The following is a 61332-nucleotide window of genomic DNA, read 5'->3' on the forward strand; positions in this document are numbered from 1 at the left end:
AATGGCACATGAGTGATCAGAAGGGGACAATGAATGGCACATGAGGGATCAGAAGGGGACAATCAATGGCACATGAGTGATCAGAAGGGGACAATCAATGGCACATGAGTGATTTTCAACAATAAATGTGTACTATAGTCTTCTTCATTGAAAAAAAAGACATCACCCTGAAAATAAGACCTAGGGCATTTTTTGGCATTTCAAAAAATATAAGACAGTGCCTTATCATAGGGGAAACAGGGTATAAAGTTTTTTATGTGGTCATTCATTCCAGGCCAACAAACATATTCTCGTGCACGACGTAGACATCCTTCTACACCTTCTACACAAGTGAGTAGAGTGTAATCTTTCTATTATGTCTCTTCTAAGGGATACCGGTATAACAGCCCTTTCTCCTTTGAAGATGATACCATGCTGCACAGAGAGTTCATCTCTTATGTGAAAAAATGGAGAAACTTCCATAGGAGCATGACGCTTGTACTTTGGCCATCCCTTCAAGACGACACTCGTTAAGATCTATAGAATTCTATCATCCTCTGTGCTGGTCTGTATTTGTTTCAGTCTGTCTTTTGAGACTGACAGATATTCACACATATTTATGCTTTCAATGTCTTTTTTTCTTCACCCGTGATGGGTAAGTAAGCTCTGCTTAGGGCATCTGCAATCAGTAAATCCTTCTCTACACAGTAACAAGTGTTAAAATTGTATTTCTGAAGCCTTAAAAGCATATACTGCAGTATTTTTGGGGCATTCAGTACTGGCTTCTTTGTAATACTTTCTAAAAGCTTGTGATCTGACTGCACCACTACTTGTCGACCGTAGGTGTACTGGTGAAATTTCTCCAACCCAAATACTACAGCTAGTAGTTCCTTCTCGATTTGAGAATGTCCTTGCTCTGTTAGAGTTAAAGCTCTGCTTGCATGTGTGATTGGCTGTTTATCCTGCATTAGTGTGGCTCCAAGGCCTGTTTCTGAGACATCACATTGTACTACCACTGCTTGATCTGGATCAAAATATTTCAGTGTTGCTGTGTCTGCAATTGCATTTTTTTTACTGACTTAAAAGCAGTTTCATGGCTATCTGTCTATTCCCAGAGTATGTCTTTGTGAGTTAGCTGCCTCAGTGGCTCACACATGTCTGATAAATGCTTGCAAAATTTAGAAAGATAATTCACCATGACAAGAATCGTTGTACTCCCCATTTATCTGTAGGTGATGGCATGTCCTGTATTGCCCTCACCTTCTCTGGATCCACTTTAACACCCTTTAAGGTTAGTAGACGTCCAATATATGGTACATCTGTCATTTTTAATTGGAATTTTTCCAGGTTCAGTTTGATTTGTTGTTTTCTACATCTGTCCAGGAATTGTATCATCTTTTTATCGTGATCTTTTGTTGCCGATTCTAGACCACCTTCCCCAACTATTAGTATATCGTCCGCTATTATTTTTACTCCCAACAGTCCTTCCAAAGCTTGCATCAATTTTTGTTGGAACACTTCTGAAGCCGGGCTTACTCCCATGGGCATTCTCAGCCACTTATAGCATCCAAATGGGGTAGAAAATGTTGTCAATAAACTTGATTCTTTATCCAGTTCCACATGCCAGAACCCATTTTTCACATCACATACCGAAAAGATTTTAGCCTCTGAGAGATCAGGGAGAACATCTTCTATTGTAGGCATTGGATAGTGATTTCCTTTAGGAGCCTTGTTCAGTGGCTTAGGATCAATGCATATTCTTAACTTGCCTGATGGTTTTTTCACTACCACCAAACTGCTAATCCAGTCTGTGTTTTCTTGTACTGGTGCTATCATGCCACTGCTGTGCAACTCCCGTAGTTCCTCTTTAACTGGTTGCATTAAGGCTACAGGTACTCTTCTTGTAGGCAGTCTGGTAGGCTGTATTGTATGATCAATTTCTAGCTTGTGTTTACCTTCCAGGCACCCATCACCTTCAAATAAATCAGCATACTCTGTTTGTATGTGGTGAAAATCAAAAATACATTCTGCCTTTTGTTTAGGATTTTGAGTATTGTTAGAAACTTCCAGAGCCATGATGTTATGGAATTGCACCTTTATTAAGACCATAGCCTGAACTGCTTTCACTCCCAGCAAAGGAATGTGATCGTCCTCCTACAGCACAGTAAATTCCACTCCGTAGCTCTTTCTGTTACATGGATTTCCTAATTTTAGGTTGCATGTTCCCATGGGTTTCAAAACACTTTTGTTATATATCACCAGTACCTTATCAGTGGGCTCAATGGGAACCTGTTTGTTAAGCAGAGTAAAAGTAATGACATTGCAGCTTGCTCCACAATCCAGCCCAAATCCTATTGTCTGCTCATCCACCATAAATACGGCAAACAGCTGCTTTGCATCATTGGCTTCTGGATGTTTGATTCCATTGACCTTCACTGTTGCAGGCTGCAGCCATGTAATGTCCTCTGTGCTGTCTGTGTCCTGGGTCACTGTATGGACTTGTTTGTACTGTTTGCTGGTTTTCAATCTGCACACAGCTGAGAAGTGCTTCATCTTGCCACAAGCCCTGCAGGTCTCCCCATATGCTGTACATTTCTCTTTGTCTCTCTCATGTCTTTTTCCACAGTATTTACACGGGACTGAGCTCACATGAAGACTGGGCCTTGCTCTCCCTTTCACAGATATTGCATGTACTGAGGCATCACTGGGGCCCTCCATCATCCCCAGGCTGTCTATAGTCAGCTCAGCAGCCTTCCATATATATATATTGTATACATTTCCCCAGAGCCAGCTCTTCCGCCCTCAGTAATCTTTCTCTGAGGTGCAAGTCTCTGATACCATACACTATCCTATCTCTGATGAGGGAGTCCCTGATGTCCCCAAATCCACAGGTTGCAGCCAGTGTCCTCAGCTCTGTCACATATCTGTCCATACTTTCCCCAGCCTCCTGATTCCTTCAGAAGAATTTCTATCTCTCCACTGTCTCGTTCTTTATGAGGTCACAGTGTTTATCAAATGCCAGCAGTATGTCTGTCAGTGGCCGGCTGTCTGTGCTGTCTGTCAGCAAGGTCTGGGCTATTTCTCTGTTTCATTACTTATATTGATATGCACAACATAAATATTTATCTATATGTAGTAATCTATCTATAGGCACAAAATCATGTCAAGTTTTTATGAAAGGAGAAGATTTAGTATTCTTTTGCGATTTGTTTGTGAGATTGAGAAACAGCACTCACTGTTCAATGTCTGTGTGTGAATAAATATAGGAATGTCGTTCTGAATTTCAGCCACAAGATGCCGCTGTTTCTTAACACAGCTAAACAGGTTGCCAGTATTTGTATATTGATAGGAGGTGTGGTTGTTCTGAGAAAGAGGAAGACAGGAAACAGGAAGCCAGAAGCAGGAAGCAGGAGAGCAGACATCTTGCAAGGACTGTGTGTGAAACAGAATCCACTCGCATCCAAGTGTCAGCGTGTCCTAGAGTCTCAGGAGCTGTGGCTGAGTGAGGCTGACCACTGCCCAAGGCAGATCCTGTCCAGAGGAGCTGAGGAACAGAGCGCTGTCTGTCTTGCAGGACCTCCTGTTTGCTGAAGAGACTTGTTGTTTAGTTTAACCACCTGGGCGTTACACTGAGGTCTAGATTTCTGTTCCAAAAGCGTTACACTGTTTTTCATGAAATTTTTTTTTTTAAATTGTAGACCTGTAACTTACAGAAATATGTCCGAACAAGGCTTCTAGTAGATATCATGAATATAAAAGAGAAAAGTTCGGGTTTATCGATAATTGTAACTATTTTAAACCCGTACCAAGGTCGGGCTTATCGATCGGCTGGTTAAAGACATCATTGGATCCAGAACAAGACTCGGGTCAGTAAAATCGTGCACGCACCGCAATATAGGAGTGGCGCCTGAAATACCAGAGACTGAGAGTAGACCTGCAGTAGCTTGTAAATTAGGGTCTATGTGTGTGGCAGGTCATAAAAAAAACTAATTTTGAAAGAGGGCGCTGTGCTGTGTCGACACGAGAGTCTAAGCCTCTGGGCTGAGTGTATGTAATGTAGTTTTCTTTGTCCTTATATTTGGAATTTTGTTCATTGTTATATTACTCAGTAAAGTACGTTCTGGTTTACATAGGCTGGTGTCTGTGTTGCCTTCCCTGTTTGTGACTTTGCTGTATCCTAGAAAGCCCCCGATACACAGCTTACATGTTGACAAAGAGATTTTCTAATCACCTACCATATCCAATGTATTCTATACCAAAAATTTTATATATATAAATTGGTCATTATGAAAAAAGGAGAAAAATCAACTTACTTGTTTGTGAAGATGACACATATGTACAAAAAGGTGGCATTTTCTCTTGTTGATAACAAAAATCTTCATTTATCAGCTTTTTAATATATAAACTGGTCATTATGAAAAAAGGAGAAAAATCAACTTACTTTTTTGTGAAAATGACACATATGTACAAAAAGGTGGCATTTTCTCTTGTTGAGGGGGGGAGGGGGAGGGGGAGGGTGTGTTGGTTGATTCAGTATCTGGATCCCAAATAAAGTGGCCCAAATGAGTTGCATCAAGGTGGTTCCAGTGGTATTCACTAGCAAGTGTGATACCTATGGGTATTATTATGATTAGTGGTAAGTAAAAACAGTTCATGGTATAATATAATTCTTTTTCATCAGACGCAGTAAAGGTAATAAGAATGTATTAAATAATAATGATATTAATGAGGAAATAATAAAGGAGAGGGAGGATTACCAGCTTTCAGGATTAGTGCATTATGACTATGGTATGCAGTTATGTGGAATTGTTAATGCTCTATTTATTTATGAATTCAATCAGAATAAGGTGACATAAATATTGTTTCCAAAATAATTAATGAAACCTATGAGAAGGATAGGGCTTATCTTAAGCAATTGCAGAGTATGCAGACCGCATGTATAGCCAGTTACCAGATTCAGTTACAGCAGCAACACGTGCTGTTTTATGCCCAGGAATCAAATGGCGTCTTTGAATATTATTGGCGTGTGACGTCATCCCGTCCGGATGTAAAGATACAATGAAGCACTTCCACCCTCACTGTGATGACCTTAACCCGCAATTATACAGGCAGCTAAATTAGATGCCTGGTATTCCACACATAAGATGTGGACTGATGGAGCAGGGCAGATTATTATTCCAGCACTTAAATAGTTGCTGTGACAATATTGTATCCCCTGATTATAGCAGGGGTGTGGGGGGAGAGGAGTTTGGAAGGAGAGGGGACAGGCAGCATCAGGGATGGGGAGATGGTTCTCCATTGTTCATATTAAACCAATTAAAGCAATCTATATGGATATATAGGGTAATGGATGCAAATTGCTAATGTCATTACCACTGTTCAGATCATTTTGTATGTAGGTAAAGAAATTAATAATCCAGACATTAAAGTGATCTACGTCCATACACCGGGATCATAGATGAAATGACGGTTAATATCCTATTAGCTGAAAATCATATTACAGATGGTATCCAGCGTTATTTAAACATATTGTAAGGAACTTACCTGTCCTCTCTGCAGCGTGTCTCTCTCTGCAGGCGGAGGGATCCGTCCTAGCCGAACTACTGTTCGGCCAGGCGGCATCCCTTGCATCTCTATGGACGTGATTACTGAAAGTCCTGTTCTCAGCACTCCTGTGGAGGTGCAAAGTAGGGCACGTCCTACGGGTGCTGTGGGAAGAGGTCCGCGCGCTACAGCGTGTGCCTCTTGTACCCCCTGAGGGCGTGGCACTTGGCTGCCTCGCGGCAGGGCGGGACATAGTTTGAATTCTCTGCGGTCAATCGGCTACAGGGGATTCAGTTACCCTCCTATCAAATGGCGCCAGGTGACGCAAGGTCATTGGTCATTCTGGCCATTTAAGGAGAACCTGTCCTGAACACCATTGCCCGCTTTAAGACTATGTGAACACAGTGTGCTTGGGTGTGTACTTTGTGTTGGTTTATGTTAATCCAGTTTGTCATTCCCATAGAGACCTGGTCTGAAACCTGACTCTTGCCTGAACTCTGCCTGCCCTGACCTCGGATTGTTTGTGACCGCTCTTTGTCTGCTGCCTGCCCTGACCTTGGTTTGTTCCTGACCTGTCTTTGTCTTACCCTCCTGTACTACGCTTATTGGACTTAACATCTGTAAATGACCCTTGTCTTGTTTTATGACGATAATAACACTTGATAAAAGGATGTTTGGAGTTGGCTGTGGTTTGTGTGCCCAGGTGCATTACACATAAATCTTAAAATCACGTTATACAGATTACGAGTTTAAAAATGTAAGATTATTGTTTTACTATGTCATGTATTAACATATTGGCATGAATATTAACAGTTCAGAATAATCGGTGGCTTGGGGGTTTCTTGAAACCCCTTCATTTGGTATTGGTCTTTATAATATGGATATGTACATATCATATATATAATGATAATAAATTGGATACTACGAGATAAGAAGTGACTTATGCTTCTTAAGTGAAAGAGGAGGAGAAGTTAGAAGATATATATAAGAGATAGATTTACATATCCATAATGAGGGGGGGGGGATTGTTGATCATAATCATCTAAGGTGTGCTACATGTTGTATAAAGGTCAGTGTGCCAAGGTGGTATAAGGAGAAATGTTGTTACAGGAGTATGTAACAAGGGAAGGAGATCAGATTTACCTAGACAAAAAGGGTTTGAAACTTATGATGTTGTTCAAGCCCAGTTTTTTGGTTAATTGCAAGTTAAAAATCTATTAGATCTCACATCTCATTAGTTTAATGTCAATGTCACCACGGCGTGGGTTGGCGGGCACATTGCGTAAAACTTGATCACCTAGGGTTGTAGTTATGTTTTGTACCAATGTGGTAACTCAATGGTGTTGTCATCTTGTGTTAGGTTATTGAGTAGATGTGCTCATATATCCTTTTCCTGAGTTGTCTTTTTGTTTTGCCTATGTAGAATGATCCACATTCGCATGTGATCAGGTATATTACATATTCAGTTGTACAATCTATGTATGCATTAGGACGGTGGACCTTTCCATTAGGAAGTGTAAAACATAGTGCTTCATTTACCCATTCGCATTGAGAACATTTACCACATCGGAATATTCCATTGGTGCTATATACTTCTGATTGTTTCATCATGAAATGTTTATGTGCCAAGTGATCCTTCAAAGAAGGGGATTTTCTATAAATAATTTGTGGTTTGACAGTCACAAATCTGCCCAGCTGATGTTCTGATACTAATAGATGCCAATGCTTGCTGCACATATTCATGAATGCCTTGTAATTTAGAGGCAGGTTGTTGTATATTTTTGTCCGACAGGAGTTCTGTCCTAGACTTGTTATATGCTCTTTGAAAAGATTTCTTCAAGAGTTTCTTGGTGTAAGCTCTGGCTAGAAGTCTTAAGCTATGTACACACGTCAGATTTTTATCGCCCGATAATCGGCATCGGCCAAATATCGGGCGAAAATCTGCCGTGTGTACAGTCAGTGTCGTCCATCGTCTGAACGGCCTTCCTGCTGGATCCACGGACGATGGACGACAACCGAGCCTAATGAAAGGAAAGGGGAGAGCGCGTAGCAGGGTGCCACTCCATCGCTCTCCCCCTCCCCTCTCTATAGAGCATGAACGGTGCTGTATGTAGAGCATCGTTCATGCATCATGCAGTCCCTTGTCGTTGGAAAGGATTGTGAAAGATCATTTCCAATGACAAAAATTGCAGATGTGTACGCAGCTTTATTGTAATGCCTTGGCTTCCATCTTGAAGTCTTCATCGTTACAACAAATTCCTACGGAGTCTCACATATTGGCTGTATATATAAGGCATACTCCTTTTCTGGGGTTGTGGGTGACTACTGGTGGCATGCAATATTGTATTACCAGCGGTAGTTTTCCGATAGAGGGTTGTAGAGATAGAGTTGTCTTCATTGATACGTAGTGGAAGGTCCAGGAATGGTAGTTCCTTCATACTATACTGTATACTAAATTTAAGGTTGAATGTATTGGTTTGTAGTGATGTGAAGAATTCCAAAAGAGTTTCAGGAGAGCCAAACCAAAGTATTAGTACATCGTCGATATATCTTCTCCAAAGTAAGAGGTGTTCTTTAAATTTGTTAATAAGGGACTTCATGATATTTCTTTCCCACTCTGCGGAATAGATATTCGCATAGGTCGGGGCACATTTGGTGCCCATAGCCACTCCTTGGACTTGAGATATAAAGTATTATCAATATAATATCATTATCCAAAAAAAATTTCAAGAGTGAATTAGGTCGTCTTAAGATAAGTTAAGATATCCAAAGGTTCTTGTTTCTGGCGGTGTTTGACTACCCCGGATATTTCTGAGATATCTGTTGGGGACATTTCATTTTCAGTTAATGCTGGAATAATAACCTTCCCTGCTCCATCAATCCACACCATGTGTGGAATACCAGGCAGCTAATTTAGCTGCCTGTATAATCACGGGTTAAGGGCATCACAGTGAGGGCTGAAGTGCTTCATTGTATCTTTACGATCTATCTAAGGTAAGCCCTATCCTTTTCCTAGGTTTCATTAATTATATTGGAAACAATATTTATATCACCCTATTCTGATTCAAATAAATAAATAGAGCATTAGCAATTCCACATAATTGCATACCATAGTCATAATGCACTAATCCTTAAAGCTGGTAATCCTCCCTCTCGTTTATTATTTCCTCATTAATATCATTATTATTTAATACATTCTTATTACCTTTACTGCTTCTGATGAAAATGAATTATATTATACCATGAACTCGTGTTTACTTAGCACTAATCATAATACCCATAGGTATCACACTTGCTAGTAAATACCACTGGAACCACCTTGATGCAACTCATTTGAGTCACTTTATTTGGGATCCAGTTACTGAAGCAACCAACACAACCCCCCCCCCCCCCAACAAGAGAAAATGCCACCTGTTCATAAGTGTCATCTTCACAAAAAAGTAAGCTGATTTTCTCCTTTTTTTCATAATGACCACTTTATATATTATAAGGCTGATAAATAAGCTTTTTGTTATGGAATACATGGATATGGTAGGTGATTAGAAAATCTCTTTGTCAACCAACAACTAGCAAAAGAATACTAGACCTTCTCCTTTCATAACAAACTTGACATGATTTTGTGCCTATAGATAGATTACTATATATGTATAAATATATAGGTTGTGCATATCAATATAAAGTAAAGAGACAATTTGATTTATACATGATGCAAGGACATGAAGCAGGTATACCTGCTTAGTTATGTTATATAATCTTGATCTTACCTGTCACTCTTTTTATTATTATTATTATTATTAAACAGGATTTATATAGCGCCAACATATTACGCAGCGCTGTACATTAAATAGGGATTGCAAATGACAGACTAATACAGACAGTGATACAGGAGGAGAGGACCCTGCCCTGAAGAGCTTACAATCTAGTAGGTGGGGAAATTTCACACAAAAGGATGGGAGATATGTAGTGTGGGAAGTAGTGATGGTTTCAAATGACAGAAGAAGCCGGGTAGGCAAGTTTGAAAAAATGGGTTTTGAGTGCTCTTTTAAATGAGCAGAAAGTAGGAGCAAGCCGAATAGGACGAGGAAGACCATTCCAGAGAGTTGGAGCAGCTCTAGAGAAGTCTTGTATCCTTGCGTGTGATGAGGTTATGAGTGAGGAAGTCAGTAGTATGTCATTGGAGGAGCGGAGAGAGCGGCAGGGGGAGTATTTTTTAACCATGTCAGAGATGTAAGTGGGACAATAACTGTGTAGGGATTTGAAGGCAAAGCACAGGAGCTTAAATTTGATTCTAAGGTGAAAAGGAAGCCAATGGAGAGAACTACAAAGAGATGCAGCGGAAGAGGAGCGGAGGGAAGGATGGATGAGTCTGGCTGCAGCATTCATAATAGATTGTAGAGGAGAGAGTCGGGTTAGTGGAATACCAGAGAGGAGGAGGTTACAGTAGTCCAGACGGGAGATGATAAGAGCATGTACAAGGAGTTTGGTGGTCTCAGGGGACAGGTAGGGGCGGATTTTGGAGATGTTGCGTAGCTGAAAGTGACAGGACCTGGAAATGTTCTGAATATGGGGGGTGAATGAGAGGGCCGAGTCAAAGGTGACACCAAGACAACGTGCCTGGGGGGAGGGCCGAATAACAGTGTTGTTAACAGTTAGATGTATGTCAGGGGGAGATTTAGATTTTGAGGGGGGGATGATGATGAGTTCTGTTTTATCCAGGTTGAGTTTCACTCTTGTGTTATTATGTATGATTCATTACAATTGTCATAATTATTCTTGTTTATACCTTACTGTACAGATGCTCTGACTCTCCTTGGACATCCCCTGATGAAGCCATCTGGCGAAATGCGTCGGGATTGAGATTTGTGAGCTTTATGTACCTTTGTTGCAACACTTACTGACGCTTCTATACTTAGAAAGCAAGGCTTATCATTATCAAGGGATGCCTTTACAGTCCAACTGTGATTTTACCATGTTTGCTTTTCTCACACTGATGTAATGAAATATCTTTCACTCATGTACTTTTTTGAAAAATACACCTTATTTTACTGCCAAAAATCCCTGTGTCATTTCTACTTGATTCATACCGTTTCTTTTTCTTAGGGGAATATTAAATATTACATATTGAAAATGTTAAATGTACAACTACAGCCAGCAGGCTATTCATCATTAAATACTGACAAAGCTCAAGCTGCAAATCACACACAGAAAGTAAATGGGGTTAATACATGATTCCTTCCCCTCCTCATTTGCTGTGCTCAGACAGGATCATATGGAGTTTAGATTAAAGGATGTATCGGAAAATATTTAGGTCTAGTTATCTAAGTAAATATAATATTTTTATTGCTATGAATGTATGGGGAGAAATCTATAAATAATGACAGTACTATTCTATAAAGGAAAGACTGAATCTGCAGAGAGGAGAACTAGGATAAGAACACTTTATGTACAGGAAAAGTGTTGTAAGAAAAAAAAAACCTAAATCATCATCAAATAGACCCAATCTCCACAATATGATGTCTGGGACTGTGAAAATACAACCCCAATCATTACTAGTGGTGGTCAGAAAAATCTGGTTGGAGCTGATTCTCACCAGGATTTGTCTTTTTCTGTGAGATATGAGTTCCAATGAGGCCTGGTTGTCCATGGCTTGTCCTTTGTTTTCCTAGGTTGTACATAGCAAAAAATGCATCATCATGAGTTGGTATAACAAATGTCCATAAAGGGCATTCCTGATGAGTTAGAGCCTCATAACTTGAAGCCCTGCACAGTACTTACCTCCCTGCCGCCTCCCTCCTCATCACTCTCACTCGGTTCCTATTTCTTGTCCAGAATGCTATGATCATCATGATTTGAACCTGCCCAAGATAAACTACGGTAAAAATGTTGCCATCAAGTGCTGTTTGACTATCTGCTGTCCTATGAGCCCTGGTTTTCAGTAATACACTGCTACTATTAATACCAGCATCAGCATTCCCACTTTCACCAGCAGAAGCAGCCTCAGAACTAGGACAACAAATACCAATTGTGACAATATCAATGCTCCCCTCCTCAACACGTCTCTCTTGTAGCTCATCTAGATAAAATAACCATTGTGCCTCATCACCCAGCTTTCCTACCTCATCACCATGGTTTCCTACACTCACACAAGAAACAAGGCTACCCTGGCTCCATGGTAATGTATGATGTTTACTGACTGTATCTACCTATTGTGATAGAGATGAAGGATGAGCCAATTTACAATGCTGGCCAATTTACAAGGCTGCTCCCTTGTGTTTTCTGTTGTTCTCTCACCACTTTCAATGTTTGTATATAACAGGCTGGAAAAACATTGTCAATGAAAATGGTGGCACACATTTATTTTGGTTGGTCATTTTCAAGAGGCTTTCTCATTGGATGGTGATGACAACGACCTATCAATGAAAATGCTCACTGTTGTTTTATTTGACATTGTGATGTAATCCCATTGTTCACTTACAGTAGTAGTGTTAAAGAGCTTTGTATACAAAGAGCCTAATTTAATAAGGCACTTCAATTTGTAAGTTCGATCTTGCGGACAATTCAGGCCTTTCTCGCTCATCGAACAATTTAACGAGAACAGCCTTGTAATTCGCCATGGGGTTGAGTTCTCACCAAAAGAGGCAAAAAATAGAGGGCGGGAACTGCGACCATTTACGTCGGTAATGGGGCTGCTGGGAGCGAATCATTTGCTCCCAGGATGCACAGCAAGGCCCACCAGCCCAATCAGGAGAGATCTGAGCAGAGGCATATATACAGGGAATGAGGGAGGGGTTAGTCACTCCATCTTGTGTTCTGGGTGAAGGATAGAAGCTGGAAGAGAGATGTGAATTATGACCAGGACAAGTTTGGAGCCTTCTGTATATCTGTATATATACATATATTGCACTTTTTGATACTACCTGATTCCTATTTAGCAAAGAAGACCATTCGCTGCAGAAAATTTTTTATCCTACTCTAAAAAAAATACATATATCTAAGTCTGATACCTCTTGCCATTTGCCAAAAAAGCCAGTTTGTTAAAGAACAATTCTGTCCTACTCTAAAAAAAATACAGATATTTCAGTCTGATACCTCTTGCTATTTACCAAAAAAAACAGTTTGCTGCAGAACAGTTTCTGTCCTACTCAGTTCCCATTTCTTGTGCAGAATACTATCATCATCATGCTTTGAACCTGCCTCAGAACCAAGACAACAAATACCAATTGTGACAGTATCAATGCTCTCCTCCTCAACACTTCTCTCTTGTAGCTCATCTAGATAAAAAACATTGTGCCTCATCAACCAGCTTTTCTACCTGATCAGCATGGTTTCCTACACTCACACCAGCAACAAGGCTATCCTGACTCCAGGGTAATGTATCATGTTCGCTGACTGTATCTACCTATTGTGACTGAGATGAAGAATGAGCCAATTTACAAAGCTGGCAAGGAGAGATCTGCCTCTTGCTCTTTTGTTTTTCTGTTGTTCCCTCACCACTTCCAATGCTTGTATATAACAGGCTGGAAAAACATTGTCAATAAAAATGGTGGTGTTTGTAAGTTCGATCTTGCAGCAGTTCGGGCCTTTCTCACTTACCGGACATTTAGGTGAGAACGGCCTTGTAATTCGCCATGAGGTCGAGTTCTCACCTAACAAACAAGGCAAAAAGCAGAGGGCGGGAACGGTGACTATTTCTGGAACAGCGAGGCTGGGAGCGAATTAATTGCTGCCAGGATGCACAGCAAAGGCCCACAAGCCCATACAGGAGAGATTTGAGCAGAGGCAAATATACAGGGAATGAGGGATTAGTCACTCCATCTTGTGTTCTGGGTGAAGGATAGAAGAAGGAAGAAAGATGTGGATTGTGACGGACAGGTTAGGATCCTTTTTTATATCTGTATATATACAGATATTGCAGTTTTGTATGCTACCTGGTCCTATTTAGCAAAGAAGACCATTTGCTGCAGAAACATTTCTAGCCTACTCTAAATAAAGGATATTTCAGTCTGATACCTCTTGCTTTTTTTCCAAAAAAAATTTCTGACCTATTCTAAAAAAATTGTTATTTCAGTTAAAGAACAATTTCTGTCCCACTCTAAGACAAATACAGATGTTTCAGTCTCCTACCTCTTGCTATTTACCAAAAAAGCCAGTTTGCTGCAGAAAAATTTCTCTCCCACTCTAAAAAAAATACAGCTATTTTATTCTGATACCTCTTGCTATTTAACAAAAAAATCAGTTTGCTGCACAAAAAAAATTCTGTCTCACTACTACAAATACAGATATTTCAGTCTGATACCTCTTGCTAATTACCAAAAAAAATCCAGTTTGTTAAAGATCAATTCCTGTCCCACTCTAAGAAAAATACAGATATTTGAGTATGATACCTTTGGCTATTTACCACAAAAAGCCAGTTTGCTGCAGAAAGTTTCTGTCCTACTCTAAAAAATACAAATATTTGAGTCTGATACCTCTTGCAATATACCAAAAAAAGCCAGGTTGCTGAAGAAAAAATGTCTGTTCTACTCTAAAAAAAAACTACAGATATTTTAGTCTGATACCTTTTGCTTTTTACCCCAAGAAAAGCCAGTTTGCTGCAGAAAAATTTCTGTCCTACTCTCAAAAAAATACACGTATTTCAGTCTGATACCTCTTTCTATTTACCAAAAAAAAGCCAGTTTGCTACAAAATAAATGTCTGTCCTAGTCTACAAAATACAGATATATCAGTCTGATACATCTAGCTGTTTACCTAAAAAAAAAACACTTCAAAACTGCAGAAGATAGACTATTATAGGCTAAGCTATTGATGTGCTCAAAGGTTTTGAATTATTCAGTGGTGTTCAACTTTTTTTGATATAAGGGGCCTCAACTGTTGTCCCTAATAGGGATGAGCGAGTGAAATTTGTAAGCTGATCTTGCGGCGAATCGAGCCTTTCTCGCTTACAGAACATTGTGTTCTGGGTGAAGGATAAAAGCAGGAAGAGAGACGTGGATTGTGAAAGGGACAGGTTAGGAGCCATCTGTATATCTGTATATATAGAGATATTGCAGTTTTTCATGCTACCTGGTCCTATTTAGCAAAGAAGACCATTTGCTGAAGAAAAATTTCTATCCTACTCTAAAAAAATACAGATATTATAATAATATTATAAGTCCGATACCTCTTGCTATTTACCAAAAAAAAGCCAGTTTGCTGAAGAAAAAAATTCTGTCCTACTCTAAAAAAATACAGATATTTAAATCTGATGCCTTATGCTATTTACCAAAAAAGCCAGTTTGTAAAAGAAAATTTTCTGTCCTACTCTAAAAACAATACAGATATACAGGTATTGTTTCATACCTGCTCCTATTTACCAAAGGAGACCGTTTGGTACAGGGAAATTTCTGTGCTACTGTAAAATAAATTAGCAATTTTTTGGAAATGTACAGTATTGCACAAAATGTCCAATATTTGTCCAATAGTTTTATTAAACAAAATAAAGTAACTATCATTTTTACAATGATACATTTTAACAGACTATGCTGAAACCCAAAAATAGAGTAGCGGCACATTGAGTTTTTCTATGCTTAATTTTCCCCGCATATAAATGTACAAATAAAACAAACAACAAATAAATTATATCGAAGACTTTCTGAAGTATTTAGGCAGACATACAACTGTATCATTATTAGAGTAGTTCTCTTCCTCTCAAATATTAATTATTTGTTATGAATCTTACCAGGAAGCTGATTCATGAGAGAACCAAATATTATACTGTTCTGTGGTTCAAAACAAAGAGGAGAAAGTACCAATCTTATTTTAGGAATGACCCATTTAGAGATCATGGCCCTGATATATTGAAGCTCCCCAAGGCTGGAGAGAATACACTTTTAGCAGTGAAGCTGGGTGATTCAGCAAACCTGGAAAGGATCTGGTCCAGGATTCAAAGCACTTGCTAGCAAATAACATTGAAGAAATCCATTCCAGGTTTGCTGGGTCACCCAGCTTTACTGATGAAAGTGCGTTCTCTCCAGCCTTGGAGAGCTTTAATAAATCAGGCCTATGGCTTCTCTTTTGCTGTAGGACACAAAACTGCTGAAGTTGTTTGGGAAGCTCAGCGCATAAGTTCTCAGTCACAGCTACAGCATCTGCTTTTGCTAGGCGAGGAGCATTTAAATAGTTGTCAACTAACAATGTAAAGTCAGTGAGCATGCCATCCAATAAAGCTTGACACAAATCTAGGAGGTGCGATATTTCCAGAGCCAACACTTTCAGCAAAGTAGCTGACAATAGACGGTGGGAACACATATTAGGATTTTTCTTCATCGATGTTTGTTTGATATTCAAGAAATGTACTTGTGTAGACGGCATATTTAGATACCGAGTCAAACATTCCTTCACAGTAGATGTTCGATGAGGAAGAATACCACCAGTCTCTATGGAAAACAAGTACACATAATGCACCTGTGTACCAAAAACATTATTAAAAAAAATACACCATATTGGTGGGACAAAATATCTCCTAGCCAGCTAGCAATGTGGTCTCCTGCTGTTTTGACGGCAGAGACTGCTGCTAGTGGGTGGTGTTCATCTTTTCTCATTGTCCTAATAATTATGCCGCGTTCTGTATGCTGTCCATCACACAAAAATCCTATTTTCCTGCTGTCACTTTTCCTGCCATTTTCTGAAAAACCACAGGATCTTTTGGAACTTTTGTATTTTGTTTTCAGTGTTCTCCTACACATACATAGCAGATTTGGTGGTTCTAACATGTATAGGGGCTTTGCTATTAATGTTTAAATTCAGCCCATTGACTTTAAAGGAACCTGCGAAATCGATTTGCCAAAATTTCGCGGACCCATCGAAAGTTCGTGTTAATTTATGCAAGACTGTCAGAGGCCTTCCTGCTCATCCCTCGTGACAATATCATGTTGAAGGAACTTTTTAATCAACTTGGGGCCACAGACTTCAAAGTAAGTTTGTTTGTGCATTTGTTTTACATTAAACAATCAAGCTCAGATCGAATACCAAAGCCTTTTCACTAGTTTTAAATTAATCTAAAAAGCTGCCATTTGCGTTGCAGATGAAAAGGCTCACTCACTAAGTTATAGGGATGAGATCACTGATTTTGAAGCCTGTATTTTTTGCTCCATAAGACAGCAGCAGGGACACTGACACAGCTCTCATGCTGCAGGTGTACGGGGGGTAGGATTATTTCACAGTACTGCATAGTATAGTACCGGTGCAGAATATTTTTTTTCTTTTTTTCTCCTCTAAACCTAGGTACGTCCTATAGTGTGAAAAATACGGAATTTATTTATAATCCCGGATGTAATAAGGGTTACAAGGTTGCACTAAGTTGTGTCTTTATTTCTACCTGCAGTTCAGCTTTAACACCCGGGGAAATGAACCCCCAATGAAATAGACTTTGTGTGATATATCCTGATTGTTTGTTCTTTTTTAGCTGCAAAAGTGAATTTACAGGTGACTGCTGTCCAGAACGTGTAAATATATGCCATTATATGGACAAACCAATAGATATGGAATTTCAGCTCTCAGCTATACAACCTTATATACTATATATTGTAGTTGTTATAATTATAAAACTTTCACCTGAATCATGTGGGAGTGTATCTAGCCTGTAAAAAGCAAACACATACCAGTCTGCACCTTTCAGTTTACCTGCAGGGATGCACAAGCTTGTACCATTCTGTTTATTTATGGGGGTGCTAAATATAAAACCCCCATTTACCGGAAACACATCTTGGTGTGAAAATCAATTGATTTGTGTCAACTCTAATAATAGCTTACTCCTGAGAATGGCACATCACCTGCAAGGTGCAGTCATTAAAAGACATCCCCATCCTCCCTGAGGAATGGTACAGCCCTCAAATATATAAGTCCATGTACTTTTCGGGTGTGATCATTCTGCCGAACACTGTGCCAAAATAAGTAACTTGCTGAATAGAGTGATCCCAGGGAGCTGACTGAGGAAGAGCACGAAATCCTTGACAAGGTAGGAAATTATCAAAGTTTCTTGAGACCTCTGAACCCCCAAAATAAGAACAGAAACCATTATTTTAATGAAGGCATTGCTTTTGTATATTTCTTTTCAATACCTTAGCATGTTTGCTGTCTACATATGTGAGTATGTGCGATACTGTATTACAAATAGAATGTAGATGGTAGATCTGCATCATCCACAAGGCAAGATATGCAGGAGCCATTGGCCTGCTGGATGTTAGGAGAACCCAGCTATAACATTCATATTACTGCAGTAAACCAGGAGGATAGAGTACTTGGTCATTACCACGTGAAAGCAGCTGAGAAATTTTGCTGAGTCTTGTATTTAATTATTTTTGTACTTTTGTTATGTTTTGTAGATGATTGAATTATGTTGTAACGAGTTGTACTCTTCTTATCAGTAAACTATCGTCCGCTTCCCCCCTTTGTACCTTGAAATTCTTGCTTTCCTCCCTATGGCAATATATCTGTTACTTTGACAAAAATGTCTTGTTCTAGAGAACCACAGGGACATTTGTCATGTCTGTAGTCATGCGATCATGCACTGATCATGTCTTTGAACTGTTATATAAACTGTGCAAACAATAAAGTTTTGAGAGTGATCTAACCACACATTAAGTTGTGTTACACTCTTCCAGCGCTGTAAACAAAAGGCAGAGAAAGAGGGACAATTGATCTGGGTGTGGTGTGGTGTCAGAAGTGGGATATCTATCTACCTTAAAAAGTCCAGGATCGGGTAAGTAGAAATTTTCTTTTCTACCTCTGCCCTCCCCTGTGTCCCAGTAGATATCTTATGAACCTAATCACTGTGGTAGTGTACACTCCCTCATAGAAGTACTGAGTCCTTGGTTAGGAAGATTTGGGAAATCTTTTATTCAATTTGTACACACTGATGGCTTCTGCTAAATGTATAGAGTATAAGATTTTGATGTCAATAATTTAGAAGTGTAAGAGATATTGTATTATACACTATATAAGATAAGTTTGTGTACTAATCTGATTACCAAGGTGAGGTTGGGCCAATCCTCACTGCTGTGCTTGCCTCGGGCAAGCAGTAAGGTGACCTAAGCTGCGTTTTGGTACGCGGTCCTGGGAACAGGACGTTAGCGAGCACTGCAGCTACCTGCTGAACTAACAATAACTGTGTACAACCGTTTGATATTTATACTGTAATTTATACTATGGGGAATTCCCAAGGTGGGGAATTCCATAAAGGAGAAACAGCTCCAAGATCCACATAAAAAATATGTAAAGAAAAGTATTAAAATCAGACAGAAACTAAAACTCACAGCCATGTCACCCAGTGATGAAGATATTCCTTATAATATTCCAGGGGAAACTCCTGCTAATTTTGTTAATCGCAGAGCAGGAGACTATTACACTGAGCGTTTTACATTACATTTGAAAAATGGCACTGAAAACTTGAAATGCCCTGACCCCTTCCCATTGGAAGGATCATTCTCTAAACTCCATATTAGTTGTATCTTAGGAATGTGTCTCAGTAATCGAGACAGATGGGGATATATATTAAATCCACGAGTTCCCGAGTGGGACCGTCAATACATGAAGGCTTGCAGAGAAGTCTGGTATACTTTGAAAATGTATTGGAAAGATGACCCCCGTAAAAAGAAAACTATTGCCCAAATCACATCCTCTATTCCACCCCATATACACCCCTATATCCATAACTAACAGCAGAAACACACAGGAGGATGAGGATTACGAGCACGATATCTGTCTAATAAAGTCCGTGCAGCAAGAAGGAATGCTCAAAGGTTTAGGAAAGTGTGGAAGGAAGAGGCAGGTCTAGGATTAGAAGGAGATTTGAATGTTGTTTTTGCACAGTCACTGATTAATGGATTAATCCCTGAACATGCTAAAACTGCCAAAATGATTATTGATGGTTGGAGCATATTACCCTCGCAGGATATAATGGGACAATTGTTATCTAAAGACGCGGCAGGTTGCTTTGAGCTACCTAAACCGTCAGAACCCCATGTGCAGGGATTCCATTATTCAGGGAAATCTGGAGGGTACAGAGGAAAAGGTAGACGCAGAGGAGGTAGACAGGACAGGAACCACCCAGCCCCAAAGTACCCCATACAATGGGGAGGCAAACCACATCAAACATAGGGATGCCCAGTGGAAGACTCCACCGCCACTATGTTACAAATCTCTGTCCAAGCTGATGAAAACCCAATAATCACATTAGAAAACCCAATAATCACATTAGAAAAAGGACAGTTCCTGACAGACTCCTTAGTGGACACAGGAGCGACTTGTTCTGTCCTCTGATCCTGGTCAATTCCATCTACACCTGGTGGGCCCTCTGTGGGAATAAAGGGAGTCATCACCCCTGTAAGACGCACACCTCATATCACCATAAGTACAGTACATGGTGAATACATTACACATCACTCATTGAAGGTATTACCTAGTTGTCCAGTTAACCTGTTAGGAAGAGACCTGATGGGATCTCTGGGAATGTCACTGGTTGTTGACCCAAAGGGAGGGAATAATGTCAATACAACCTTGCAACTGCCCTTATTGGATTGTCCAGTTCCTGACAGCACATGGTCCACCGGGCCACATGACGTTGGATTCCTTGACTACAATATACCAATACCAAAATCCAATATACCAAAAGCAGTATCCTTTAACTAAAGACAAGGAAGATTCCTTAGCACCCATGATTCAATCTTTCTGCCAGCAAGGCATACTGAAGAAAACCTGCTCTCTCAGGCCCTCAGGCTCTCAGGCACTCAGCCCCTTATGGCTTTCATTTTCATGGGACAGCAGTACTCCTGGTGCCGCTTGCCCCAGGGTTTTGTTGACTCCCCTGCAATTTTCTCAAATGTCCTTGCCAACTGGCAGGCGCAGCATGGTTCAACTTTACAGTACAGTATGTGTTGATCTATTCTTGTGTAGCCCATCGCAGGAGGCATATCAGAAGGATACTGTTTCATTGTAGTGTTTTTTGGGAAAGGAAGGACAGAGGGTGTGGCAGAAAAAAATAGTTCTGTCTGCAACAGGTCACATTCCTAGAAATGCTTTCACCCCCCAGGATCCCAGCTGCTACCCCCAGCTGCGTACATGCCATTACCAGTCTGCCTTGCCCACTGCTCAGCTTTCTTGGCATGATCAATTTTTGCAGACTCTGGATTCCTGACTGTTCGTATTGGGACTCACAGCTCCGTCCCAGTACCACCCCTAGTGCCCCTAACAACATTCAATGGTCTGATGAAATCACTAAAGCATATGTGGTGTTAAAAGAATCCCTGACCTCTGCCCCTGCATTGGGAATGCTGAATTTCAATGTACCATTTGTATTGTATGCAAGAGAGAATTGTAAAACCATGGCTGCTGTGCTTCCTCAGATGCATGGGGGGGAGACTGAGGCCTGTGGCATATGTCTCTAAGACACTGCCTGTTACTGTGCAAGGCATGCCAGCCTGTCTGCGTGTCCTGGCAGCATGCGCAATGCCTGTAGAAAGTGTCCAACTTCTAACTTTGGGTCAGGAAACCATACTTTACACATCCCATGCTGTACTACATTTGCTTAAGAACTTAACCACTCAACACATAACAGCACAAAGGTTGTCAGGTTATGAAGTTATCCTAACATCCACTGCAGGATTAAGTGTAAAATATGCTCCTGCTACCAGCGGTCCTGTCGCTGTGATTAATGCCCTCTTGGGTCTTAAAGGGCCGGAGGATGGAGTGTCAGAGTCACACTCATGTATCACTGAAACACATAACACCTCAACACCACGTTCAGACTTATCCACAACACTCATTCCTCTAGCAGAAAATCTTTTTGTAGATGGGTCTTGTTGGCGACCCTCTGACAAAACTTATTTAGCTGGATATGCCGTGGTACAGCTCCCTGACACAGTCCTTGAAGCCGCCCCACTCTCTGTTAACTCTTCCCAAGCCGCAGAATTGATAGCACTCACCAGAGCCTGTGAAATTATGGAAGGAATATCTGTAAACATATTCACTGACGCCCGCTATGCGTTTGGAGTCGTACATGATTTTGGAGCTATTTGGCAGCGAAGAGGTTTTACCACAGCTGATGGAAAACCCATTCAGCACTTCGCAATAATTTCAAAACTTTGACAAGCCATTCACCTCCCCAATCAAATAGCCATTGGCAAATGTCAAGCACACACTTCTTCCAATTCTTTTGATGCCAGGGGCAACAGACTAGCAGATTTTCATGCCAAAGTTGCTGCTCAGTCTACCACACCCACCACTAGCCCCCAATACACTTCTGCTTACCATCCCAGCTTCCACTAAAGCCCACACACTTCTAACACAATTACTGTCCTTGGCCACTTCACAGGACATTAAATTCTGGGAAAAGGAAGGATTGACCCTAGATTCATTTGGAATCTGGTCAAAAGGAAGGATTGTAGGGCTGCCCCAAATAGCAGTACCCCTCATTGTTTTTCAAATCCATGGTATAGGACACAAATGCATTAAGACCACAACACAAGAAATACACAAGGAATTTTGTGCCCAGAATTTAAAGGAACACACACAAGCCATACCTTCCCGTTGTTTAAAATGTGCCAGAAATAACATGCAAGGAAAGAAAGCAGGACAACATGAACATTTGTTACCTCCACAGGGTCCATTACAAGAGTTACAAACTGACTTCACACACATACCAAAGGCTTCCAATGAATGTCAGATAATGTTAGTGATTACAGATAGATTCAGCAGATGGGTCGAAGCTTTTGTAGTCAGGGAAGAAAATTCAAGAACAGTAGCTAAGTATACAATGCAAGGAGATCATCCCCAAACTTGGATGCCCAGTAAGAATAAGCTCAGGCAACGGCACTCCATTCACTTCTAAAGTCACGCATTAGATTTCAAAGATGATGAACATAGAATGGAAGTTCCACATCCCATATCACCCCCAGAGTGCTGGAGTAGTAGAAAGGATGAATAGGACATTAAAAGAAAAACTTAGGAAAGCAAGTGGAGGGTCAATAAATAAATGGGACCAATGCCTACCAGCCATGCTAGCAGAAACAGGAATGACACTCAATACAGTTAATAAGCTATCACACTTTGAAATTTTAATGGTACGTCCATTGCCCACCCCTTGGGCCAAAGAACCCCTTATCTTACTACCGGGGGACGTACAACAAATTCAGGATCAATATGTAGCTAAGGTAATTGAAAATTCAACAGCAACTACGGAGATATCTCTCTCTCTTTTCCACTCCCTACAGATCAACCGACACACCCAAACTTAACGTTGGTGGAAGTATATCGAAAGGGGAACTGCTGTGTAAGGCTCTGGCCAGCCCCAGTCCTGACCAGAGACCAGTCCCCCAATCTAACATCGCAGTCTTCACCTATAGCAGCCCACACTCAGCCTTGGGAGACTGGTTGCATCTCCCAGCACTTGGTTGCCCCCAGGACTTACTGGGCAAGGGATGGTGTCTAGGAAAGGGCTGGCAGCAAGCCAGGAGCCCACAGATAAATCTGTCCACCAAAGGAAGTACACAAGGGCAAAACACAAGCAGAGTCAGGCCCTGGTGTCTGAGAGCAGAGAGGCTTTAATGTCCCAGCAGCCAATAGCAGAGTCAGGAGCTGATCAGCCTCTGGAATCCCTTTCACCTGTGTAGAGCCTAACAAGGGATGCTGGGGATGCCATAAAATACATCAGGCTCCACGACTAAAGGGAAGCAGGGGCTGCTGCAAATAACATTGCTGGACAGAATAAACATGTTTTATACTGCCATGGAACACAGCACGCAGTCACTGGACAGGTGAGCATTTCCTAACATGCTGCTTCTCCTTTATCCATCCAATCAGAGACCAGAGGAGAAACAAGACATTTTGTTACTGCAGAACAGCAAAATTGAATCATCTGGCTGTCTAACAGGCACTTTGGATTCCCCTGCATACTTGGTTTCTCTCTTGATGTTGCTGTGAGCTGTACTATAAGGGTCTCTGGTTGTCTGATCCTTTCCAGCCATGATTGTATTGCAGTGGGTGCTGTGCAGGTTTTGTATCTGGGCCGGGCCAAACCACTGATGCTTTGCGTTTCTTCTGTTCAGGTGAAACCACAGGCTAAGAAAAAGTTCCCCATGTTTAAAGGAATCCTGGTCAGAGCTCAGATTGTTGCCGACACCAATTACTTGTACAAGGTAAGGTTGTTGGTTTTATACAACATTGTTGTCACAACCTGGGGCACAGCAGTGTTTGTACCCCGGGGGGAATCACAATATGTGACAGCTACATGGTGAGGGTGTATTAAATTTTGGCATAGATTTAGGGCAGGTGATCAATTGAAGAACTGCAAGAAGGGACAGAATTAGAAATTGTTCATTTGTAGGACTGGTATACATTTATTATAGCTCTGACATATACCGGAGTGCTGTACAGACAACACTGAGCCAGTCACAGTCAATGTACCAGAGGAGCTGACACTCTAATGCCCTTGTGTCAGTCCTTACCCCACAGGAGCATGCAATAAAATGTATCCAGCAGAGCATATCAGATTTGTTATTCTTGTTTCTTTTCAGGTTCATGCCGGAGGTGACGATTATATCCATGCTAAAGTTTTCAGACCGCTGCCTTGTTCAAACCAGATGCTGATTTTGGTGCATTGCAAGGAGAATAAGAAAAATGATGATCCGCTTGAACCTTTCTCGTATAGAGAGGAGAAAATAATGAATGATATTCCTGCAATGTAACCAACTCTGTCCTATTATCATCATCTCCGCTCTCTGCAGTTCTTCTCTCTCCTTACATTGGTGTCCGGGGAACTCTGCGAGCTACAAAAAGCAAATCTATATATATATTTATATATATAAATATACACACACACATATATACATATATATCTATAGAAGCAAACAAGAACGCCTGTGTGCTTGTGACTTTTGTGGGAAAATCTAGTCCGATGGCTTCACGCGCGGAAAGTCGCAAGATTTACCCCCAGGCGGCTCCTCCGATCAGGCACGTAGGCGTTTAGATAGGCGCCTATGAAGAGGAGCTGAACTCTTGCCCAACAGGAAAGAAATAGGTCATTTTAAAATATGCTTTTTTCTTAGCGCATATAGATGTCTTAAACATTTAAACAGCACAAACATTTTTTTTTAGGGCTAAGGGTAATTTGTGTGCCATTGGAAAGAATGCTTTTTTAGGAGAACAGTGACTTTAAATGCAAACTCGCCAGTGTCAAACTGTCGGGGATGCGCGGCTCCAGCAGCAAGATCATTTCCATTACTATCTTCCGCACAAATACGCCAGTGCCTGAAATTTAGTTGATAAATTGATCGAAGGCTTCAGATTGTGAATCGCAAATATTAATGAGCGAGCGAGCTTTCGATTTTGCTTGGTGAATTACCCTCTGTGTCTCACTGACCTGTCTCCATATGAAAACAGAGCTCCGATCCTGTTCTTGAGCACAGGATCGCAAGTCCACGGCTTTCTCCACTGACAGCTAAAGGGGGTGGAGAGCAAGGCAGTGAGGCTTCTGTAGCACCGCCTTCCTCCCCGCCCTCTTCAGCTGCCAGGGAAAAGAAAGCCACGGACTTAGAATGCATGGAAGGCGGGGGGAAGGTGGTGTTACAGAAGCCTCACTGCCTTCCTCCCCGCCCCCACCAGCTGTCAGCAGAAAAGACGTGGACTATGTGTCTCATTGCAGTAATCCTTGTTGCCTTGCGGGGGACGGGCACGGGTATTGTTGTGCCTGCTCCCTGTACCCTGCAAGGTAATGAGCAGAGATGAGGAGAGGGCCAGATTTTGAAGCTTTGTGGGCCAGGTGTGGCCCGGGAGCTGTAGAATGGGCTCTCCTGGTCTAGCGCATAAAAAGAAAAGAAATAAATGATGTATCAAAATTATGCTCCAGGCCATGTCTGCTGACTGGAGTGGTTAATTATCCTTTGTCTATTAGATATACGTGTTCATATATTCTATTTGTTTCTGTATAAAGTGGTATTTAATCTTCCATTTTTTATAAAAAAGGGAGGCGCAGCGTGACATCAGTGTAGTGTTAAGTTGTATAAGGCAACCGTTGCCAAACCGCACACTTCAGTATTGTTTCCACCATTGCAACAGTCACTGTGCTCCGTGAATACCGATCCAAATCCGATTGTTTTATTTTATTTGTTTATTTCTCAGATGCTCTTTTTGGTAAGTCTGACCTTAGCTGTGTATTTTCTTTAACTGTTATATTTAACCTCCCTAGCGGTACCCCCGAGTGTGACTCGGGGTGGAAAAAAGTTGCTGAAAGAGGTAACCCCTATTCACACTCGGGGTAGATAAACCTATGGGAAGGTTAGTGAATCGCCGTGATCTCCGTCTTCTTCCTCCGGCCGGCTTCTGCACCCGATGAGTCACCAGGGAGTTCCCGGTGACATCGGTGCGTGTGTACATTGCCGACACCCTGTATAAATATATAAATGGTCCATATAGAGAACTCTCTTCCCAATTATTCACTGTAAGATCATTACAAAGCACAAGGGGGCGCTCTTTGCGTCTGGAGGAAAAGAAGTTTAAGCTCCGGATAAGGAAGGGATTCTTCGCTGTAAGGTCTGTGAAAATGTGGAGTCGGCTCCCTCAGGAAGTAGTTTAGAGTTGTATAGATTGCTGGATGATTTCTGGAAGCACAGAATGAAACAAACTAATTTTTGAAAATATACCTAAAGCAATCAGTTTGAAAGATTTATTTTTGGTGTTTGTAGTCCGAAGCATAGCAAAATCTACCTACAAACACAGCACATCCCCTATAATCGGGGTCATGAATTAGAGGCCTCCTATGTTCCTGGTATGATCAGCCTGGCATACAGATATGGAACATCTTATTGTAATGAGGAGCTTTTTGTAACTTATCATGTAGGTGACTATTGTTGCACAACTCTGAAAACAGAGAGATATTAGGTATATAGATATGCTTTGTGTAGCTCACCATTGTAAGGGGAGAGAAGAACTGCAGAGAGCGGAGATGATGATGATAGGACAGAGTTGGTTACATTGCAGGAATATCATTCCTTATTTTCTCCTCTATACTAGAAATATTCCAGCTTATCCTCCTTTTTTTTCTTATTCAGCTGGAAATCCTGCAAAGTCTGCTCCTTGTTTTCATGACGCAGTTGGTTGCTATGTTCTAATAATCTATGTTGCTGCATTTCATACTTTGCTCACCATTTAGTACAATAGCTGCTTTTGTTTTTAAAATTTGAATGTTTTAATGTCCATTTTGCAATTAATAAGTCAATGTTAATGCAATGTTATTGTGTTTGTGGCCATATTGTTTCATTTTAATATTCTGTCTTTATCACCACCTTAATTGTTTGTCCTGCATAAATATTTTCTATTCCAGTTTTCCACCCTTTATAGGTCAAAATAGCATATTGGTTTGGTAAGTATTTCTGGAATGCAATATTTGTTGGGCCATTTTTGAACTAATTTGGCTTTACATGGAAGTGAGGGTTTACATGTGTGTGTTTTTTTTTAAATTTTGTCATATAAATTTAGTAGTGTCTATGTTGTCTCTATATTTTAATGTGACATTTTAGCTGATGAGTTTATTTTGAGTTTGTTTTTTTTGGGGGGTTGTTTGTTATGTGATCTCCTTTATTATGCTTGTTTTTAAGCAGTTCCGTTGTCTGAATTGTTTGAAAGGCTAAAAACAACACAATTGGCATATTAATACTCAGTCGTTTGATGCACATAGTTGTGCGCCAAACCTCAGGAGTGTGCTGCGCATTGTTGTCCGCCAAGGCGTAACCGCTATGTGTGCGTGAACTGTTCTATCAGTTGAAAAATGCGCCGGCAAATTTTCCACAACGACTTTCCTCGTTCGTCGGCGTCGTTGGTTACTTTTTTTACGAACGATTTTTGCCCAATCGATCGTTCGTCGTTCGTTTTGAACGATAAAAATTGGAAGTGTGTACGCAGCTTTAGTGAGAGGGAGAGATAACCTCAGCAGTCTTCTGCTTGTCTCCTAATATCCTGTCCCAGGCTGGAAGTGGGACAAGACCTGTAAAATGCTACCTAATGATGAATTGAATCAGATGAAGACACAAGTGTGCTTTTACCTTTATCCCAGTTTGGAAATCTCTTTATATAATAACATTTACACAATTGTAATATCAGCTGTGCTGCAGTGGCCAACATTTGGAAGTGACAGAAAGGGACAAATGAAAATGCAAATGTGTGAATGTACCACGACGATCCGTTCAGAGTCATTGCTTTCTCCATACTGAACTCCTCCTCCTGAAATCCTGCTGGCTGTAGTTGTACATATAAAATATTCAATGTTTCAAAAGCCAAAATCAATACAATAATAAAATATTTTATATAATAATTTTTAAATAAACAAATTTTTTTATAGTATTTTATTTTTGGACCTGAGCATAAAAAGAAGGAAGAAATCATATTCAAACATAAGATAATCATTTCAAAAAAATATACATAATTTATATTGTGCTTTTAGTCTTTAATATAATCAAATCTATCCACAACACAGCATGTTGCCTTTATTAGGTTCATGCCTTGATGCCCCCCTGCTGTTGCTGGTGTGACCCCCTTGGAATACAGATATGGAACATTTTAGGGTTCTATTTAGAAATTATTTCCTGTTCATTTGGCTGAAATACTCAGTTCCAATCTCTCTGCACTTCTCATACAGTGCCTATTAAAACAATGACTCGTTCTGCCACCTAGTGGGCAATTGTCAAAATGCACAGCTGTCTCCATAGGTAATGCTATGTGTAAAGGAATGTTATAGATGAATTTACCTAGAATTGATAGGAGAATAATTTATAAATACACCCCTTAGTGTAATGTGGACCTTTAGCAACCTCTTGTTTAGGTGGGTTCTGTTCATTGGGAACAGAGAAATATTAGAGTAATAGTTTTACTTTGTGTAGAGTTCCCCGGACACCATTGTAAGGGGAGAGAAGAACTGCAGAGAGCGGAGATGATGATGATAGGACAGAGTTGGATACAGAAGAATCATTGCAGGGATATCATTGATTGCTGTTATTCTCCATCTGAGAAAGGCTCAAGCTCATCATCCTTTTCCTTATCTAGCTGGAAAGACATTATTTGTGCTTCCTGGTTCGTAACAGACGTTGGTTTCTTCACTCTCATATGAATATACTTGTTACCTCCAATATGAATCTGAAAAGAAACAACACCTGTAATATGAGTTCTGTTATATTATTGTATCATGTCAGGAATAACAGTTCTGAGATCCTCTGCTTGGAAACATTAGATTGCATTGCATTCTGCAACAGATCAGTTCCCCTTTAATGATGCCAAAAACTGAATACACCGCATACATGTTACATGAAATCAAAATTATTACCTTTGCCATGATATCCATGGCAGTGACAATAGCATGGTTCGAATATATCGGAATTCTGTAGAGGATTAAGGTAAACCTGGAGACATATTTTCCAGACTTCTTTACAAATTGTTCTTTCACCTGCAGAGAAGAAACACAAATTATCAGTGACTTGGTCCAGATATAAATGGGCACAGCACCCGCTGCAATACAATCATGGCTGTGATGGATCGGACCAGGTACAAGGGGGCTGCAAGGCTCCCATAGTACAGATCACAGCACAGAGAAGCCATTACTGATTTTGCTTTGCTGCAATAACAAAAGAGCTTCTTTCTCCTCTGGCCTCTGATTGGACAGTAAAAGGAGAAGCAGCAGACTGATGAGCTCATCTCTTTATCTCTCAGATCTCTCCTATCAGCATGTTCCATGTTAGCACGTTTCCACGGCTCCCAACTGTACTGTTTTCACTGGGCCAGTACCGATTCCTTGCAGTCAGCGTGATCCTGGCGGCATTGGCATATATTTGGATGCCATTCCAACTACAACCTTTAGATGGTGCCAGTACCTGATGGACTATCATGAGCAAACCTGAGTGATCCAGAAAACTTCAAAATGATTCGGTCCATGATTGAAAACATTTGCCAGCTATTAGCAAAATAATGTTTGCTGGATCACACAGGTTCTTCCATGATAATTTATCTTTGCCGGTTTTGGAGAGATTTAATCAGGCTCCATGTGTATAGGAGCCCAGGATGGATCATCAATTCATTGAGTTTAGTATGGAGATACTATTTGTTTGTTTTATGTTAATCCCAACAGAATCAGATCAAATTAAATACGGGCAAACTCAGCCATGCTAGATTTAGCTTTATAACATGAAAATCAAATTACTAATTTACAGTTATCTGTTATACACTGGGGAACACACAAATAGGATTTTTTGCATGATTGACAGCATCCAGAAGGCGGCATAAACATTAAGACATTGAAAGGGTGAACTCAACCCTCTAGCAATAGTCTCTTCCGTCAGAATAGCAGGACAACGCTTTGCTATTTAATGTGCAAACTCCTATTGAAGTTACATAGCTGCATAATATTTTAACGCTATATAAATCCTGTTTAAAAATATTATAATTGCTAGCTGGCATCATGACCTGGATGACATGTGTTAGGAATGACAAGTAGAGCTGTAACATTAGGCAAGCATGGAGGACCAGAGATGGAGTGTCGGTCAGTGAGAGCAGTAGCAGTGTGTGGCCCCTGGTCAGCTATAGATGGGGAGACCGCATTGGTAAGGGTCATGGAGAGCTGGGTGTAGAGCATCGTCAATGCCACCCAGAAGCGTGTATTACAATTTTAGTGAATGGAGTACTGACAAGTGGCAGCAGCAAAAGCAGGAGGAGGAGGGGTTGGGCCCTGGGACGGACAGGGGACCGCATTGGTAACTGGCATCAAGACCTGGGTGTAGTGCATTAAAGCCAACTAGAAGTGTATTAAAAAATTTAAGTGAATGGAGGACTGGACAGGCGGCAGCAACAGAAGGAGGAGGCGTTGGGCCCTTAGACTGAGTGTGAACAGCATTGGTAACTGGCATCTAGAGCTGGGTATATTGCATCATCAATGCCACCTGGAAGCATGAAATACAATTTCTGTGAACGGAGTACTGGCAGGTGGCAGCAACGGCAGGCGGAGGATGCGGTGGGCACTTAGAAGGAGTGTGGAAGGCATTGGTAGCTGGCATCTCGAGCAGAGTGTAGTGCATCATCAATGCCATCCAGAAGTGTACAATTTTAGTGAATTGAGTACTGAAAGGTGGAGGAGGAGGAGTGGGCCATTTTTGATAGATAGCAAGTGGAATCAGAATAAAATATATCTGTATTTTTTTGAACAAATACAGATTTTTTTGGCTTGTTTGATAGCAAGTTGGATCAGAATGAAATATCTGTTTTTTTTGGAGTAGGACAGAAATGTTTCCGCTTTATTTACTAGACAGCATCAAAAACTACACAATATGTATATTTCATGATATACACAAGGCTCCTAACCTGTCCCTGTCACAATGCCCCCAGACCTGGCAACAAAGTAGGGGGTGGTGTGGGTCTCCTTCTCTCACCTAACTGTACATACAGAGTCCTTCCTACCCCACCCTCTCTGATTTTCACTTCATTTGAAGTCCACTCTGTCCGACTCTTTAGCCCCTTACTCATTGTTGCTGTTGTCTACCGCCCTCCTGGCCCAGTATCACAATTTGTGGATAACTTTGCCTCCTGGCTCCACAAATTCTTTCCCATGACCTGCCCACCCTAATCCTTGGTGATTTTAATGTTGCAATGGATGAGCCTAACCTTCCCTCCTCAGCCAAACTGCTCTCCATTACCTCCTCATTTGGACTCACACAGCACATCAATTAGTCTGTCATTTGCAATCCCTATTTAATGTACAGCGCTGCGTAATATGTTGGCGCTATATAAATCCTGTTTATTAATAATAATAATAATGCACTTCTCTCCCTGCTTCTTTCTCCAACACAGAACACAAAATGGGGTGACTAACCCCTCCCTCCTTCCCTCTCGCCTGATTGGGCTATTGGGCCTTGCTGAGCAACTGATTCACTCCCAGACACGCCATTCCAGCCGGAAACAGTCGCCGTTCCTGTCCCTTGCATTTTCCCTCATTTGTTGGGCAAGAACACGACCTCATGGTGAATTACAAGGCCATTCTTGCTTAAATGTTTGGTAAGTGAGAACGGCCCTATTCGCTGCGAAATCGAACTTACAAATTTTACTCATTCATCCCAGTGCCAAATCACTCAACTCCTGCTGATCTAATCTCTTACAAGTCCTCTTCAATTTCAAACTGTTCATCATTGTTGTCACCTAGTTCATCACCATAATCATGTTCTTCAAGAGAGGGTAGTGTAACGAAAACCAGCACTGGGATTTCATCTGAATGAGCCACTGGGCGTATAGCCGATGGTAGACTAGTATACTCTATGTTACATTTATATTTCTTGTTATATCCTGAAGTTGATTGAAATGATCTTCTGGCTCTCACCAAACCATAAGTATACCAAATGGCATCTTATCACGTGTTCCCTTGTCCTTATCTGTGAACCCTCGACACACTTCACACCTTATGAGGGCCCCAAGACTTATCCTGATCACCAAGTATAACTTTGAAATATGCCAAATAGGCTTGCTCTACAAATGTGCTGATGTTCGCCCTTTGACTGGGAATGGTGAAACTGCCACAGATATAACAAAATGAATCAGGGTTGTTTAGGCGCGAGACGAGAAACAGCAGAGCCAGACATGATCTGAATGAAATGAAAGGAAATACGTGGAAGTAGAAAAAGTAAGTGGAAGTAAGTAGAAAAATACATTTTGCTTATTCCCTAGGTAGAGCAGCGCACAACCTATGACCACACTGTCTTACGTGTAAATGAATACCCTTTACAAATCCACGCTACAGTAATCGCAATAATATAAGCGGTGGAGAAAAAACCTGACGTGATAGAAGAAAACTAACTTCACTTTTAGAATCAGCACACCTATTTTAGTATAAATAAGCTCAAAAATTGAAGTAAACAAACAATTTGTTCAAAAATCTTATTTATATAGTAATTATGTCAATTGCTGTAAATTGTCTCAGGAGTCAAACCATTCTGAAAGGTTCAGTTCTACAAAGCAAAGGTCATTTTCTATTGAAGTGGAAAAGTTCTCTAAATGTTAATGAGCTCCTCTGACTGCCAAAATTTCCGCCTGGTGTGGCAGAAGGTCCCAATACAGCACAAAAATCAAAGCCCAGATCACTTCTCATAAACTGTGCAGTCACCAGTAGGAGAGATCCCTGGGGTAGCTAGATATCCTCCTACTCATTGCACTCAGTATCTCCTTTATGTATCCCCACAGTTTCTATGGGCCGGTCTGTCCCATAAAAAGCACAATGCAATGCCTCTATTGGTTTGTTAGCTCTGCAATTTGATTTTGATCAAAAAGACAAAATGGTTGTTGAAAAATTCAGATCTTTGTCATATATTAATGACAGAATAAAGCAGAACAGGACACCAAGGTAGGGTAGCAGCCTTGGCACCCCATCGTTTCTACTGGTAATTGACAAGAATTGCAGTGGGGGAATCACCCCATTTACATTGCCTGTATTGGCTTCTTCAGAAACAGCAAACACTAAGAGGAGACATTACATGCAAATGCAATATATAAAAACATGGTCAGTGGTCCCATCTGGGGAGGGCAGGGATCTCAAGAAATAAAATAGATTCTCCATGTTCCCCATACATTGGCAGTAAATAGTATTTGCATTGGGGTTTTTCTTTGGAATCTTTAGGTGAGCTCCAGGACTAATGTGTACCCAATAAATATACAAATTAATTCCCTTTAGGAATGATTCCCTGACATCCTACCTCATCAGCAATTTTCTGAACTTCTGCAGTAGGCTTCCTCGCTGGGCTCCATCTATAGGGTACTCCACCAACGTGACTCATTTTGGCACAGTGCTTGTCAGACTGAACACACCAAACATTCCATGGATTTATACACCCGAGGTCTGTACCATTCTACAGGACGGGGGTGTCTAAAAATGGCTACACCTTGCAGGTGTTGTGTCAAGAAACACCTGTTATTAGAGTATAAAAATGGCACAAACTAAGATGTGTTTGTCATTATATAGGCCATGGGGCTTTATATTTAGCACTGCCCTGATCAATAGTATGACTGGAACTTTTGTGTCCCCCAAGGTGTCAGAATGGTATGTGAACACTCTTTAATGATTCAGGAGAAATTTGTATATTTATTCAGTATAACACACAATATATAAAGTTATATAGCTGAGGGCTGAAATGATTAAACTTTTTACCATAATTTGCTGTGATTTTACATAAGTGTCAATAAAAGTTTTACCTTTAACCCTTTCAGTGAATTACACAGTGAGTTAAGGAAAGGGAAACCCTGAAGCTCCGGCAGACCTAATGGAACTGTGGTATGTGTTTTTTGATACAACTCTACTCAGGCTTTGGGAGCAATCAAGAAAGTGAAGCTATCAGCAGAGCTTGAGCTGTCATCAGGGTTTCCCTTTCCTCAGCCAGTCACAAAGCACTGGAGGTGAATGGCGAGACTGGTCCTCATTTGCCTTCTAGTACCTGGGGATCCCACACTGTCAGGAGTCCCACAGCTGTGCTCATTTCATAAATGCAGCTGTGGGAATCATCCTGTCATTGTGGGATAACCTGTAAAAAAAAATATAACAGTTACACAAAACACACACATTTAATAAATTACTTTAACATTAAAGTCTGGTCTTAATTTTTACACATATTTTAACGCTTTCATGGGAAAAATATAGGGTTTTATGTACTCCTGTACTGCCTGAAAGAGTTAAAAGTAAATCGTTTATAAACGCTATAAAATGTAGCATTGCGGCAAATCATGGTATAACGCGTCGTTGGAGTTTATAAAAAATTTTTAGCGCCTTAGAGGCAAGCTTTAAAAGGCTTCTAAAAGTGCATTAAAGTGCATATAAATGTGGTAGAAACATTTACATGCATTTTTAAAACCATCTGTGTAGACCCAGCCTAACTCTTTCTTGTCCACAGCAGAGCCCTGGTGTACAGGGGTAGGCTCAGACCTGTGGCTGGATCAACCAATCATGTGCATCACCTGGCAGCTGACACCTTACCTCGGTGCATAAAGAACCAACATTTGTATTTTTGACAGCAGGAGGCCATTCATAGCCACCCCATTGCCTATTGGGCTACTACAGGGAGACTGCTGAGATGGGCTTGTTGGTTTAGCTCATATTCTCTATTTCCCCTCTATCTGCACCTGTCTCCTTTACCGGCTAATCCGGACGCTTCACAATTCCTGGCTCCTTGAAAAGGGTTTCTCAGGCCTTGTGACTCAATTTCTACAATGATGAAACTAGAGCTGCTCAGAACCCCAAAATTCTGACGCTGATCTGATAGCAGCAGTCAAGAAATGTAACTTAATTTGGTGGTTTAATTGAGTAAGGTCTAATATATCTGTCAGTGGTTGGTATTGCAATGTTAGATCAGAACTCAGATTGTTCAAATTCTGAACTCAAGTTCGTATTGGCTTCCATCTTAATCAAAAGTCAAATCTAAATCAGAACTATAAAACAGCCATTAACTGGGACTTTTTGACATGGGGAGCCCAGAACATTTAAAATGTAGTGTCCGAAATTTCTGATGGCTGCCCTGTCTCATTCTCACCTAAGGGAAAGTAGAAAGCACAATAGGCTTTATTTTATTGACAATACTTCAAGTGGCTTTTCACCCAACATGGTGGCCATAGACTTCATTGCCGAATCATGTGTTACATACATCAGTGCTGAAACTCGGATCAAGTCAAATACGAACAAACTCAACCACCCTAGATGTGGCTTTAAAACATGATTTATGCATACCATACATTTACAGATATCTCCTATATTGTGACTCAGATACAATAATTATGTTTTTGTTGTAACTTGTTACAAGTGTGGAACTATCCAGGAAAGTCATTTTCATTAAATGTTAATGAGCACCGCTGACTGCCAAAAGTTTGCCCTGCTACAGCAGAAGTACCTAGAAAAGCACTGGGATCACATTCTGATCACTGATAACATTCTATGCCCTTTTGTCACCAGCCGGTGAGGTTCCTAGAACAGCTGGATATCTTTCTGCTCCTAGTCCTCATCTCACCATACAGAATATAGTATTGATGTCCTTAATCTCCTTAAAGTTCTCTGCCAGCAATCGTGTAACATAAGACTGAATACCACTGTGTGGGCTGGGTGTAGGGGGGCCCCAAATTTTGTAGTTTTGGCAACTCTCAAAGAGTTTGCAAACCATGTGACCGGCTCTATGGGCTGGTCTGTCCCAAAAAAAGAACGATGCAATACCTTTATGCAATTTTATCTCTGTAATTTGAAAGATCTCCTTTTGTTAGAGACAGACGACAGAACAAAGCCCCAGGCAGAGTAGCAGCCTTGGCACCCCATCTTTGCTACTGGTAATTGGATCACAATGGGTGAGCCGCACCATATACATTGCATCAGACACCAACTGCCTACAAACAAATCCTCCCTTGAGAAGGGACAAGCAGATCCACAGCTATGACCAGGGGGAAATGAAGAAGGAGCAGAAAAAAACATCAGGATGTCTCCATTCATATGCCTTGTTACACCTACCTCACTAAAAAGTGGGCACCTATCTCCAGTGCATGCAGGCAGTTCCGACCCTGGCTGTGCCTACTATCCCGAGTTATCTTAGTTTTACCCATCCTGCAGGCGAAGCAGGAAATAGGCTCCTAATCATTCCTGGCTATTTAGCTAGCTCAGACACAGAACTCAGCATTCGTGCAACGTGTCTCCACTAGTGCCAACCCCCCTAGCTCTGCTGAGCATTTCTTCTGTACCTGCTGTTTAATTCAGTGCTCTCCCTGTCCAGCTCCTGTGTGACAACCTTATTGGCCAGTCTGGTGTTTCCCTGCCTGTTCCCTCGTGCTGTGCCAGTGTTCCCCTGTATCTGTAGTGATCCCTGTTTCTCCCGTGTCACCTGTGGCTTCCTTTGTTCTCCTGTGTCTGTGGTGTCCTCGGAGTCTATTTCCTGTATTTTTGCTTCGTAACCCTTGGCTTTTTCCTGCCCTTTCTTGCTCGCTGCCTGCCTCGATCCCAGCCTTCCTTGACAATTCTCCTGCCTAGTGATTTGGTACCATGCATTATCCTGCCCAACCCGGTGTGCTCAACGACCCGCAACCTTGCAGTAACCAGGAGTGCAACTTCTTAACCACTAGAGATTTCAGAAGACCTACTTACTGCTTAAACTCTGCTCCTTGGCCCTTCCCAGGGCTTATACCACTCCCGTGCAAGCCGTAGCACCCCCTGTCTCTCCAAACGTGACATGCCCACAAAGGACCAGTAGAACCCCAGACCATGTTGCTTTACAAAAAATCTGTGCAATCTAGTAAGTCTCTATTGCCTACTAAAAATGTTAATGTGCCAGAAAACCTATACATTCTTGTGGGTCTTCCTTCATTTTTCCTCTGATGGACCCCAGGGACCCAACCTGAGCTATGATCACCTATTCTATTCCCCTAGTGTACTCCTGTAACATGAACTGTGTACTGTTATTAGTCCCTATGTTGTCTATATAGTACTCCAACAAAGTACTCTACTCAATCAAAAAAGGAAAATATTTACAAAAAGTACATTAGATATTCATATATTATACAAGGTATAATAACATTGGACAGTGTGTCGAGTCCCTGTATATCTTTGAAGGGGAATGTTTGGAGCATTTACTGGACACCAGCTCCTAACACAATAATTTAAAGTAGATTATTATCTCCTTGATGAGTGCGGAAGGATATAATGTGAAAGAATATATCTCAAAGGTTCCAACACGTTTCGCCTTCCTCAGGGGATGATAGGAGATAAGCAGTTATAGTGAATACATGAAAGCAGAAAATCTAAATAAATTTAAAAATCTAGGGAAATCAATTGCTAGAATTAATTATATTATGAATAGCTAACATAATATCATTATTATTCCCTTAAAAATTGCAGTATTTGTGGTTTTTCATTTGTTTAGGGTGTACCATTAAATAGTTTTATCCATTTGTTAAGCTTCTTTACTTCCCAGCACCTTGCTGCATAATTGAAAAGGAAAAAAGTGCCAGATCATGTGTACCTACACTTCCCAACAACATAGCACTCACATCCACTGCTCCCCTCTGTCTTCATAGCTAAAGTATAAGTTAGGTATACACCAGTTAGGACTATAAGCCAAAATTGGCACATTTTAAGCAATTTCTTCTCATTCAAAATGTCCGGCTGTTGGCCAATATTACACTGCTGTATCAACTGCAGAGCAGATAAAAGTTGTCCAGTGGGTAGAAAGTATTGCAATAAAGAGACCGAAGAAAGCCACAGCAAACTACTGGGAAATGGCTATCTGCCAACCAAGGCACACAGAGGTATTGCCAGGCTTTTTACCATTTGATGAGAAAACATTTGATACGTCTAAAGCTACCTGAAAAATAGCCTTGAAATTAATTGAATCGAGGGATCCAGCTGTATCTAAACCAAGCTATTATACTGTGACCCAGATTTTTTTTATTTAGGGTGATCCATTGAAAGGTAATGCCTGCAGGATTGAAATGGAAGAAACGGAAGAAATATGGGGGATTTGGTTGTGTGATTTGGTGGCAACCTACAAAGACATGGAATAGCAGTTTGCTGCCTGGATGTTGTATCCAATTTCCTCCGTTGCTGTTTGACACCATTTTCAGAAGGGGAAGCTCTATATCAGGGGTGCCCAACACGTCAATCACGATTTACCAGTAGATTGCCATGACTATGCAAGTCGACCACAGAGCCCTGGCTCAGTTCACTGGTTCCACCAGTCAGCAAGGCTTGCCATAGTAACAGTTCCTGACTTGTGGTAGCACAGGACGTGACAAATGAATATAGAGGTTGTGCTCTCGTTGGTGACTCATATTACAGTCAATATAAACATTACTTAAAAAGGATAACCTGGTTATTTTAAATTGGAAATGTATTAGGTAGGTTTCAGTAGGCAGCACCTTCCTAGTATGCTTGACTTAAGGATGCAGTAGTCCGTTAGTGAAGTCCTTAACCCCCTGGAAGAACCTTTTGTGATAGAAATATCCCAGCATGTGTTAACAAAATTAAAGGCATGTACTGAAAGCAGAAAACTGTATAGCAATAGGGGACAGCACATTGAGTTTCTATCTAGGGATGAGCAAGAATGTCTCGAAATTTCCTTGAAGTTCCGATAGGTCCACAAATATTCGGCGAAACTTCGCAAAACCATTGGAGATCCAGGAAATCACTATAGGAGGATTTCCGCAGCTGCAGCCATGGGAGTCCTCCTGTCAGTGAGCGATCCCCGGGCACAACGGGTCCGAATGAGGGCAAGCCTGGCCACAAGAGCAATAAGGAGAGGGGAGAACATCTTAGCTCCCTTGATTGCTCCAGCAGGTCCCAAAAATTGGGGCTCGCCAGACAAAGTTACAAAGGCCGTCCTCCCCTACATGTTTGGTAAGCCTGAACGGCCCAATTTGCCGCGGGATAGAATTTAATACATTTTTATCTCTTTAAATTATTTCTTAATTATTATAAATTATTTCTTGAGATCCCTGGCCCCCCAGATGGGACCAGTAACCAGGTTTTTATGCATTGCATGTAATGTCTCTATCTCTTGTGTGTAAAAATACAAACGTGTCCATGAGCCAATGGATGGTAAAGTCAGATCATACACAAGGCAAGTTAGCCAGGGGCCCGATGGATGTTAGGGGAACCCAGCTACAACATTTCTAATACTGCAATATACTGGGAGGATAGAGTCGGTCATAGCCAGGGTTGGGGGCCTGGGACTGATTTCTGATGGAGCCATACAGGCAATGTAAATGGGGGGATTCCCAGACAGCAAATCTTTCAATTACCAGTGAAAAATATAGGAGGGGGAGGGGGCAATGCCCTGCCTAGGGCCCCATTCTTTATTCTGTCACCAATATAAGGAGATCTGAATTCTTCAATCAATTTGTCATCCCAATCTCAATTTGCAGAGGCATTGCATTGTTCTCTTCTCGGGACAGACCGGCCCATAGAGACATTTGTAGGAATTGCAATCTCTTTGAGATTTACTAAAAGTACAAAATGTGGGGCCCCTTTAAACATGCCCTCCTCCCCTCAGTGTTAATAGGTCTCATGCTATGCAGTTCTGGTAAGGATACATAAAGCAGATTGTACAATGGTATTGTGTTTGGTCAGATTTGGGAGCTCACAATGAGCAGAAAGATATCCAGCTGTCCTGGAGGTGGCAGATATCTGTACACGTGTTACATGATTATGTCATGTTATAATGCTGGCATGGCTGAGTTTGCCTGTATTTAACTTGATCTGATTCTGTCAGATTTATATAAAACAAATTAATTTACATTGAAGTCTATACCCCCCATGTTATTTGAAAAGCCCCTAGTGAGAGAGGGAGATAACCTCTACAGTCTTCTGCTTGTCTTCTAATATCCCGTCCCAGGTTGGAAGTGGGACCTGTAAAATGCTACTAAATGCTGAATTGAATTCACACAATTGTAATATCAGCTGTGCTGCAGTGGCCAACATTTGGGAGTGAAAGAAAGGGACAAATGAAAATGCAAATGTGTGAATGTACCCACAATGATCCGTTCAGGGTCATTGCTGATTCACCCTGGGATCCTATACACATAGAGCCTGATTTATTAAAGCTCTCCAAAACTGGTGATGATAGACCATCATGGGAGGACCTGGGTGATCCAGCAAACCTGGTATGTATTTCCTAAACATTATTTGCTAATAGCTGGCAAATGTTTTCAATCCTGGACCAGATCCATTCCAAGTTTGCTTTTTCCATCTTCTCCAGCTCTGAAAGTTTGTAATAAATCAGACTCAGATATGTCAGCTGATGAATAAAGAGATCTGGAATCACTCATGTATTAGCGCCATCCAGTGGTAGCGGGCAGAATGGCATCCAAATGTAATCCAGTACCTATGCTGGGGGTTCACATAAGGTTTGGGGAGACCATGCTGACTGCTAGGAATTAGTACTGGCCCAGTGAAAACAGTACAGTTGGGAGCCGTGGAAACGTGCTAACATGGAACATGCTGATAGGAGAGAGCTGAATGATAGAGAGATGAGCTCATCAGTCTGCTGCTTCTCCTTTTACTGTCCAATCAGAGGCCAGAGGAGGAAAAAGATCGTTTGCTACTGCAGCACAGCAAAATCAGTAATGGCTTCTCTGTGCTGTGATCTGTTCTATGGGAGCCCTGCAGCCCCTTGTACCTGGTCCGAGCCATCACAGCCATGATTGTATTGCAGCGGGTGCTGTGCCCATTTATATCTGGACCAAGTCACTGATAATTTGTGTTTCTTCTCTTCAGGTGAAAGTATGGTTTGTGTCTGGATAAATGTCTCCATATTTGTAGTAAACCTTCTCAGATTGTTGTCGGCACCAATTACTTGTTCAAGGTAATAATATTGGTTTTATGTAACATGTATGCGGTGTATTCAGTTTTTGGCATCATTAAAGGGGAACTGATCTGTTGAACAATGCAATGCAATCTAATGTATCCAGCAGAGGATCTCAGAACTGTTATTCCTGACATGATACAATAATATCACAGAACTCACATTACACAGTATTTTATACTGGGGTCAACAATGTTGGGGGCAGCATATTATTGATTTTATGACAGAGGCTGCGGGTATGTGGAAATTTGAACATGGGCCGCAATTGGCCCCCGGGCCGGACTTTGAACATGCCTGCTTTAAATCAGCAGTCACCATCAGGTGGTCCACGAGAAAATTTTGGTGGTGCACAGAAAAATTTGGACATTATTTGCATTACCTTAATAATAAAAAAAATAAAAATAATATTATATTAAATTCTTATAATCTAAACCACAATTTTCACCTTTATATTGCACTAAATTAACAAACTGTACTGGAGATGGAACAAAAAGGGAGACGCAGCGTGACGTCAGTGTAGTGTAAAGTTGTATGAGGCAACCGCTGCCGAGCCGTACGCTTCAGTATTGTTTCCACCATTACAACAGTCACCCCGCTCCGCCAATACCGATTCTCATCCCATTGTTTTATTTGTTTATTTCTCAGATGTTCTTTTCAGTAAGTCTGACCTTAGCTGTGTATTTTCTTTAACTGTTATATTTAATGGCATCAAATAGTTGGTGACTTTGATAACTATCATTTCTTGTTTGGTCTTAGAATGAAATAAACCCATAATAAATGAGAAGACGCAAACAAATATTTAACATTTCCTTAGTAATACCAAAGATAACGCAACTAATGATAATAGTAACAATAGTAATACTTCACCTAACCATGAGCTGATCAATGAATCAGAGCCGCCACAGTCCTTGTCAGCACCATTAGGAAGATTATTATTTTACAAATGTATTTATCTTTTTAAAAAAATTTATATTAGTGGGCCACGGGATTCAAACTTGAGAATTTAGTGGTCCGTGAGGTCCAAAAGTTTGGCGACCGCTGCTTTAAATCATGCAAGGAAATGATTTTCCCTTCTACCTATAGCAGTGTGGTTATCCTGAGCATTTCTGATTTGATTGAAATCTCGCGATCTAGTGGAGACAATACAGAATTCAGCATAGCATTATGTTAACATGATAAATATGGTTAACGTTATAACCTGGAGAAACTCAGCAGAAACCTAACAATAAAATAAAGGTAAAGTAGTGATGGTTGACTCTGCCCAGGATTAAATTACCAAAGGGTTCATCAAATCTTTTAAAGTCAGCAAACCTCATCTTAGAGGCAAATCCTATTGTAGTCTATTGGGGGCGGAGAATCTTGTTGGGTGATTTAGACAATTTATAGGGCTTACAAGCAAAAATAAAAAAATCTGGACACTGCCATAGGGGACATGTACCAATGCCATCAATGTTTTATTGTTTATATTGTTGTATATATTTATTGTGGTTTATATTTATTGTTTATAAATGTTGTATTGTAAAAATATATATTTTGGTGGGCAATGGGGTTTTTTTCATGTGGCTTGGAACTCATCGTTAAAATTGTACAAATTCTTTAATTAACCATGTTTGAGAGATGCCTTATAGCGTGTCCTATCCACATAACATTCTATCAGGGAATATTGAGCTGGGATTGGCAGTGTGATTAGTACAGACACATCAGGTTACAATGATTGCATGCTGTAGGCACAGATCTATCATCACACATGGGAGTTTATAACTGAGCTGCAGAGAGCCTCTGCTTAGTCTTCAGGCAGGTGCAGAGAAATCATTATTTGGCTTTCCAGGACCAATATATATTTCTCATCCACATTACCTGCACATTTCTGCAGCTCGAATCTGGTTTGTAAATTCACAATCCATTCCTTATAATACATACTGTTATCAGAGTTCTATAAATCCAGAATATTCATCTCACCCTCTATACACCTGCTGATGGTTATTCTGGAAGAATGTCGGACCTTTAGTTTGTTCTGTGCACTGTGTATCATGATCCATTGTCACTTCATTTTCCAAAAGCTGATTTCTTGATATTTTAACCTCATCAGCTGATCTGCTGCAGATTCTCTGTGCACACTGTGGGCTGCACCCTATTTCCCTGAACCGACTTTCTGATATTGGCGGGTTATTGATATTACCGGATATGTGAAGGACTGGCTGTGAATTAAGGGGTCTGCGGGGCTGTGTTTTAGGCAGTTATGACTCCGTACAAAGCCTAGCTGGCTGTCAGAGGAGTCATTATTATTTGTAATGATTTATATAGCACCATCATATTCCATGGTGCTGTACAGAGTAATATATAGACAATATATATATAATATATAAACCATTAATGTATACACAGCTCATGCACAGTACAATAAGAACATCCAGCAACACCAATACTACAATAAATGCAGCAAAACCTTGTATATTGGCACACTATGGAGAGGACCCTGACCATCTGAGCTTACAATCTACATGGTATGACACAAGGTAAGAGGATGAAAATCTGCCAAGGGGCAGTGAATCCTTTGACAACTGGAGCAGGTAGCAGATGTAGATATGTGAATGAAGGGGACTATGACATATTTAATTCTAAGTGCACCTTAGGGGAAGCAACTAAGGATTTCAAGGCTCAGAACATGGTGGACATAATGCGGAATAGAGTTCCATAAAGGTGAAGAAATTGTGAAGTCTAGGAAGTGATAGGAGGATTTTGTGAACAAAGCAGTAGTTACAGTTGATATCTGATAATTGGTGAGAACATGTATGAAGGGGACAGGTGATAGGAAGCTTTATAAGTGAGGGGCAGAAGTGTTAGATGGGTTCTTTAGGTGAATGGCATCCAGTGGAAGGACAGGCAAGGAATAAACCAATCTGAGCAGCATGAGAAGAGGTGAATGTCAGAGGGACAGAAATAATTGGAGATTGGAGAGGAGCCATTCTGCCTGGGAGGAATCCAGGACATACAGGACACAGACAGCACTAATCCAGAACTAGAGTTCACAACAATCAGCCATATAATAACTAATGACAGGAACCAGGAGGGGACCCTCATTCATCATATAAGTACACATTCACAGTAAAAACACAAAATTACTCAAGGCAGCGGATGACTGTTATTGTGTCTGTAGAAAAAGTCCTACAAATTAACAAGGACAACCACTGACAAAAAAAAAGTATCAGTAGCAAAAAGGGGAAAGGATCATGCGGGCCGAGCAATATCCAAAAGTGTGCTGGGAACCTCCTGTACATTGCCTCTTGTAAGCCGTGTATGTGGAGCCAAATCTTTCAACATGCTGATAGGAGAGGGACAGATGACAGAGGGATGACGTCATTACTCTGCTGCTTCTCCTTGTACTGTCCATTCAAAGGCCAGAGTAGGAAGAAGACGTTTTGTTACTGCAGCACAGCAAAATCAAATCAACCGGATGGTCTGACGCTTGTGTAAATCTCAGGATTGAATTGATAAAATTATCTCTGAAGCTTCTGTCGGATACAGGAGGTCATTCAGCAATCATATACTAGGATTAGGCACATATATAATTGTTTGTACTGTTTGGGTAATGCAGCCCCTTTCTGCCTGGTCTGATCCTTTCCAGCCATGATTGTATTGCAGCGGGTGCTGTGCAGGTTTATATCTGGGCCAAACCACCGATGATTTGTGTTTCTTCTTTTCAGGTGAAATCAGTTTATGAAGAAGTCTGGCATAAACCCTCCCCAGCGGTAACCCCGAGTGTGACCCCGGGGTGAAAAAAAAGATGCTGAAAGCGGTAACCCTGAGTCACACTCGGGGTAGCTAAACCAATGTAAAACAATATTAAATCGAGCCTTAACTGGTCCACTGGCATCCTTCTCCGCAATTCCCGTCTTCTCGCTTCCTCCAGCCGGCATCCCGGTGATGTCAGTACGTGCGGACGTTTCCTTCGGGGGGCGAGGCAGGAATTTCAAATCTATTTGTATTGCATTCAATGCAATTCATGAATGCAATACAGGGGATTTATATGTGTAAAAGCAGTGCATTGTCTTTCATGAATATTTAGTTTACAGTATAATGTATGAGTATAATATATATATATTTTTTTTTAAATAGTTTTAAAAAAATGGTATTAAAATCTATAAAATGTATTATTTTGACATAATTTTGTGTTTCGATCTTTAATATACTCATACTATTATATTATACCGTAAAATCAATTTTCATGAAAAACAATGTACTGCTATGGTATTGGTGGCCTGAAATGTGGTCCCTGACACCACATATGTGATTTGGAAGCAGGAGACATATTGTACAACAAGTAACTGTCAGAGCCTGGGAATCTGCAATCAGAGCTCTCTACTGCCCCCTAAACATTTTATTGTCACTACATTAATGATTCTACTTAGCAATATCCATTATAAAAAGGCAGATAAAATACACTAAAAGGGATAATACATCCCAGGTCAAAGTAACAGAGTGTAAAAGACTTAGGAATATATTTCTATATAGATCCTGTGTAAGAACCTAAGCAATAAATACAATGACTATTGGCTGCTGGGTCCACATAGTACCATAGGGACAAATGCAACCCTTGCTTAGCAAATTTTAATGAATGTGCAAAACCCCTAAGAATTTTGCAAAACCTAATGTACAGTAGGAGATGTGTGTTGTATGAAGATTATAAAGTCACATTGCATACCATACAAGCGACCCCCCCCCCCCACACACACACACACACACACACACCAGTCCAGGTAAAATAGTACTAATTAAAATGCATATATATTTGTATAATTTAAATGTATTTTGACATACACACACAAGTGAAATCACTAAATGTTCCTTAATACATGTATTATAACATGTTTGCCTATAATCCTTTACTAAAATATTTAATTTCTCTTTAATTTTTAAGTGAAACTAGAATGGACTTTTTATGAGGTCACAAATGTTTGTTCACATATTTTTTTACACTCATACTATTGTGTGATGACATATTAGAAAGTGTTACTTATTATATATCCAGCTTGATAGAAATTAGTTTGCTTTGTTGCAACCAAAAGAAAAAGAAACAAGAAGTGCAACAAATGTAACTATAAATGAAGCAAGTTTGTGATTGAGTAGAATGTAACATAAAAAAGTAACACTTACACAAAAAACATCAGGCATTAAAGATTCAAACTGACCTGTAAAATGGACTGGAGATGCGCACAGAACAGGGCGCAGGTGTGCGCAAATCAATTGCTATCACCTCTCCATTGAGGTTAACATCTCCTCCTGTATCGCGCAGCTGAAAATTAATTGCCTTAATTGGTGTATTCGGGATCTTTGCAGGAAACCAGCAGGCGAGTTCACTACTCGGGCCCGACATGCACTAATAGAGTTTGCTGACCGGCGCGTACGTACGCACATCCAGTGTACGTGCATTTCATTGATGAATCGGGGTGATTGACTTTAATGGAATTCACGAAAATGATTTCACAAACCCCCTGGAAGTTTGAGGAAATTTTCGCGAGACTGTCAGAGGCCTTCTCGCTCATTTCATCTGCTAATTTCTATAAAGCCAAACTAGAATAACTTTTGAATCAGACTGCAAATGCTTTGTGACATTTTTTATACATTCATAATATTGTGTGATAACATATTATGAAGTGCTAGTTAGTATATATATATTTACAGCTTGATCTAAATTAGTTTGCAGTGTTGCAAGCAAACCAAAAAGTATCAAAACAAATGTAACAATAAATGAATCAATTTTGTGAATAAGTATATTGTAACAATAAAAATGTAGCACACAAAAGAAGATGAAGCATTAAATATTCAAACTGACCTGTAATGGACTGTAGATGCACACAGAACAGGGAGCAGGCGTGCGCCAGTTAATTGCTATGATATCACCATTGACAGCTGAACAGATCCTCTTTAATTGTGCAGCTGCAAACTAATTGCCTTAATTGGCGTATTCTCAACCCTTATTGCTCATTTATTAAAGCAGAATCCGGCTGGCAAGTGAAGGCGAGTGTACTAGCACTCGGCTCCGGCTTGCAGAAATAAGCCTCGTATATCGGCACGTATATACGCGCAGCAAGCTTATGCGCACTGGCTTGATAAATCAGGCCCATTAACACAACTCAGATATAAACCCGCACAGCACCCGCTGCAATACAGCCAGAGCAGTAATAGATCAGATCAGTGGGTGCAGGGCTCACATAGTGCAGCTCACAGCAACTTCCAGAGAGAAGCCATGTATGCAGGGGAATCCAAAGTGTCAGAGAACTCTGTAGGTCTAGAATCCTAAATCCAATCTGTCATTATGATTAAAAAAAAATATATATATATATATATATATAATAATAATAATAATAAATATATATAATATAATAAAGAGACCTCTGAAAAGGAAGAAAAAAAGAATCTCCTATTCAGCTGCCTGTTGCAGATATGTGATTGTACAAAGACCTTCATATAGCAAACTTCCAGGAATGTCAGAGCCATTTTTATCAATCCACAAATGTTGGGGGCCTGTGAGCTCTGTGACATGGATACATTTGTATATTTTCCTAATTTTGTATCTTTCTCCTTCATAACCTCTGAGCAGAACAGACAAACTACAGGGTCTCTAAAAGTTTACTAAATATCAGATATTTAACTCTTTCCTGTCCACAGCCGAACCTGGCAGCCAACACCTTCGAAGCCACTCTGTGCATAAAGAACTAACTTTGTATATTTCAGAGCAGGCGGACACTCACAGCTACCCCAATGTCTATTTGGCTGTCATGGGGGGACTACTTAAGGGGTTTTTGGTTTAGTTATAGTTTTAGGGTCTGGTGTAGCATTAATGATTGGTAGGTGCAATTATAGAGAATCTGGCTAGCCAGCAGGGAAGCCAGGTACGAGTGTGTATACTGTGACTCAGATTTATTATTTATACAATAATTATGTTTTTGCGGTAACTTGTTTCAGGTGTGGAACCATCCATGAAGGTAATTTTCTCTATTTGTTAATGAGCACCGCTGACTGAAAAGCACAGGGATCACAATCTGATCACTGGTAACATTCTGCCTTTCTGTCACCAGCCGGAGGGGTTCCTAGAACAGCTGGATATCTTCCTGCCCATTGCCCTATTCTCATCATACAGAATATAGTATTGATGTCCACACCCTGCAGATGACATGCTATGCTCAAGAGAAAATTGTAATGGATTTGAAAATGACAGAAATCAAATGATTGTCACACCAAGGTAAATTGGAAGCTGGCATACTGGTATGTAAAAATAATTCAGGATGCATGACACATAGTGACGATTTTATGAGGGGTAATTTCCCCAAGTGTTAAAGCTGAACTCCACAAATTATTGTAACTATGTAACCATTATTACATCCCTAAATGTATTTATATAATGTGACCAGGTATGGTAAAAAAAGATCTAGAATGGTGGTGGAAGGGCCATAGATATCTCCTAGAATGTAGATGGTGATTGATAAGGGCTCCAAGGAAGACAGGTGAGGAATGGTGATCCATCACCCTTTAAGAAGCTGAACAGAATATTCATCTGTAGGGCCTGGAGTTGGGGCTGTGGAGGAAAGTGGTTGGGTAAGCAATTCGGCCACCCAATCTGCTACCCCACCTGTAGAAGTACCGAGCTTATTTTACATTTCCGGGGAAAACTCACAGAAACTCTGCATGGTGCTGAGTGGATGAGACCCACCTCCTGGTATCCTCAACTTTATCGCTGAGAGTTGTGACTGGGTTGGGGACTACAATTTAAAGAATTGCATTAAAGCAGCAAGGGCATCTTCCATCCTGGGTATCCTGGAGTCCTGCCAGGCAGACTGGCATTGCTGGATGTTCCTATTGTACTGTACATGAACTGTGTACACAATAATGGCTCCCATGCTGTCTATATAGTATTCTGGGAAACAAAGTATGTAATGTTATCAATCAACAAAGGAAATTATTTAGGAAAGGTACATAAGATATTCATACATATCTTAAGGTAAATTAACATTGCACAGTGAGTGTCCAGTCCCCATATATCTATGGAGGGGTATGTTGGAACCATTTACTAGTCAGTAGATCCTAACACAATAATTTAAAGTAAATTATTATGTTCTTGATGAGTGCGGAAGAATATAATGTGAAAGCATATGTCTCATAGATCCTTACATGCTTCGCATTATTGGCTTTCTCAGAGATGTGAGACTCAGGAGATAAGCTGTTATAGTGAATATATGAAAGCAGAAAAGCTAAACAAACTTATAATTCTAGGAAACTCAAATGCTAGTATTAATCAAAATATGTATATCTAATATTATATCATCGTTATTTTTGTTTTTTTTTAAAAAAAAGGTATTATGTTGGGGTTTTAATATGTTTAGGTGTAAAGCGTATCACAGCACCTTGCTGCATAATTTGAAAGGAAAAAAGTGTACCTACACTTCCCAACAACATAGCACTCACATTCACCGCTCCCCTCTGTCTTCATAGCTAAAGTATAAGTTAGGTATACACCAGTAAGGAATATAACCCTGAATATAAAACTGAGCTGCTGCTGGCCAATTTGGCACAATTTAGCCAATTGCTTCTCATTCAAAATGTCCTGCTGCTGGCCAATATTACACTGCTGTATCATCTGCAGACTAGTAATTCCTAGAGAGCAGATACAAATTGTTCAGTGGGTAGAAAGTTTTGATATAAGGAGACCAAAGAAAGCCACAGCAAACTACTGGGAATCTGCCAATCAAGGCACACAGCGGTATTTCCAGGCTTTTTAACATTTTTAGAGAAAGCATGTGATTCTTCTAAAGCCGCCTGAAAAATAGTCCTGAAATTAATTGAATGGAGGGGCTGCTGCTGTATGTAAACCAAACTATCTGCAACAACAAAAATGCATTTCACATACCAATATGTGCTGTCATAGGAAGCTGAAAGCTTGAAAAAAAATGGACAGTGACGGGTCAGTTTTTCAATAGGGAGACCAAGGTCAGCCACAACAAACTACTTTTACATTTTCATCTGCCAGTCAAAGCAGCCATTTGAGGAACAAGAAGAATTTGATATTTCTAAAGCTACCTGAAGGCTTTGTAATTATTTGAATAGAGTGCTAAAGCTTTATGTAAGCAAACCTGAAATAAAATAAATTATTAACAAGAAGAATTCTATAGCCAATCACTAGCTTCCATATTAACTTGGAACTTGAGACTGTGCATGAAAGTTGTGCTGTCCCATTTACAGCTTGAAGGCACCCATACGCATGATATTCTTGTATTCTTAAAGCCTTCAAATGGTGTTTTTAAAAAAACAAATATTGGCATATGTCCCCTATGGCAGTTTCCAGCTTTTCAGGCTTCAACAGTAGTTTACCAACTAGCTTTAAAAATAGCCAAATTTACCCACAGGATTTTCTCCCTATTGACTTCAATAGAATTCTCCATTAGGGCTAGGTAAGATCCACTGATTGACATTCATGTGTGGGATCTGAAGTTTGCGCTACTGAACAATTTAATCAGACTTTTTTAGTATTGAATCAACATTAGCCTTCTGTCTGTAGTTGTAAATATCAAATATTCAAGATTTAACACAATATCTGATATTAACCTAAAAAAGGGAAAAAAAATAGTTTTATTTCCTGACCTGAATGTAATTACATAAACAAAATGTATCCAAAGCAATGCCAAAGAATTAATTAAAAATATTTCTAAGGGGGGCGTGACCTGATGGCGGTGGAGTAGGATGCTGCTCTCCTAAGCTCCGTGTCCCACCTGGAGGTTCCCGCTTGTGTCAGCGCTACTGCACCTCTTACCCGGCTCCAATGGGTCCCAGATTGAAGGGGGTACAGAAGGGATGCTCCGGAGGGGGCAATCCCTCCACTGGAGAAATCACTGGCTTCTTTCCCGTGGGAGGCCACGGGGACCGCGACATGGCTCAAAGCCAGGGGCTCAATTTTCACCAGCATCCGACGGGCAGGCACCGGTGGCGCGGTGCACTCAACCAAAGACCGGACTGCAGCAGGATTCATCAGCTCCAGGTCCAGAGGGCTCCATAACTTCTTCACAAGAGGTACACCTCAACTCTCCCATTCTTAGCCCCTGCATAATGCCCTCTTTAGAAGCTTCTTTAAGCCATAGCCCAGCTAACACTGATGTGGAAGAGGAGTGGGACTGGAAGGCCCATTTACGTGCCTTACCCACCAAGCAAGATCTAGAACACAGTATAGGGCGTTTAGAAGCGAGCTGCAAGGCAGAGTTCCACGCCATACGTGAGTCCGTTCAACAAGTTACTAGTGCCACCACAGCTCTACAAACCCAATGTGCTGATCTTTCTTCACAAGTAGTATCCCATGCGGCTATTTTGGAATGCCATGATGCGCAAATTAATATGTTGTATCTGTTGCATGATGACGCCGAAAACCGCAACAGGCGGAATAACATTCGTATACGGGGTTTACCTGAAACCATACCGAATTCAGAATTACCCGCAGCTGCCTACTCTATATTTGCTAAGCTCCTTGTTGTCCCATCTGATGTTGATATAGAGATAGATCGGATACATAGAACTCTGGGCCCGCGCAGCACGCAACACCCTAGAGATGTTATCTGTCGGATTCATTTTTACAGAACCAGGGAAGATATCATGAAAAAAGCCAGAGAATCTACAAATATTGAATATGCTAGGGCTCAGATACAACTGCTGCCTGACTTCTCTAAACATACATTGGATCTTCGCAGGGCTCTTAAACCGCTTTTGACAGTTCTTCGTGAAAGGAACATCCCATACAGATGGGCATTTCCCTTCCATCTCATCATCAGATCTGGAGGTAGAACCCTTGTTCTTCGCGAGCCATCTGACCTGCCTCACATTGTACGGGATCTGCATCTTCCCGACATCATATTACCTGAATGGCCCACGGCGACTTCGCTCCTCAACAGCAAACCAGCGCCATTGCAAGCTCCTCCATGACCTCCGCCTGATAGTCCTCCAAGCACCTCCGCGGGTCATCTTTCTTCCCCTCCTCCTTCTACAACCTAGCCAATTGAATCAGCATCGCCAAAATTTTTATTGGATCTCAGGATACCTTCACCATTGTTCTTGGAATTTCTACCTTTCATCCTAACCTTTTTGGGTTTCTTAGGCTACTAAACACCATTGGACTACCTCTGTCCTCAACCTGTTTTATTACCTGCCGTGCCTGGCCGAGAGAACAGTTCGCCTTTGAATGGAGTTTCATGGTCCTGTGCTGCCAAGCATCATCGGACTACATCTGACCCTGTGCAAGACGTTTTTCCACGGTGGGACTTTCCATGTACTGGTAGCTATGTTGAGGGATATTTATCTAATGTTTATTGCTGCAGATTCTGCTGTTAGTTGGATTGCTATTCTTGAATGCCCTCTAGGTCTTGTGTTTAATTCTGTCTAGGGCTATATTGCTCTCGCCCCCCCCCCCCCCCAGTTGGCCCTATTATGGGACCTGGGATGTTGTATCACTGTTTCCTTGGACTATTTAGGCAGGAATTTAGTGAATTGCTTATTCTATGTTGATGTCTTTGATATATGCTCTACACCTTAGTTATCCTGATTATGGGACTGTTTAGTACTCTGGGCGAACGCCCAGGGATTGCTCATTCTTTGTTGTTCTTGGTTTTGTGGGCTCCCCCAGGTGGGACCAGATAGTATGTTTGTTGCTTGTCTGTTTTGCCTCTCCCCGCTGCGCACAGACACTTCCCCCACATAGGTCCACTGCCTTACCATGCGGTGATTTGGGATCTTTGGGATCCCGCTCTAGTTTTATACCCCACGGTTGAGGTTTAGCCGCCTCACCCGTCTGGTGCCCCTTCCCTGGCCCGCTTCCCTTGATGCCCTCAAAAAAGAAACATCACAAGTTCTGAGAATCCACACCCTCAATGTTAAGGGTTTGAATAGCCCGAACAAGTGCTCTCAAGTGCTATATGCTCAACATAAAGCCAGAGTGAACATTTTACTTTTGCAGGAGACCCATTTTCGATCCCCTACAATTCCCTCTCTCCGCAATCGTTATTGCACTGTTTGGCACCACAGCTCCAATCCTGAGTCTAGAACTAAGGGGGTCTCTATAGCTTTCCACAAAACGTTGCCTGTCCAGATACTTCACTCCCGCTCTGATCCACAGGGCAGATTTCTGATTCTTAAAATTTCTCTCTGGGATAAGAAATTTACACTGGCCTCTTTTTATGCTCTTAATCATCAACCCACTGTGGCTCTTACGCAGTACTTGGTGACTCTGAAGGGGTTCGCTGAGGGATCTATCATAGTGGAAGGTGACCTGAACTGTGTTCTGGATCCCCGGATTGACACCTCCACCGGGAAATCCCTGATATCCTATTCCAAATTGAACTCCCTTCTTTCTAGACTACACGATCTTAGACTAGCAGATATGTGGCATACTCTGCATCCCACCGCTAAAGATTATACCTTATACTCCAACCCACACAATATGTACTCCCGTATAGATTATATTTTAGCGAACCACTCTGTACTTGATTGGAACCCTGTTACTTCTATAGAATCTTGTCCTTGGTCCGATCATCCCTCTTGCTCCAGATTCCTCTAATGGGCCCTAGAGAATGGACATGGAGGTGTAATGATTCCCTGTTTAGGGACTCTATTTGTGCGAAGGCGGTTTTAGAAGCAATTACCAATTTTATAGAGGACCATGTTTAGGACCCCACTCCCCTACCTTTACAATGGGAGGCTATGAAGAAGGTGGTTCAAGGGGTCCTAATTCAACAAGGAACTCAGCTCAAAAGGATCAGATTGCAGGATATTACACTTACTAGCGACAAAATTCGATCTTGCAAACTTTTCATAACTACTATGTCGATCTCTATCAAATCTGTCCTGCTCATGTAGGTCCACCCTCCCTACAAGAATATATAACCAAAACAGCCCTTCCGACGTTAGATTCTGAGGTGATATTGCAACTGGGGACCCCGTTTTCCCAGGAGGAGGTATCTGCCGCTTTACGTGCTACACCGACAGGGAAAAGCCCTGGCCCTGATGGCTTTACTCCACTGTTTTATAAACTCCATGCCCTTAATCTTGTTCCTTTTATGACCAAGGTGTTTTCTTCCATCTCCGTCGACACGCTGTTTCCTCCACAGAGTTTGGAAGCTCATATTACGGTCCTTCCTAAGCCTGGCAAAGATCATATGGTTTGCTCTAATTATAGACCCATATTATTGATTATTGTTGATGCAAAAAATTTTTCTAAATTGATTGCCAATAGGTTATCACCTTATATGTCCTCATTGATTCATCTGGATCAAACTAGGTTCATTCATGGAAGGGAAGCTAGGGACAATACTATGCTGCTGACCCAACTTGCTAAGTCTTCAGGTACTCCTATGTGCCTACTGTCCATAGACGCTGAAAAGGCCTTTGATAGGGTTTGCTGGGGGTTTATGTATTCAGTGTTATGTCAGGTAGGCCTGGGCCCCAATATGGTCTCTAGAATTGCTGCATTGTATTCCTCACCCAGGGCCCCGGTCCGGGTTAACGGCGCCCTTTCTGATTCTTTCCAAATCAAGAACGGTACGAGACAGGTATGTCCTCTTTCCCCATTGCTTTATGCCCTAGTTGTGGAACATTTGGCTGTGGCCCTGCGTCGCAATCCGGATGTTAAAGGGATTAAAATAGGCGATACCTATTATAAACTCTCCTTATATGCAGATGATCTTTTGCTATATATAACATCCCCTCTCATCACGATACCTTCAGTACTGAAGGAATTTGGTGAATTTGGATCACTCATCAATTTCAAGGTAAACTACTCCAAATCCGAACTTCTAAATGTTACCTCAAACTCGACTCAAATGTCCACTATACACAATAATACGTCCTTTCGGATTTGTCCTACTGACATTAAGTATTTGGGTATAATGATATCATCGAACTCTTCTGCTGTTGTCACTTAATTATTCCCATGTATATAGTAAAATTCAATCCGACCTTCAGAAATATGACTCCTTGCCTCTTTCCTGGTTCGCTCGCATAAACGCCCTAAAAATGGATATTGTCCCCAGATTGTTACTTATATAAATATTCCAAACGGTTCCTATATTTTTACCAACTGCATATTTGCATAAAATACATAGGTTGTATTTAAAATTCCTATAGAATAAGAAGCTCCCCACATTGGCATTCGGCATATTGGTTAAACCCAAATGTAGTGGGTGTGGGGGGAGTGGGGGCCCCTGATATTGTTTCCTTCTATAGGGCATCAGTCTTAGTGCGCCTGACACACTGGTTTCACAGTCAGGAGTAGAAAGAATGGGTGCTGCTGGAAGAACTTTTGTCCCCAGTGAGTCTCCGGTCTCTGCCATGGGTGGATTGGTCGTTATTACGGCTGACTTCCCCCAAACCTCCACTCACTATGGATTTATTATGTATTTGGGACACTCTCCTTAGATCGGGCAAATTGTCTACGAGACCTGGGCCCATGACACCATTGTTTGATAACCAAGCATTTCCGCCTGCATTGAGGACTACCAAATTCTTATCCTGGTCCGCCTCCGAACACCGTCACCTAAAAGATATAGTTCATATTGGGCGGGTCCCCCCTTTATCCTCCCTAGACCTTTCATACAGAAGTAAGCTGCTATCCTGGCTTTCCTATAAGGAATTTTGTATCTTCTTTTACTGATTCATCCTTACTACACAGAAACTTGATGGAATTTGAGCAGTTAGTTAGCTTACCTGTTCGCCCTCCCCATACTGTCTCAAGGCTATATGAGCTACTCACACAAAATCCTGAGTCTACAGTCCCAATATACACCAGATATTGGGAGAGACACTTGGCTGGTCTTATAACTGGAGATGATGATGATTGTAGGACAGAGTTGGTTACATTACAGGGATATCATTCATTGCTAGTATTCTCCTCTCCATACTAAAAATCATCAAGCTTATCATCCTTGTTCTTATCCATCTGGAAGGACTCCATAATAGGTCCCTGATTTGTATGACACTTTGGTATGAGTGCTTTCATATGGACATACTTGTTACCTCCAATATGAACCTGAAAAGAAACAACACCTGTAATGTATTTCTCTGATGGTTTTGGTATCATGTCAGGAATATCAGTTTGGAGACACTCTGCTGTCTACATTACATTGCAAGCACCTGTGGCGTAAGAGCATTTGAGTCTCAGCTCCTCTGGTGATGGGACCAGCTCTGTTCTCTCTACAGCACTGTGGTATATGTCAGAGCTATCTGCTAGATTATAAATTATTTTTCCATCCCTTCTTGCTGTTGGCATGTTGCTGTCATATGTAAAGGAGCACAGTGTGACAACAATGTTACATAAAACCAACATCATCTTGAAAAGGAAATAGGTGCCGTCAACAACATCAATACTGATGAGTTCTACTTTAAATGTGGAGGGGTTTATTCTGGACTTCTTTACAAACTGTGGTTCACCTGAAGAGAAGACACACGTCATCAGGTGTTTGGCCCAGATATAAACCTGCACAGCACACGCTGCCATGGATCAGACCAGGCACAAAGTTACTGCAGAGAAGCCCATGTATTACGAAGCTGTAGGTACAGAATCCTAAATCCAACCTGTCATTATGTTTTAAAAAATTTACTAAAAATACCTCTGAAAAAAATGAACAAAATAAATGATCTTTATTTCAGCTGCACAACTTGTCTGCACCAGACTCAATTCATTATTAGGTATCAAATAAAATACGGGCAAACTTAACTATTCATAGACGTGGCTCTATAACATGACATGATCATATAACATTTACAGATGTTTCTTATACTGTGACCCAGATTTATTATTTATATCGTAATTACATTATTGGCTGTAACAACTTGTTCCAGGCGTGGGACCATCCACAAAGGTAATTGTCCCTCTATGTTAATGAGCTCCGCTGACTGCTCCACCTTCGTCCTGCTGCAGCAGAAATTCCCAGAATAATACAAGATTAAAAAACCGGATCCCTTCTCAAAATCCATCCAATCACCAGCCAGAGAGGTCCCTAGGACAGCTGGATATCTTACTGCCTATTGCATTCAGTGAAGCCCCTAAATCTAACACAATACCATTGTACAATCTCCTTTACTTATCTCTACCAGCACTGACATTTTGTGAGCAAGTAGCTGGACTTAAGACATATGGATAAAATCAAATAACATTTTTTTTTGTATTTAGAACCAGGATAAGAGTAAAATTGTCTAACAACAAGACAGCTATATCCAATAAATCATTGTTACATATTTCCAATAACATCTCACAATAGTCTCACAACAAAACAAATTGTTGACGCGTTTTGCAGTTATATCCGCTTCTTCAGGAAGACAGCGTATAACAAATACATCACAATTTGATTTATATCAAACACATTAAACACCTGATTCATAGCTTCATGTCAGTATATTTAGGTTTGTTGGTTTTTTCCAAGGCACATACCTTGTGAATGATGCTACATCCTTAACATTCAAATATGATTTTCTCATCCCAAAAAGCACATGCGAGGTCACAGAAGGAGAGAATGAATGATAAGGCCAGACTTAGGTTGAAGATTCAGATAGAAATTGTGTACAGGTGCACCTATTGAACATTTAGTAATTTATAGTATAAATTACAATTTGAATATCATCTGCCATAAGTATGCTGCAATATATTAATTAGATCATCTGCCATAGGTATCCCTAATATATGGTGAAAGAAATTTTCAAATATTTAATTATGTGTTCTAATAATATTCTAGAGCTTCTGACTGCTTGACGCCACAATTTGAAATTGATATCGCTTTAATGTTAAACCCCAATATTAGATGTGTGGGAAAAGGGGAATGCCACATATTGAATGTAGGTTGTATATCAAATATTCCCCCCTTATAGGGGCTACATCCCTTATTAAGATATTTAGCACACACATTTAATGATGTGTAAAGTCTGGGAATTAGCTCAGACCGCAGCCAGCACGCTTTTCACCAAAAGGGTGTAACAAACACAAGTCTTTATTGGGATAGCTAAAAAACTGCTTCTTTTCAGCAACTTAGGGGGCATAAACAGAATAGAAAATGGCTTACTTCAGCCTAATGATGTAATTCTCCATAGTCCATCAGAACGTCCACAATACATGTCTCTTGTGAGGGTCCAATCCCCAGCCTGGGTTTTCCGCAGTCCATAACAACTTGTGTACATAACATAACATAACAACAGTGCCGTGACAACTTGTGTAATACAGCAACATAGTTGCCTAACCGAAAAAAATTCCGGGACTCCTTTCCCAACACACCAGTTTAAAGGGACCAGTGTCCATATATAGGGGAAATATACCTTCCATCTAGGATCCAACCCTGCAATCTTGTACATACCCCCCCCCCTTAACCCTGAGGAGGTGGAGGCACTTTGAACACCGAGGCAATGGATACTGGAAAGGGCATCAGCGTTCTGTGTGCCTTTTCAGGTCGGTGTTCCACCGTAAAGTTGAACTCCTGTAGAGAGAGAAACCACCTTGTTACCCGTGCATTGGCTGTCTTATTTCTCCTCATCCATCTAGAGGGTCGTGGTTAGAAATCAATCTGAATTTTTTCCCTAACAGGTAATAGCAGAGATAGTCTAGTGCCCACTTGATCGGCAGGCACTCCCGCTCTACTACCACGTAATTTTCTTCAGCCCCTGTCAGTTTCCTGCTTAGAAAAACTATAGGATGATCCTCTCCATCAATAACCCGGGACAGAACCGCCCCCAATCTTACATCTGAAGATCAGTTTAAACTTCAAATTCTTGTGAAAAATCCAGTGACACAAAAATGGGCCATCGGCACAGTGCCTCCCTTTTCCAGTACCGCCTGGACCTTCGGCAGGTGGGTCTCCCAGTCTCTGCTGAAAATTAGGATATCATGGAGACAGATTCATATGCGTGATGGGGGCAAAACAGCATGACCCGTTGGAATGGGACGGGGTAGTCTGCAAGCCAATTGGCCTCTTTTTATACTGAAAGTGACCGTCTGAGGTGGAGAAAGCCATTTTCCCCCAGGCCTCTTTGGGCAAGGGAATTTGCCAATACCCCTAGGTCAAATCTAATGTGGTGATAATGTGCGCAGGGCCTAATCTCTCTATTAACTTGGGGCATGGGATACACATCAAACCTTGATCTCTCATTTACCTTCAGGAAGTCATGGCAAAATCACATGGTCGTGTTGGGTTTCAGTACCAACACGATGGGACTGGACCACTCACTCTGTGACTCCTCAATGACCCCAAGCTCTAACATCCTTGTTATCTCCTCGGACACAGCTTTCCTGTGGGCCTCCAGAATGCGATACGGTTTTACAAAGACCTTGGTATTTTGTTTTGTCACCATATCATTTTCTATCAGATGGGTGAGCCTGGATAAGCCCGAAAACTTTGTTTTATTCCTCTGGAGGAACTCTTTCACCTGCTAACTTTGAGATTTAGAAAGGGTAGGTGCTTTTTTAACACTGTCAACCCCAACTTGCGGCACAACTTGAGCACTGGCCATTGCGGGACTGTCTCTCTCTCCAGGGTTTCAACAGGTTAATGTGATACAGCTGATAAGGTTTCCGTTTTCCAGGTTGGTGTTTCTGATTGTTTACTTTGCTAACTTTTTCCACCATTTCAAAAAGCCCCTGCCACCTGGCCAGGAATTAACTTTCCACAGTAGGTATCAACTGTACCTGGGAAATAAATTATACTACACTCTGATGGGGACTGGTCTCACGCTCCCATGTTTTCTTCACCAGATCAAGTAATCCCCTAGGCCACCGCCTGTATACCAATTCAAATGGGGAAAATCCTGTGGAAGCCTGGGGAACTTCTCTAATGGCGAAGTGAACGGCGCGGAGTAGGCAGTCCCCATTTTTCCCATCTTTTTGTACCACATTTTTCAACATTAATTTTAGTGTTTTATTGAACCTCTCCACCAGGCCATCTGTCTGCGGGTGGTAGACAGAGGTTCACAACTGTTTAATGTTACAAAGCTTGCATACATCCGCCAATACTTTAGACATAAAGGGAGTACCCTGGTCTGTTAGGATTTCCCAGGGGGAACCTGTCCGGGTGAACATGTTGAAAAATTCCAGAGCGATGGCCTTGGAAGAGGTATTTCTTAAAGGAATCGCCTCTGGATAGCGAGTTGCATAATCTAGAATCAATAGCATATATTGATTCCCCCTAGCTGACTTTACCAGGGGGCCCACAATATACATAGCTATTCGCACAAAGGGAATTTCATTCATAAAAATGGTACCAAGGGGATACAGAAATGTGCCATTGGCGCTGTGAGCTGGCACTTGGGGCAGGGAGTGCAAAACCTTTTAACCTCTTCCTCAATTTTTGGCCAGAAGAAATAGTCAGTGATACGGGCTTCTGTTTCCTCAGCCCCCAGGTGAAGCCCTAATACCTCATTACCGCCATTTCCCGAATCATCCTCCTATACTGCTGGGGTACAAGCAACTGTACCAATATAAACTGCCCAGCTTTATAACTGATAATGCCACCTCCCAGCAGTTTAAGACTTGATAACACAGGTTCAGCTATAAAAAGGAAATTTAAACTCAATAATCATGGCAATAAAAAAAGCTTTTTTACAACATGATTAGACTCAACATTCATTACCAGACAAACTGTACTGACAGCAGACCATCATCCATTCCAACATTGTTCTGATATAGTCACCCATTTATTCTCTATGCATTCCAGAGATGGACAAAACTGCTACATCAGGAGAAGAGGGTGCGGAAAATTTGCATGTTACATGTAGATTAGCAACCCCAAACGTGACCATGTATTTAACCAAAAGGAAGGAAAACACTAGAAAACGTCTGATCGCAAAGACCTACAAGCCCACCCTCCATGGCTTGCAATCTACAGAAGTTTTCCTACTTATTTTCCATATTGCTCGGCCCACATGTAGCTTTTTCCTTTTCCTAGTATTACATTGATCTGAGTGGTTGTCCTTGTTACTTTGTATGATTTGGTGCTGACACCCACTGGGGGTTATCTGTGGCCCTAAGCATTATTGGGCACCTACTGTGTATCTGGGCCTTCAGGGAGGATGAGGGTCGGCACCCAGTATCCTTTCTGTCCTTTTTTTATGACCAAGAGTTAGGAACTCACATAGTTACCTTATATTGGTTTCTACTTTCTAAATGATTTGGCTTATTTAGTAAACTGTGTAAATTAGTAAACTGTGAGTTTACTAATCAGATCTGAGCTGCAGGTTCTAGCGACCTGCAAGTAATTCAGATGGAAGATACGAATGAGCTGTATAATTTAGATTTTTCTGGAATGCCAAATAATGACTACATTTGGCTGAAGTATGAGGAGAGGTTCTCTGCAGATCAATTAGAGACTTGCTTGTGTGATGTACTTATAGCAAGCAATCACTATAACCTGATGTGTGTACTTATGGTACTGCCAATCCC

General features: G+C 41.0%; 1 protein-coding gene across 1 annotated transcript; it reads right to left on the bottom strand.

Annotated features, from left to right (window-relative positions):
• Positions 1–28539: 28539 nt before the first annotated feature.
• LOC140338170 (cystatin-A1-like) lies at positions 28540–33347 on the bottom strand. Its single transcript, XM_072422289.1, has 3 exons — positions 33267–33347; positions 28868–28987; positions 28540–28680 (listed from the first exon to the last, which is right to left on the bottom strand). The coding sequence occupies exons 1-3, from the start codon at positions 33345–33347 to the stop codon at positions 28540–28542; spliced, it is 342 nt and encodes a 113-aa protein (XP_072278390.1).
• Positions 33348–61332: the final 27985 nt, after the last annotated feature.

This window comes from Pyxicephalus adspersus, chromosome 1 (genome assembly GCF_032062135.1).
Source record: "Pyxicephalus adspersus chromosome 1, UCB_Pads_2.0, whole genome shotgun sequence".
NCBI lineage: Eukaryota > Metazoa > Chordata > Amphibia > Anura > Pyxicephalidae > Pyxicephalus > Pyxicephalus adspersus.

Coding starts and splice junctions, on each gene's coding strand:
- LOC140338170 (XM_072422289.1), bottom strand. CDS start 33,347: ATGAGTCACGTTGGTGGAGTACCCTATAGATGGAGCCCAGCGAGGAAG. Junction 28,988..33,266: donor TTCAGAAAATTGCTGATGAG/GTAGGATGTCAG, acceptor TCTTCTCTGCAG/GTGAAAGAACAATTTGTAAA. Junction 28,681..28,867: donor CCATGGATATCATGGCAAAG/GTAATAATTTTG, acceptor GTTTCTTTTCAG/ATTCATATTGGAGGTAACAA.